Genomic DNA, 72,089 nt, shown 5'->3' on the forward strand with positions numbered 1-72,089 from the left:
GTGTTTTTGACCACTAAGATCAAGTGAATGCAGCATTATTCCCATTTTCCAGCTGATCCCCCAGTCTAAGACATTACATGTACACAATATTGTCCAGATTAACAGGGTCTGCTGTGCTTCTGTTAAAGATGACCATATGTGAACTGGTTCAGTGCACCAAACACAACCTTTCAAAAACATGGAGCTGCCAGGAAAACCTGGGGCTTTTTCCCAGTCTACCTTTGATTTCATCTCATTTTTAAAAAAATATTCTTATTAGACCTTAAAATCTGCTAAATATCAACATTATTATATTTGGCTTGATTTAACAGGACCACAAAATCTTACCAAGTATTTTTGTCTAGTTTTTGTCTAGATTATAAGTAAAATAATCTGCCATCGGTACTGGCCCTTTTTCATCAATACTAAGGAATTAATGACTTACAACAAGCTCCTGTATCTTGCTGCAGCAAGTAGTTAGTTTTACCTCATTTCAAGTGTACTGAGATGTCTGCATTAGAAACTAAAACACCAACACATGGTGAGATTTTGTGTTTTTGCAGAACTTCCAGCTGGTTGGCATGTAAGAAAACAACTAGGAGCTCAGCTGGTGTAAAGGGATTCAAGAGGTTAAAACAGCATTAGAATAATGTCCGATATTCATCACACATCGGACTTTATTGTCCAGGGTCGTGTGAGAATGGCTCAATATTAGCCTTTAATGTTGGAGGCCGACGTTAAAGGGAATCCAACTGACGGATTCTCTTTCTGTTCTGGTCACATGATTACTGACGCTGTGATTATTGTGATGTTCTTTGGTCGAAATGTCCTCTATAAATAAACTTTAACTTGGCAGAGCTCCACCAACATGACGAGGCTTTAGTGAACCAACTGCTCTGACTGCAGCCCATTTGTTGATTTTTCAGAACAAAGTGAAAGCTTCCACATGAAGGCAGTGTTGTTTGAAACCTGTGAGCCTGAAGCCACTTCCTGCAACTAAAACATGGCTCTGATTAGCAGCACTGAGGTGGAATTTTGGTGACCCACTTGTCTGCCTGGCTGAGGGTCTCTCCTCTGTTACATATTGATTAATTTCTTATCACCATCCTTCATTGATAAGAAAGTTCTCCCTTATATATATTCATTCTTTGTTGAGCTGTCAGCTCCCTACCCATTAGTGGGTGTTTGAAGAAAGCATTGCATAACACTTTGGTCTAGAAAGAAAAGTGAAACAAAAACAGCAAACCTAGCTACCCTCCCCTTCCCCTGCAATAAAGCCTCACATCCCTAGTCTATGATTGTAAAAAATACCCGTATGCTCCTTTTTCAGTGATCCCACAGATCCAACAACGGCCAACTTAACTCATGGAATGTTAAACGGACAGGACCGCCTCCCGAATACAGGATAACTGAGAGTCCATGCATATAAAGTAGCTAAAATTCTGCTAATGGATTTTGCATTTTCAGTGCAACACAACACTGATGTTTCTAAACTCTGATTTCTGCAGCTCATTTTAACATTCAGTCTCTGATTGAGATGTCAAAGCATCCACAGGTTTGATTTTAGACCGGGCAACTCTTCATTTCAAAGCAAGAAAAGGTACCTGAAAATAGCAACAACATCTTCCTGAGGTAGTCACAAATCACAAATGTGTCCTGCTGCCCTGTCTGAATAAAATAAGCTCTTTTAAAGTCTAGTCTAACAATGGCAACGGCGACACATTGAGCAAACTGGATATACACTTGTAAACTCCAAAGACCAATGCATCTTTGAGCATTTGTTTTGTACAGAAGATGTGCACAGTGTAAATCAGCATACATTCAGCTCTGTCGTGTAATAAATATATAAAGAAAAATATTACAAAAAAAAAAGAACTAGCTGCTTGTCACATTCACAGGAGGGGAGACCGGTCCCTAGGCTCGGCAGTCGGGATAGGTTAGTTTCCAGAGGGGGCGGTCGCGCAGGGCGACGGGCCGGTCCGGTAGCTGGTCAGGCTGGATTTGCAGGAGTGCAAGACTGCTTTAAACAGGAGGGGGAGCTGCTCCAGGGGGACGTTCACCAGCTTCCCTGGGAGAACAACCACACAGAGGCAGGTCAAACTCAGAGACACAACATCACATCCTCAGTTTTTAGGCTTAGGTATGCAGTTTATCCTTCAGCACCTTCCTGTAGGTAACCTTCCTTGACTGGAACACAAGAGCAGGTTAAACAGAACCTGTTAGATTAGTGAGCAGACGTCAGGAGGCATCAGTATCTCTTCTCCAGGTAGGAAGGACAAAATTATTTCACAATAACAAACCAAAAAAGTGCTTTGCTACTAATTGTCAACACTATGACAACTAGATGAAAAGGTTAGAAAAAAGTTTTAGCGAGGGAGAAGGAAGTAGTTCAGTTATGCTTGTAGATGATGTGGACTTTGGTGTGTTTGGGTTCTGTTTCAAAATTTGGAGATACAAACAAATCTAACGTTTCAATTCACTGTTGTTTAAAATGTCTTGTGATAATATTCTACATAGCAGGAACAAAGTAAAATAAAATCTGAAAAAATATATGTTTTGAAAGTTTTCTACGCCTGATTGGTCAAAGAAAAAAATCCTCCAATTTCACTAACTTCAACATATAAAAAAATAAAACTTTTTATTTCAGCTACACAGAACAGTAAATCCTTGAGCCAGTAGGAATAGTAATTATTACAATAAATAAATCAGTTTGTGTAAAGTTAAATGACCTTCCTGTCCAAATTAAATGTTTAAATACAACATAAATAATCACTTGACGTTCTGTAGGGAGTCTTTTCTCCTTAAAGTTAATTATAATTGGGGCCTGCCCATAGCAATGCATAGGGATGTAAATCCCTATGCATTGCATGGCAGGCCCCTATTGTTCTACACCTCAAAATAACTGCTGCCTCCTACTACTGTTAATGCGGTTCGTACGCTGCTTGCCCCCTCACAATATATATATCAAAACGTGCGGCTCAATCCCGTGAGGGGAGCTATTACTTTTGTTGGCATTTTGAGTAACTGTGGCGACATAATTAACAAAAAACGAGCCAAATTCAACTCAAAACAAAAGTCTAACTGACACAAAATAGTGTCAGTTAGACCCAAAATACACAGAATTTAGTTTGCCTCTCTGAGCTGCTCTTTAGAACCACAGTGATGGCAGAACGTCAGAACTACAGACATGGTGGAAGAACTGCTATAAACTCATTGCATCTCTGAATGGTGCTGTTTATGTTATATCTTATATGCATATCATCTAGTGGTGGCAAAAGCAACAAAATGCTACTATGCTCTATGCTCTGGACTTAAGATGGAGTACATGAACACATATTCATGACATACTTTGATTAAACTAATTTATCTTCGGTGTGATTCCAGTACCAAAAAATTAACTTTATACCAGGTGAGTCTCTCTAACCTGAGAATGTGAACTTGTACTGGGCTGATTCTGTGCCTTCAAATCATTTTAACAATACTATTGGAGAAGATTCATAACTTATAACTTATAACTCTGAAACAGGAACAGGTCTGAAAAAACAGCCTGTGTGCTACACTCAAGAGAGAGATTCATTTGCTGCATCAAAGAGTGATGTCATCACTGCTGATGTCATTGTTACCAGTAGAACTGAACATTTTAATGGTGCATTCACATCAAACACGTTTTGAGCATCAGGCGAGTCTGGTTTATATTCAAAGTCTATGTGAACGTTGGATGCACTAGATGTGTCAAACGCTCCAAAAGGTTCAAATTGCGCCGCACTAGAGGCTTGAAGCGCGATGCAATAGCCCTCGACGCGCCTCTACATAGACTTTGAATGCAAACCAGCTGCGCCTGATGCTCAAAACGCATTTGGTGTGAACGCACCATTATATGTCCAGTGTCACATTAGGTCAGTGCTTCTCAATTCCAGTCCTTAAACCCCCTGCTCTGCATGTTTTAGATGTGTCTCTGTTTCAGAACAGCATGACCTCTTCTGCAGTCATCAAGTACTGCAGTAGCATGTTAATCACCCACAGATTCAATCCAGGTGTGTGGCAGAAGGGGATCACCTAAAACATACAGAGCAGTGGGCCTGAGGACCAGAACTGAGAAACACTGCATTAGTTCTATCATATTAGGACCAAAGCCTGGTCCTAATATGATGGACTCATTGCTTTGGGTCAGGGGTAACATTTAGAGGTAAGATGCTAATTAAGTTTTAGATAGGGTTAGGGTTAGGAATAGGCTAGTATTGTGTAGGGTTATTGAAAATGTGTGGATTAGGCAAAATCACAGCTACTAAAATGAAGGAAATCAATGCTAAGTTCTAATATGGGTCAAAATAGTTTTGACAAACCTGTACAGCATTTTGTTTTCTAAATCATTATAAACAATGATGATATAATATTAGGGTGTTTTTCTGCCAGTTGTGTAGCTACAGTGTACTAGTAGTCTAATGTGTTGAATGTGCTGGGACACATTCAACACATTAGAAACCAATCAGAACCAAAGGTTTGCCTTTTGGTTCTGATTGGTTGTTTCTGGATAGTAGCAGAGCTAGATGCATTTTCACAGATTCTCTGTTTCATATTCTACTGTCAGACACTTTTAACAAATATTCATTCATCCATCATCTAACACACTTATCATTGCACACACACATTCACACCTTAGGACAATTTAGAGAGATCAATTAATCAAGCAATTAATGCCGAGTGTTAGCAAAACCTAGGTTTGGATAGTGACCTAGGTTAGTGCCACCTGGGTGTGGGTCGGCGTAAAGGCCGAGCCGGGCATAGATTGGCCTTCACGCCAACGCCAACATGAAGCCCCTTCATGCAACCAGTGGAGGTTGGTCGCATAGACGTCTGCCTTTCCTCGGACCTCCATGTTTGTGTGGAGGTTTGGCTTTGCGTGGACCCTTCTGTTTGCAACCTGGGTGTGGGTCGGTGCGACGGCCGAGCCACGCTATGCATGGAGACCCCTGGTTGATTGGAGGTCTGTCTTTCGTTAGACCTCCCTGATAGATTGGAGGTCTGTCTTTCCTCGTACCTCACTGATAGATTGGAGGTCTGTCTTTCGTTAGACCTCCCTGATAGATTGGAGGTCTGTCTTTCCTCGTACCTCACTGATAGATTGGAGGTCTGTCTTTCCTCGTACCTCACTGATTGATTGGAGGTCTGTCTTTCCTTGGACTCCTCTGGTCGTAGGGAGCCTTCTATTTGCAGGGGGACCTCTGGTTGGGTGGAGACTCTAGGACGGTTGTTTTCCAGAGCAAGTTTTAACTTCACCTTCAGGTCTGCAATCTGACCCTGCAGAGATTTCACTGTTTCCTCCTGTGCTTTGAATTTGGAAGCTTGCTCTGTGTGACTTTTGAGCTGCTCCTCGTATTTAAGTCTCACTCTGTATTCTTCTACCATGACTTCTATCAGACCTTTGTTGCGGAAGGCATATTTTTCGGCCTCCCTCTTGAAATAATCCAGCTGTTGAAGGATGCTCTTGTCGGCTGTAACTTTGGAAGAGCAAGAAACATTTGACACATCTTTAATCTCTGGCACGTTTCTTTGATGTTCACGTTTGACTCGCAGGTGATGTTCTTTTACTAACATTTTTTGCAGTTTTTGAATCTCCTCCTGATGTGATTTGACTTCAGCCTGATATGCAATCCTTCGGTCTCTTTCCTCATGGAGATCAAAAATCTTACTCTGCAACTCGTTTTTAAGATCGTCTACCTGCTTTGTGAGATCGATGACGTGTTGGCTTGTTTCTTCCACAACTTCCACTGAGGGGGTGATCTCGAAGCCAGCAGAGGGAGTTGTTTCCTGCTTGACTTCCAATGATGTTGGACTCTCAAAGTTGCCAGAAGGACCTGATTCCCCCTGGATCTCTGCTGATTCATCTTCCGGCTTAATGTGGCTGTCGCTGTCATCTTCAAAAGAAATGACTGCGTCGTAGTCGACTTGGATGTTGAGGTCCATCATGTCGACCCATGAAAGCTCAGCTGGAAAGGCTTCATGTTCACAAACAATCTGTTGTTGCTTCATGTCTATATTGTGGTAAATTCTTGCTTCTCTGAAAGGCGTGTAATATCTGGAATCGATATCCCGCTTGTTTCAATTAATTTCGAACGTGCTCTGAAGAGTGATCTGTCGCGATAGAACTGTGGAACAGGTCTGAGAAAACGCTGTCTGCGAGCTACATTCAAGAGAGAGACTCCTTTGTGGTATCATAGAGTGACGTCATAACCGCTGATGTCATTGATACCATTGGAATTGAACATTCTATCAACCTTATTCCTGGGAGGCTTACTGGGGAAACGATTAAGGGTGTTACTTCCGTCGCCCACCAGAAGTAGAAGTATTTCATTGTAATTTGGAGGGTTTTTGGCTAATCTATATTCATGATAGAAGTTACATCTCTGTTTTCAGTTATTGTACAATATTTAGTAAACTTGTTTATGGACACCGTCTGCTATCAAAGAGCTATTCAGCACACAGGGTTGTAATTATGAGCTTAATCACGGGGAGCAACAGTGACACCGCGTTAAGTTTTGTAAAAGAATTTCAAAAGAAAAGCCTAAATATTCCTCTCAGGGTAGTGCTAACTAATATTAGCCTTTACTATCTTTTTTCTCTCAGGTTATTGCACTGCCCTGCTGCGCAAGACAGTAAATTAACCTTAGCACAAACCTTTGCATTTCACTGCCCCCATTAGCATTAGCCTTTTCCCTAAAAGAAGCTTTTAGCTATTTTTCTTATTAGCCATGCTTAGTACACTGAATGGAGTGATGCTCCACATGCTACTGACAGCATTTTTGCTAATGTTAGCAGTTTGGCTCATTTTAACTTGTACACTAATTTCAACATACTGAATGGCATAAGTCCATGTTACTCAACATGTTTGTCAATCTCCACATGCTATTGAGTACATTGTAGCTTACTTTAGCATTGATGCTAATTTGTAGCATCAGAACGCCCACGAAGTGTGCCAACCGACAGGCACACTTTGGCAGGCCCCGTTTAAATTTCTTCAGAAATTTTTTAGTATTTTATATATTATATATATTTTTATTTTTTATATAGATTTTTTTTGTTAAATGTAAAGCTGTGGTTAATGTTTCCCTCAGCTTACTTGCTGACAAGCGCATATAAAAGGAACTGGATGGAAGACCCAAGAAGGAAACTGTTCTGCGGTCGCTGGGCAAGAATTCGATTTACGCGACGATCCGCTCAATACAAAACATCCAGGGCTATAGGACCAATGGGACCGGGTCAAACGAGCTGGGCTGGGCCAGACCCACAGTGCAAAAAGGGCTTAAGTTGTTTCCTTGACTGACAGCGCAAAGCCCCTCCTCCTGGCTCTGATTGGTTGTTTCTGACTGTGCATTTCTTCAGACGAAAGCAATAGCTCAGGGAGAAGGAGGAGATCCATCTTTTGACAAATTATCTGTGTCATACTGTTCCAACATGGTCACAGTTTTAACAAATATGGAAAAAACATACTTGTGTAAAAGTTACATACAGCTTTAGGTTAGACTCTTTCCTCTGGAATTCGGGTCTAAAAGTATGTTTGAGGAATCGCGTGTTGCCCTCTGGCTGCCTCAGGCCTTACCTGCGATGCAGCGGATCTCGGGCAGACACATCATGATCTCAGGAAAGCGCTTGGGCTGGTGCGGGTACTTGTACTCGGTGTAGTCCTGGCAGACGTACCAGTAGCGCTTGTTCAGCTGCTCCAGCTGGGAGACGTTGGACAGTCCTCTGATATCTGGACAGAGACAGCAGCGTCATGGTTGTGTGACATGGTCACGACAGTTTGGATTCAGTGACGGCAGACGGCTGCTCTTCATCACCTTGGTTGAGGAAGTTGATGGCCTTCATACAGGCGTACTCCTCATTGCTGATCTTCAATTGATGGAACTTACGAAACAGATATATCAGCCTCTCCATCACTTCCATCCCATCTTCACTGAAGCTGTGGGATCACACAAACACACTTGACAGTTGGACAGAAAAGCTTAAAATGGTTTTGTTTCTCTACACAGAATCTGTAAAAAGGACTTCATTTTTACAGATCCAGTAAAATGTTTTGGTATTTTTACTGTAAGACAAACGCTCACAGTATTTTGTGTGTTTCAGAAAAGAAGGAGGATTCTTTCAAATCCACTCAAAGAGCTGAAAACATCTCGTTCTCCCACAGATTTTCACAGGAAATAAAAACATTCATGAAGTTTAATTTTCCTCATCATCGCCTCCCTGATTCTGTGGCTCTTAAACTCCTAATCTCTAAGACAACGTTAACCATCGCTGCTGTAAATCAACCCCCACCCCTCCTGAAAGCTCTAAACTCAAAGGAAGGCTGTCCGGAGCGGCGCAGCACCACCATATATCACAGGGATGCGTGTCATAAAGTCAGATAATTCAAGCATGATTTACACATTCACCTCCACCTCCTTCCGCCCCTCATCAACTTTCTACCTGCTGTGTTTTTCTCATGCCAGACAGTGCTAGTCACAGCTCTGGCTCAGGGAGTCCTCCTGTTCACAGATTCCTTCTCTGGCCCTTCACCAAGAAAAATAATGTCCCTGTTGAGAGACGCAGGGCTCCCAGAGCAGAACGACTCGCCTCTGTAACGTGGAACATGGAACTCCTGATATCTACATCCTTCTTGGTGAATGATTAGGGCAGAAGTCCAGCAGGCTACCTGGGAAAGCCAACATGTTGTGTATGCCAACTGCCTGCACAAGACAGCCGTGGGAGACACTGATTATTGTAATGAGTAAGATAACACACACACACCCCAAAGAGTTATGACATTTATGAAAATGTTGCAAAGCCAACGACCCTGATCACAGCAGCTTTGTCTGAAGGCTCCTCCGGCTAAAGCATTTTATGTCCAGTAAATACAGAAACCATGTTAAATTTTGCTACTGTTTGATTAATAAAGGCTAAGAAGACAGTGATTTAAAACAGAACTGACAAGGAACAGCTCAGCAAAACTATTATTGAAGTGAATCATTAACAACTGTATCAGGTATGGAGTATGAGGTAAAGGCTATGAAAAAAATGATTACGAGAATAAAGCCGTAATAACATGAGAAAAAAGTCAAAGACACAACAATAAACTCGTTAGCAGAATAAAGTCATAATATTAATAGAATGAAGTGCTAATTTTACAACAGCTCTGGCAAAAAATAAAACAAAAAATTAAAATGATTAGTGTTGAGCACCTGATGAAGTTATCCTTTGATATCAGTTTTACAAATAGAAGCTATTTGATCTTTTAATACATCAGGATTAAATACTCTCCTTAAAATGATTTTTTCTAAGTAAGTTTACAACATTCTTTTGATATTTTAGTATCTTTGTTCTGATAATATTAAATAATTTAAAAGAAATCTAGTCTGGAGCTAATACTTGTAATAATAGCAGGTGTTTATTCGGTCAACTAACATGCAGAATACAAATGGCTTCCAACACTCAGGAACCACCGCAGTGAGGGTTTTATAGAAGCAACTGCTGCTACCCATCAATCTGGGGAGAGTTGTTAAGCAATTTCCAAAATATACACCGTAACTCATGGACTATCAGTTTGAACTTTTATCGAACATTTTGAACACTCTGTCAACAGTGACACAGCTAATATCTGGTTGTTTACATCAAGACTTAAGAGAAACTGAGGAAGAGTGTAGATGAAGTAATTCTGAGGCTGTTCAATTCCAACTCTAAAGAGAATTCAACTTTAGTGGGTGAGTATGCAGGAGGAAACTGAACATGGGTCAATGAGTTTTCCTGATAGGCTACTGGACTAGTGTTTCTAAGCATTGCTCGGAAAAACTATTTATATGTATTTATGCATGTTAACTGGTATGTATTTCAGTTTAGAAAATCGTTCTTTGTAAATATTTTATGGTACAACATGGACACCTGCTGATTGATTTTTAACATTTTTGAAGTTGGTGGGCGTGGCTTATATTCAGGTGAGCTCAAGAGAGTGGAAATTATGGTGGTGCACCTCATTTTAATACGAAACTGTTTTATTCAAATGTTAAAACATTTAGCTGTCAATCTGCTCAGAATGTACCACAATGTCTGAAATAATATATCAATTTGGCTTCCGTTTTGCTATGTACTGAAACATATGATTCAATTAGGACTGGGACTTTAACACACTCATTATGAATAACTATTCAAACATTAAGGCTTGGGACATTTGGGATGTTGGTGGTTTGCCCCACAATCGGCAGGTTGCCGGTTCGATTCCCATTGCCTCTGTCATTGTGTACTTGGGTAAGAGACTTCACCCACCTTGCCTGCTGCTGGTAGTTAGAGGGCCCGGTGGCCCGGGTGCACGGCAGCCTCACCTCGTCTTTGCTCTGCCCCAGAGCAGCTGTGTTTACTAACAGTAGCTCACTATCATCAGTGTGTGTGTGTGTGTGTGTGTGTGTGTGTGAATGGTGAATGACTGAATGTAGTCTGAAGAGCTTTGAGGTCCTCTGGACTTGATAAAGTGCTTTGCAAGTACAAGCTATTTACCATTTAACAACACTGTTAAATAAATACATATGTCAACCAACTTAATTATTTTACATATTTGTATGAGAAAACAAATGACTTACTTTAGTAATAACTGTATATGGAAAACGATGAGTAATGCCTCTAGGGGATGTTCCAGGATTCCTACATAATTCCTTCAAATCTTTCAGTTGTTTTCATCGGAGGTAGTCAGAGGGACATTTTTATGTCATAAAATCAACATTTATATGCTTCCAATACATGCCAGGACTTGTATCAGAGTTTTTTTTTCAACCTGCTGACTGCTTCACAAGAAAATCATAAGAAAAAAAAAACTATATTTGCAACTTTGAAAACTGTTCTGGTCTTTTTTCTCACATCTTGTATGCAAAGTATTCCCACTGAGAATAACTTAATTTTTTTTATTATATATCAAGAATAAAAAAAAAATTAATCCATTTATATGGAGAACAGAATTTCCATATTAATAGAGAGTAAATGTTTTTCAATGTTATGTTTTATATTTACCTGTACTTTTCCAAAGCTGGGAAATATTAAAAACAACTCCCACACTTTCAAGCATAGATAGGAATCCTGTTGTTCTGTTCCCGTTTTTAACACAATATGTGGTTTGTAGGCTGATAAGCATACCGCTAGCTTTCTGCTAACCTTGCCTTCTGGCAGGGGACTGGGTGTTCTGGGTGTTTGTTTCACACAACACATTCAAACTAAAGCAGCTGAATGCTGCAGCTGGCAGCCTGGTTCCAGACAGAACTGAAGCTGGAACAAAACAGATACTGTCGTAAGTTTGTAAAGCCCTGTAGATTTAAGGGGGTCAGAAGTGATCGCTCCTAGTGACATCTTTGACATTGTACAAAAACTGGTTAGGTCATTTCATCACCAGTACTGCAGATATTATGTTCAAATGCAAAAAGTAACACCAAACACGAATAAAGGTTACTGCAGCTCAACACCTCTCTACGCCACTCACCCCTGCAGCTCATCATCAGACGGCGTGTATTTGGCAGTGACGTCGGCCAAGTCTCCGAAGATCTGGGCGCTGTAGATGGTGAGGCAAGACAGCAGGATGAGCTCCTGCCAGGTGGAGCTGAGCAGGCAGGTGTAGTCCTCTATGGACAGCTCGCAAAAGAAAGGCAGCTTCTTGATCCAGGAGATCTGCCGGAAGAGCAGCTCATCCGCCAGGCGACACAGCAGGGCGAACAGCTCCACCTGGGTTACCTTGTACCTGGGATACACCAGGCAGAGCGACACATGATGTCACACTGCTGCTGAATGGCTGTCACGCCCCTCACAGATATCTTCTGGTTTTGCTTTATTCTTACACTTTGTTTCAATTATCAATTTCATAGACAAAGACACATTTAAATGATGATTCTATTTATAAAGAGAAAATTAAATATCCAAATCCAGGTGGCTCTATATGAAAAAGTAATCCTAACAACTGGCCGGGTCATCCTCTATACCAACAACAACCGATCAAGTGTTTTCAAACCAGGAAGTGAGCTTTTACATCGCTGCTCTTTGTTGTTTTCATGAAGCGTTATTGGAGGGTTTCTGAATGGTCTGTTAAAGGTTAGCATCATGTCACAACATCTCAATTGGACTTAAATCCAGACTTTGACTAGGCCATTCGGTTTACAGAACACTATCCATAACTTGAAGAAGCCAAGCAGCCTTCCACCATCACACTATTGCTAGGCCTGTCATGATAATAAATTTTGCTGGACGATAAAGTGTTCCAGTAATTATTGTGATAAACGATAATAAAGCCACACACACAATGTGTTCTGAGACGTCTTGATGAACATCAATAAGGAACTGGCTTTTGTGTTCTTGGTGAGCAGAGGTTTTCAACTTGGAAACTTCCATGGATGCCATCTTTACCCAGTCTCGCTTCCTTTTGAATCCTCAACTCTGACTTTAGCTGATGGAAGTGAAGTCAGCAGAACTTTAGGTGTTTTTCCTGGTTCCTCTATGACCTACTCCATGAGTCCTTCATATGTGAGGAGAGTCATCAATCCAGGGAATGTTCTCCACTGTTCCATGTTTTCTCCATCTGTCAATAACAGCTACTGCTGTGGCTCTCAAAGCTTTAGAAATGACTTATCAACCGTTTTCAGACTGATAGATTTGAGTGAAGTTTTAATCTATTTGAAATTTTAACATGATTGGCTTTTTGGGGTCTTAGCCCACTTTCATGCCGACTTTAATATAATCAAACAGCTTATATTAAAGTGATTTCTCAGTACTACAGCTCTGAGTGTTCCTCTTGAAAACATATTCAATCACATCTAAATCATTATTTAATCAGGAAAGCAGGTACTTTTCCACGTAGGGCGAGAATAGTTTGGGAGCTTTTATTGCCTTAACACAAAGCATTGGAAAACAGCTTTTTGGATTAACTGGTTATCTTTGTCAGACATGAAATTTGTTTGATGATCTGAAACGTTTCAGTGTGAGGGCTGGGGGGGGAGCAAAACAGAACAAATCTGTGACCCCTTCCAGCACTGAATGTGTTGTGTGTTGTGCAGTCAAAGACTTACCCGTCCTCTATGAGCATTGGGGTGGTGAGGGGGGACAGGTCCTCAGCAGCCACAAGCTGCAGCACCAAAGGGTGGGACTGTGGGTAGAGGCTGCGGGGCTGCGGGGTCAGCAGGCCTGATTGGGCTGCGTAGCTGAACAGGTGAGGCAGGAGCTGGTAGTGTGTGGACATGGAGGTGTTGATGTACTGGTCCCTGAGTGCTGCCGTGTAGCCATTCATCTCTACAGATCGACTGAATGAAAAGAGTCCGCAGGTTAACTTGGAGAGCATAAGTCAACTGCTTAAGTCAGGTTATCTGCAAGTTTCAAATTTAAGATGTTTTAAGACATTTTTAATGCCAAATTAAATTAAAGACTGAAAAACTATAAACATACAGTATGATTGGGGGATTCTGCTGTATTATAATCAACCATACCAAAAGTGATATTTCTAGCCAGTAGCTAGTTAGCAGTAGCCTTTAGGAGCCTCAAGTCACAGAATTTAAGGAAGACGTCTGCACGTGACTCAAAACTTTTGCCAGACAGAAGACGACTGATACGAGATTAAATAGTCTTGCTACAACATTTGAGAACAGTGACTGATATATTTAAGGACAACTTGGATTTTTAAAAATGAATTTAAGACATTTTAAGGCCTTAATTAATGATACATAAATTTGAGACTTTGTAAGGACGCAGGGAGACCCTGTATGTACCTTCATTTGAATGAGGTGAGTCAGTTACAGCTAAAACTGACCCTTCACTGGTCTTAGGTCTTGATCTAAGGAAGCGCAGCAGAGCAGCTCTCCTGTTTTTATTGAAAAACTTTGAATTGTTTCACAACCTTCCAGAAAACAATTTAACATTTTGTGCATACTGAAGCCCAGGTTTTCTGGAACTGCTGTTCATTTCTGCTAAGATTCACTCAGATAAAACAACTACTGCTCTGAATAGCTATCAGACAATGAGAATGCTGAGATAAACCGAATGTTTACACAGAATGAGACTAAAATAAATGCCGTCATGCCGGTGCCTAGACAATATTTGTCCTTGATGAGTGCAGACGACGCGCTTGACTACGCAGCCGGAGAAGCAGATAGTGCAGCAAGTTCTCAGAGTTTGTCATCGTCACCAAGCCTGAGCGAAGGGGGGAATGTTCAGGCATTCTTTGGCTGCTGAATGCCTTCATTAAGTTGTGGGTGAGAAAGTGTTAGACTGTCAGGGCCGGCTCATTATCTCAATGATGGGGGCAAGTGCTGGGACTGCTGTGCAGAGTAGGTGAGCCGATCCACTCACTTGGATGACAGAGTGGAGGCGGGCGACGGCTGGTTGCCCTCAGAGGCTCCGTTGCTGGGGGAGCTGTGGTCGCTGTCGCCGTTGTTGCCCCAGGTGTGCTCCGGGGCATCCTCCTTGAACTCCTGCCCTGACATGATTCGCTCTATCTCCTCTTCTGTGATCTGAAACACACAAATAAACCCGCTTACAGAACGCTCAATGAAAATCGGTGTTTTTCTCAGCTTAATTGAAAAGCGGTGACTGGCAGCGTGATGCTTTTTACTCAAGCGGCGAGGAGCAAGGACACAATCGCACAATGAAACAGGGAACTAGAGGAGAAAGAGAATGTGTGTGTGTGTGTGTGAGATAGTGTTCAACTGAGTGGCACACAGGCCTAAAATAATAGGATCCTTGCAGGTCAGAGCAGCCAGAAACACAAATAAAGGCCTCAATGAAAGGCCTCAGCACGTGGGGTATCGTAGAGAGGACTGGGTTCAATTCGCTTTCACTTCCATCAATTCGGCACATAAACCAAAACAGGCTATTTATTCCATATTAATGAGTGAAAGGTCCTCTTTCCGGTGGGGGGCAGAAATAAAAGGGATTTTTTTTTTTTATGGAAGTGGGCGCTGCTGTGTTTTGACTCTGTGAATTCAGCAGGAAAGAATCGAACATATCACTTTGGTGAATAGCGCCTCAACGCCACTTGTCCTCATGTCCGCTCAGCTTCTCTCACTCTCCTCCATAATGAAGCTGCAGCTGAATAGGAATAATCAGCAGCTGCATGATTGGTGATATAACAAGGTCAGGGCTCATTCTCATAACTCCACGAGAGTCCCTATGGTGAAACGAGTAGTGATGCACTACTGCGCCACTCAGACCCTTACAAGCTGTCATTTAATGAATGGTTCAATTTTTAAAGGGGCTCTCTTTATGCCAGGTATTTATGGGGATAAGATAGAATAGAATTGTGTGTAGAAGTGGTTCTGTGTTGGCCTGAGGTCAGAGCAAGTCACATGAAGCAAAATTTGAGTTGATTTACCTGCACAGGCCCGATGCTTTTGTTCCTCCCTCCTGGCATGCCGTCCTCCCTGATTGCTGTGAGCCACAAAAAAAAAAAAAAAAAACAGAACCCACACTTGTTTATATGAGTATAAACAGTAAGTATAAGAGCACTACCTAGTGGCAAAAATGGGATTTTTCTCTACAGCTCTGGTTTTCATCATAAGCCACGGATGACTTTTATTTCTTCTTCTTCCCTATTTCTGAGTGAAATAAAGGAAGAAATTCCCTACACGATTTAAAACTCATTTGGATTTAGTTAATGTCACTGCAGACCCAATATAAACTAAAAAGTTAATCATTCAGGAAGCCCATATAGTTAGTAAAACTTTTACCCCACTAGGGGGCAGCATGCGGCCATAAAAGGCCTTGGGTTAGGCCTGAGTTCAGCTGCAGACCCCTGACATCCGAGACATTTCTGCTTCAGGAAGGGAAAAATATGACAAAGAGCTCGGGGGAGGTTTGTTTGGTCTCTAAGTTCAGAATGACGCTCTGAGGAAAATGAAGAAACAGTTTCCTGGCTTCACAGCAGAACTGATTCAGTGGCTACTACTAATACTTTGGGATTCATATTAAGGTTTTGGGTTTTTCCACAAAAGTTTCCTCAGTGCTACATAAGAGCTGGTGTTAAAGCTAGTTTCTAGCTGGTTCTATAACAAGGAACCAGATTAGTTTTCTGTAGCCAGACACCCAACATCAGGCTGTCATCACATGACCCAAAACATCTTCTCCAGTAAATGTTTGATGGGCAGGGTCACAGGGCAGAAGGAAAGTTTACCTACACAGTCTTGTTACCTCAGCAAACATTAGTGCTAGCTAGCATCACCAGCTTCATTATTAAACATTATTATTTTAAAAAATCTGCGGGCGAAAGGTCTTGCTAATGCAATCTCATCCAAATTTAGAAACAGTAGTTAACAGTTCAATGCAGTTTCACGCAGGAATAATATAGACCAGCTGCTAATAGAAGAACCACAGACTAGGCATGAAAAAAGTCATCAGATTCATTGTGATGAATCGATTATTGAAATAATTGTCAACTAATTTGCCAGTTAACTAAACATTAACTGGAGTATCCAGATTCAAAGTCCATTTGCTGTCAGACTCAACACAGTCAGAGTAGTAATTAAGCAAAAACTGTACAGTATGAATACATTTTGCATTTAAGGTAAAAAAAGAAAAAAAAATCAATCAAGTATTCTCTAAAGGAATGTTCTTATTGCATTTAGGGGAAATAAAATGTTTATTTTCTCATCTCAAAAAGGATTTGATTGATTTTTTCTATCTACATATTTTACTATATTTATATGTATAAACAGTCAAATGAAAAATCTGCAGAATGTGGCAATTTTTTATCCAATCAATCAACTAATCATCAGAATAGTTGATTACTAAAATAATTGTTAGCTGCAGTCCTAACTCAGACACTGTTTATAAACTAAGAGAAACTAAAGGCTCAGCACTTGAATCAACCATCCAGTCTAGTCCAACTGTAAAAATATTTTAATATTCTTCTTTTATTTACGTCAGATATGGATCATAGATAACCTATTTGCTTAAACTGATATATTTGTTTAGATTTTGCTTACCTTTGCGGTTCATCCCCATCTGCAGACACTTGAGCAGACGGCAGTACTGGCAGCGGTTACGCTGCTTGCGGGACATTTCGCAGTTCTTGTCCCGGCTGCAGCGGTACACCCGCTTGTTGCAGATGCTGCGCTTGAAGAAGCCTTTGCAGCCTTCGCAGGAGATGATGCCATAGTGCAGACCTGTGGCGCGGTCTCCACAAATAAGGCAAGTACGCTGGTCAGCTGCATCATCTGCACATCGAGTTTGGGGGGGATAACATTTAAAACCATTATAGCAATACATTTTGCTACTTTATTCGCAGTTACACAAATACTGATTTAATGGTAGGCAGTGAAATCTTTGTGAAAGCCACATTTTTTTAACTGAGATCATGGGAGTTGTTTGGGATTTGGTAAGGTGACCCAGCAGATTCCTCAGCTAGGACCATGGTTATGTGGAAATTAGGCAGTAACAGGAACTCGGATGGAGAACTGAGATGTCTTAAGCATGTTTTATTCAGGAGCCCTGGTGACTCAAAACGACACAGATGACTTTTTCACAGTCTCTCCCTTCCCTTCCATCAGCAGCAGTATTTTAGAAGTGCAGTGGCCTCTGGAGCACAGAACTGTTCATCTGTGGAAAAGTTCCCCAGCTAATCAGTACAAGTCAACCTGTAGCATCCAGATTAGAAATATTGCTTATTGATTAGGATTCCCATTAGTGGTTACTAATCTTCCTGAAGTCCAACTGATAAAATCACAAAAATATTCATATAACATTAACATATAATATGCATAAGATTAGTCGTACCTCAGATTTTACAAATTGAACACATGAACCTAGATATAAAAAAATAAGATTTAAGACAAATAAGATTTCTATGCTCTTTTGTTCCATCCGAGTTGCTCTGTAGACAACAAATTTTTGTAGCACGTTTACAATTAAATTTGTCTCAAGAGTATCTGGTAAAATGCTAATGTATTTGATCAGGATAAATAGGATTTTTTTGTAAAATTATTCAGGTTTTCCTGTTAGTATGACTTTCTTTATAATGAGTAGATTATACTGCAACCTAACTTTCAATAAAGACCAAAATAAAATGGGGTGTATTTCAATAATACTTGTAAAAAATTGACATCTCAACACTGAGTATCCAGCATTAGTGTTAAGATGTCCATTAAATTAAACATTTCAAAACTGCTTTTCGTTTTTTTTTTTTTTTATGATTTCATGATCTGATTTGGAAATTAGTTAGATGATCAGAAGGAAAAACCAGAGAAAGCTGGAGGGGTAAAACTGTTCTGTGGGTGAAACTGGACTTATCGATTGGATGTCGCTGCAAAGCATGGGTCCTGAGGCGCATAGGAAACCTGAAAATGTTTCCACAAAGTCGACCAAAATACGGCTTCCCATGTTGTTGCCAATTAGAAAATAAGATGTGGAGAAAGAAAATGGGAGACATTTTGTGCAGCAAATCAAACAGTTGCACACGTACAGCAGAGCATGAAGCGGATCAAAGAGAGATGAATCCTGCTTAAAATCCACCGGAAAAGCTACTGTGACAATCAGAAAAGTGCTGTGAAAGTTTAAGGACTTCAGAGGATAGCAGCTGCTGGAAATCTCTTCTTAATCCCCCTCATCTACCTCCAACTCTGATGAAGCCAAGAATAAAGTTCAGGTGCATATTCTGCGCTTCAGAGGTGCAGCTATGCATATCCACAACCGCTGCGGCTTTAAACATCTTGGTCTTTCTGTGCCCTCTCACATTCAGATTTGACTTTTTCACACAAGAAATGCTTCATATAAATGCTAAACGTAAAATAACAGAATTAAACTTTTTGATTTCAAGCAAAAAAGAAGAATGAGATATAACAGGTGTGAGATGTCCTGTTTCCACTGTTGTTGCGCAACACCCCCCCCCTCCTTTCTGTCTCTACTCTCTCACTCTCGTACTTCCTCTTCTGAGAGGGGAGATGTGCTACCAGCTCTCCATCTAACGGGTTAATTGAGTTTCCTAAATCTGCCGGGATTTACCCTGTCCAGAACTGAAGTAAACTCTGTTTAAGCTGGTTTCGAGAAACGATTCACCTGATTTTTAACGGCCTACATCCAGGTGTCTCACCCTTCTTCCCTCTGTGAATTAGCCAGACTGAGCAGCCTACAGCCAACTAGTTTCACAGAGCACACCTGTTAACGGTCGCTCGTTCTCTTATTTTACAACTTGCATTTGTTATTGAACCAGGTAGGTTTTAGTGACTCGGGCGAGTCCCAAGGATGACGTTTTAAATTTGGGCTACCAGCAACTTAAAAACATTTTAAACTTTTTCCTCTCCAGAATCAAACATCACAGCTATTTTACAACCATCAAAGAACTTTAAGGTGACTCATTAACTGAATGTCCACAACATCTTTTAGATTTTCTTTATGCTAAATATTTTATTAGTAAGGCATTTTTGCAAGGGTCAGTACAGCTTAATTCAGTAGCAGAAATAATCAAATAAGTAAAATCAATCATCTAGTCTGTCTTTCCCTACTGCTGACACTGAAAACTAAAAAAAGGGAACCTTTGAGAGAGACGGACGGAGCCTGGCGCCTCGAACCCCAGACCTGGCACGACGACGAAGAAGGTGCTGCAGCAGGAGGAAGACGCCGATCGATGAAGGCCAGGATCTCCGCAGGTCTGATGATGAAGAAGGTGTTGCAGCAGGAGGAAGACGCCGATCGATGAAGGCCAGGATCTCCGCAGGTCTGATGATGAAGAAGGTGTTGCAGCAGGAGGAAGATGTTGATCAGCGAAGGCAGGAATCTCTGTAGGTCTGATGAGCCTCCTCTCCGCATGGATGGTGAGGTCACACAGGACTTGGTGCTGGCAGGAAGGAAGGCACCAGTTCTTCTTCTTTGTCTTTGCCTTTGTCTTCATCTTTGTCTTTGGGGTCTGAACCCAGCCGATGAGAGAAGTGCGATTCGAAGCCACAGGTTGTGGGCCAGACGGGTTGGTCCCCATGCATGAGCAGGACAGTCTTCGGCTCCGTGGCCCCGGCTCTTCTTCAGCTGCAGAGTTCTTTGTCCATCTCGATCTTGGCTCGAAGCTGCCCGGAGGATCCAACGAACGGTTCCTCTTTTGCACTCACCTTTTATAGGGTTTCTGACTGCTTAGACAGATGATCTCATATCCATCACTGTCTTACAGACATTTCCTGATGTCTGTGCTAATGTCTCAGGGTTGCTCAACCTCCTATGTCCATTGCCTGCACAACCTTTCACCTACTCTCTAAATAAGGCGTTGATCATCTCTGCTCTCCTGTTAGTTCCTTGCCTTTCACCTTTCACCTACTCTCTACCTCCAACATATCAGTGATGTTTAATTGCAGTTACACCTTTTACACCATTTCAAGTTCAATGTCAAAATCACATTTATATCACATTTATTTTCTTTAGCTTCTTTGATTTAGCATTCATTTATAATTTTATAACCATAACTTATATCACATTTATTTTCTTCAGCTTCTCTGATTTATCATTCATTTATGATTTTATAACCATAACTTATTAATTATACTTATTATAATCTTAATGTGAGTTATTACAGATGTTTTTCTGAAAAGAAACCAAGAATAATACATGATTCTAATTATTTGATGCCAAAGTTACAGTTACTTGTTTTTCTTGTAACTGTTCCCACAAATGTTCGTGTAAATATTATTACAAGTAAACCAATATTAATATAAGTATTTTACTTTGAATCTTATCAAATTACCAAAATGTTTAGATTTCATTCTTTAAACTTTCATGATTTAAAATAAGGAATAGTCTCAGCTATTTTTTATAAATCTGCAGGCTGGAACTTACTTCCTCTTTTTCCAGGAAACCTGCTTTTCCTGTTTAATGACTCTTTCTGACTGACTATGATTTCTTATGATTAGATAGAAAAAAGTAGAATTAAAGCAAAGTTTGCATGAGACAAAAACAACACACACAACTAGATTTATTTTATTGACACTTAAGTCTACTGTTGGGCCTAGATGTCACTTGAGTGATTCATTTTAAAGATAACTTTATTTATTATTACTGTTAAACTAACTTTATTGACACTTAAGTCTACTGCTGGGCCCTGATGTCACTTGAGTGATTCATTTTAAAGATAACTTTATTTATTATTACTGTTAAACTAAAATCTCCAGCATGGGGAAGTGGGATGAGCTCGGATTTTCTTGACACCCCCTCCACGAGGTCAGACCTTTCACATGCTGGGAGTCCATCACCCTCCTGCAGTTCGCCGTCCTCATCCCCTGGAAAGAGAAGAGGTTCGTCTGGGATGTGAAGATGCAGATTCTTCATCCTCAGTTGTCACAGAGGGCTCAGTGTAGTCATCAAAACTCCACTTCTCTTGACACCCCCTCCTTGGAGTTTTGATTTCCCCCATGAGGTGATGAATGTCAAAGAAAACTTGGATCGTTCTGATTCTTCTACAGGAACTTTCGCTGGATGAACTGTCGGTTCTTCAGGATGTGGGATGATTCTTTAGGGAAGGGAAGATGGGCTGAGACAGAAGGCCTCAAAAAAAAAAAAAATTCTGACTGTTCAGCAGAGCAAAGCAAAAAGCATAAGCATCATGACACTTTATCCGTAATCATGATCCTTTGCCATTTTAATCCATCAGGTTGTGACAGGAGTTCTTCTTTAGCATAGTCCAATTTCTTCACGGCCCTCCCAGTCCAAAGCCTTGAAGTTGTTCTTTGAACGGCAACCTTCCTGTAATAGTGGCCAGTCTACTGTAGGATGGCATGGTGCTTGATTCTCTGGCCATCGTCTCGTAATGTTCTGGTTCGCTGTAGCTAAGAACTGGCTTGAGCACTGCTTCCTCATGGACCCCTTTCTTCATCAGTAGTACTGTGTTGAAGTTCAGTACTTGCTTTACAAAAACTCGGGCGTTGAATCTCAGCTTGATCCCCGTAGCTGCAGGCCGATCTTGAGCTTTAATCCAAACTCTCTGCCCTGTTTTCAGTGACACTTTGAGCTGCAACTTCCCTTTTTCTTCTCTGAGCAAAAAGGAGAAGTGTCTTCGCCTCCCTGCTTTCTGTGACGTGAACGGAGTTCCTCTGCAGGGGAAGACCTGCTCTTCTAGCAGTTGTCACTGTGTTCATCAGCACCAAGAGGTACTTCTCACCTCTCTTTCCTGTTGTCCCCATTGGTTCTGCTACATCCATGCAGACTGAACCCCATGGGACTGTGCTCTTGATGAACAAACCTTCCATCCGCTGTCCTGGGTGCCCTGGGTAGCTGTGCAGAAAGTTGATGCAGTTCTGTTGAGGTCTCCTCCTTTTCCAAACGATCTGGACGGCCGGCTTCCTCCGGTTTCTTCCCCAGATTTTCCTCCTCGAAGTGATCATCCATCACTCCGTCTCTCCGTCGGTTCGAGTTGTCTATCCCCCAAAGCCTCTCTTTGCGCTCTTGAGCAGGGATGGGTCTAGACTATGTTGGCTACTAGCTTCACTGTCTGGATCCGGTCATTCTATCCTCAGTAGAAGCTTTCCCTCACCTGTACGCTATACAGTTACTGCGAGGGTTGTGACTGATGGCCTTATCAGTCACCACTAACTCTTTTCCCTAAGAGTTAGTAACCCAAGTGAGCTATTCAGAGTCTCACATCTGTTTTCACTGACTTGGCATAGGGCCCTCCTACTTCGTTAGTCGTGCCCCACGTTGGGCGCCACTTGTTGTTGCGCAACACCCCCCCCCTCCTTTCTGTCTCTACTCTCTCACTCTCGTACTTCCTCTTCTGAGAGGGGAGATGTGCTACCAGCTCTCCATCTAACGGGTTAATTGAGTTTCCTAAATCTGCCGGGATTTACCCTGTCCAGAACTGAAGTAAACTCTGTTTAAGCTGGTTTCGAGAAACGATTCACCTGATTTTTAACGGCCTACATCCAGGTGTCTCACCCTTCTTCCCTCTGTGAATTAGCCAGACTGAGCAGCCTACAGCCAACTAGTTTCACAGAGCACACCTGTTAACGGTCGCTCGTTCTCTTATTTTACAACTTGCATTTGTTATTGAACCAGGTAGGTTTTAGTGACTCGGGCGAGTCCCAAGGATGACGTTTTAAATTTGGGCTACCAGCAACTTAAAAACATTTTAAACTTTTTCCTCTCCAGAATCAAACATCACAGCTATTTTACAACCATCAAAGAACTTTAAGGTGACTCATTAACTGAATGTCCACAACATCTTTTAGATTTTCTTTATGCTAAATATTTTATTAGTAAGGCATTTTTGCAAGGGTCAGTACAGCTTAATTCAGTAGCAGAAATAATCAAATAAGTAAAATCAATCATCTAGTCTGTCTTTCCCTACTGCTGACACTGAAAACTAAAAAAAGGGAACCTTTGAGAGAGACGGACGGAGCCTGGCGCCTCGAACCCCAGACCTGGCACGACGACGAAGAAGGTGCTGCAGCAGGAGGAAGACGCCGATCGATGAAGGCCAGGATCTCCGCAGGTCTGATGATGAAGAAGGTGTTGCAGCAGGAGGAAGACGCCGATCGATGAAGGCCAGGATCTCCGCAGGTCTGATGATGAAGAAGGTGTTGCAGCAGGAGGAAGATGTTGATCAGCGAAGGCAGGAATCTCTGTAGGTCTGATGAGCCTCCTCTCCGCATGGATGGTGAGGTCACACAGGACTTGGTGCTGGCAGGAAGGAAGGCACCAGTTCTTCTTCTTTGTCTTTGCCTTTGTCTTCATCTTTGTCTTTGGGGTCTGAACCCAGCCGATGAGAGAAGTGCGATTCGAAGCCACAGGTTGTGGGCCAGACGGGTTGGTCCCCATGCATGAGCAGGACAGTCTTCGGCTCCGTGGCCCCGGCTCTTCTTCAGCTGCAGAGTTCTTTGTCCATCTCGATCTTGGCTCGAAGCTGCCCGGAGGATCCAACGAACGGTTCCTCTTTTGCACTCACCTTTTATAGGGTTTCTGACTGCTTAGACAGATGATCTCATATCCATCACTGTCTTACAGACATTTCCTGATGTCTGTGCTAATGTCTCAGGGTTGCTCAACCTCCTATGTCCATTGCCTGCACAACCTTTCACCTACTCTCTAAATAAGGCGTTGATCATCTCTGCTCTCCTGTTAGTTCCTTGCCTTTCACCTTTCACCTACTCTCTACCTCCAACATATCAGTGATGTTTAATTGCAGTTACACCTTTTACACCATTTCAAGTTCAATGTCAAAATCACATTTATATCACATTTATTTTCTTTAGCTTCTTTGATTTAGCATTCATTTATAATTTTATAACCATAACTTATATCACATTTATTTTCTTCAGCTTCTCTGATTTATCATTCATTTATGATTTTATAACCATAACTTATTAATTATACTTATTATAATCTTAATGTGAGTTATTACAGATGTTTTTCTGAAAAGAAACCAAGAATAATACATGATTCTAATTATTTGATGCCAAAGTTACAGTTACTTGTTTTTCTTGTAACTGTTCCCACAAATGTTCGTGTAAATATTATTACAAGTAAACCAATATTAATATAAGTATTTTACTTTGAATCTTATCAAATTACCAAAATGTTTAGATTTCATTCTTTAAACTTTCATGATTTAAAATAAGGAATAGTCTCAGCTATTTTTTATAAATCTGCAGGCTGGAACTTACTTCCTCTTTTTCCAGGAAACCTGCTTTTCCTGTTTAATGACTCTTTCTGACTGACTATGATTTCTTATGATTAGATAGAAAAAAGTAGAATTAAAGCAAAGTTTGCATGAGACAAAAACAACACACACAACTAGATTTATTTTATTGACACTTAAGTCTACTGTTGGGCCTAGATGTCACTTGAGTGATTCATTTTAAAGATAACTTTATTTATTATTACTGTTAAACTAACTTTATTGACACTTAAGTCTACTGCTGGGCCCTGATGTCACTTGAGTGATTCATTTTAAAGATAACTTTATTTATTATTACTGTTAAACTAAAATCTCCAGCATGGGGAAGTGGGATGAGCTCGGATTTTCTTGACACCACCAAACCTGGAGACAACCAGACATCTGATTGTTAGACTCTGATGTGATGCAACAAGATGCAGTAAACACAAACACACACACGCAGACAATCAGACCTTTACCCGTCTCCTGGATTCTGGAAGGAAAGCCAATAACGGAGGCAGACAGACAGGTTTCCTAAAACTGACTCTGCAGGCTTCCCGTACTTGCTGTTTCATTAGCTGGTTTGCTGGTTTTAAGCCACACTTAAAGTTTCAGTTATTGGAATAGATTCATATTACCAGACCACTGACTTGCTACTGTGTTCATGCATGGTGCAGTTGGCAGCATCACGATATACCAGAGATTTAAAAAGTTCACATATTGATAATTGTAAAGACTCTCTCATAGGGCTGGACAGATTAATGATCTTTTAGTAAAAGTCTGTTGCTGTACACCGCTGATAAGCTGGCCAAAATAAGGCTTCTATTTTTGGTTGTTACAGAGACAAAGAGACAGTCGGCATGGAAACAAAGGAGCATCACCCACCACTCTCCTACAAATATGGTGCTATGTAGAAGCTACAGTTGTGAAGCTATGAGTAGCATGTTCATAAAGCAGACAGTCCAACTAACTGACTAGCTAATGTTAGCTTATTATACTAACACTCAAAATGTTAACTCTGTAAAGAGTATTGAAAACAGAAAAATATTCTGCAGAAAAATAACAACTATCCATTTAAAACCTGTCAGAGCAAAGAGCATTAAAAGCAAATTGAAGAGTTCTCCACATCAGCAGAGTCTTCCATGAATGCTAAGGCTAGCTAGCATGGCAGTTGCTTTTCTGCCATTAATACAAGGTTGGTTGACAGTGCTGTAAGGAGGTGTATATTATATATACAATTTGTTGTATATATATATATATATATATATATATATATATATACATACACAGTACAGACCAAAAGTTTGGACACACCTTTTAATTCAATAAGTTTCCTTTATTTTCATGACTATTGACATTGTAGATTCACACTGAAGGCATCAAAACTATGAATAACAATGTGGAAATATGCACTAAACAAAAAAGTGTAAAACAACTGAAAATACCCCTTATATTCTAGTTTCTTCAAAGTAACAACCTTTAGCTGTGATTACTGCTTTGCACACACTCTGCATTTTATTGATGAGCTTCAAGAGGTCGTCACCTGAAATGGTTTTCACTTCATAGGTCAACCTGCCCTGTCAGGTTAATAAGTGGGATTTCTTACCTTATAAATAGTCATGAAAATAAAGAAAACTCATTGAATTAGAAGGTGTGTCCAAACTTTGGCTGTACTATGTATATATATATACATATATATATATAATTTAAAGAAATTCTCAAACATGCATGAAAGAATCAAATCAACACTCAAGTATATTTTTCATGAGGGAATATGCTCAAAAATGGCGATTTTACATAATACCTCACGTTTAAGTGTTTTGATGTTTTTCTGATTGAAATTAAATTAATTTGATTATGTTTAATATTTTTGTGCATTAACCATTTCCTACCTGTGGATCTTGTTTGAAGTCTATACAAGGCCCACTTATACCCACGACATATAAATGAGAAAAATATCTGTAATGCGCATTGAAACAGCAGCTTTCAAAGTCAAAGATATCGAGGCTTTTTAACTCCTTACTGCTCCTTATATTTAAATTGTAAACATGGCATTTTAGCAACTGTCATCATGGTCAGGAATTTGACCTGTGAACCTTGTGTGTGTGGATGAAACAGTTGAGAAATCCAACACACACAAGGAGGGAGATGCTGCTGTTTGCTTCTCAGGATTCCTGACATTTTGGCTGCAGTAAAAAGTTTGACCCTTCCACTCCCCCTCCACCTTCATAAGCTGAGCAAAGGTCGCAGTGTTTTAACAATAAACACGTCAAAATGACATTGTCTTTATTATTGAAATGAGCACCAGTAAGCCTTTCTTTCCATGGATGTGTATTATTGAGAAGGACAGTCCACCAGAGGCATACGACTGAACTCAGAGCTAAGCCTGCCAGAGAAAAGAGGTTTTCATAACAGGCTGAAGGGCTGGTGTACTAAAGCTAATTAGAAGGATGTGGAGGGGGTGAATTGAAGGTTTGTGGGGCATATCACATAAAGACCCTCCCAGATAATGCATGAGGACTAGAGGTCTTCTAAAGCCCTGAACAGATTATCATTTAAATGGTTGGAGGTTTAAGTTAAGGCTGTGAGGGGAGTTCTACTGTACAGAGACAATGGGATGTCACACTGAGAACCCATCCTGGGATTGGAATTTAACTATTTCTGTGATTAATCTCTTACAGAAAGGAGGTTAAGACCATTTAAAAGCAAGCTCTACAAGTCAGACACTGGATCAGTTCTAGACTTCCTCATTTATGCTCTGAAGATGTGCTGCAACATGAAGCTCTGTGAACAAAGCTGGGGTAATGTGAGTAAATTATTCCCCTGCAGTGTTCCTTTGAGTCACATCTTGGAATGACGCAAGACCAAATTCAGCTATGTTCCAGTCTCCAGTTAAATGTTGTTGTGGTAGTGTGCTTAATGTGTTTCTCTGTTTTCTTGCATCCAAAACTGCACCCAAAACAAAATCAAAATGACAAGCAGCAACACACCACTGTGTTAAGGGGAATCTCAGTACAGTCATGTGAGTAATAATTTCACCACCTCATAAGCGCCTCTGCTATAGATCAACAGTAACATTTGTGACAGCCTCCTATTGGTATTAAAATGAAGGGCAGCAGAAAGAATGTCCTTGAGTCATATGACTGATGTACAGGTTGAAGTCTCATATACATAAATTGACTGGCAAAAAATGGCAATATATTAGTCTGGGAATGATAACACATCTAATCACTGTGTGATCACCATCTGTTGATGGAAATTTCTGCAGAGTATTTACTCTCAAACATCTACAGGCTCCTCCAGAAAAGCACACGCCATTTCTGACAATTTCCTTGTACCAGGTCTCAGCTAAAAAGTAGGACAAACTCAAGATTTGCACCAACAACCCTGCTACATATGCAAGCAGGGTTGGTTCAAAGAGTAGGTAGCGGTAGTAAGTTGACTGAGGATAATGGTTATCTGGCTACCGAAACCAAAAACCCAGGATATGCACATAGTTACCCCAGAACTTACTCAGGATTTTCTCTTGTCCCGTTTTCTGAAACAGAGCCCTACAGTCTGTTAAATGATGCTTATAATGACGCCACAAAGCCATTGGCTATAGAGAACTAACTACGAGTGTAACCATGACATGACTGTTATTGTTTATATCTGTGAATTACACTGACTGCAGTACCTGTACTGAACACAAGGCATCACTGCTGATAATATAACACAGCTGCAAAAAGAGGTAACAGGATGTACACTCAAACAGAAACAAAATAGAACACATAGAGGCTGAATTCACACCAGCTCTCTTTAGTCCTCTTTAATCCAACTTCAGCCCTTTTGCCTAGAAAGTCTGGTTCACTTGTGAAGGTGTAAATGTGTAATTGAACTCTGATGTGGATCGAAAAAGTGAACTTTGGTCCGCCAATAAACTTAGGTCCCGGTTCGATTAAAGTGAACTCTGCCGTGGTCCAAATGCACATGTGGATGCAAACAGACCGGAGACCGTTCCAAAAGCAAGAAGAGCATTATTGCGCAGGGCATTCTGTGAAAATACAACAAAAATAAATGTGTGAGTCTAGCGAGAGAAATGGCTTGTGGTCTTTTACCAAAGACGAAAGGGAAATCCTACAACTGCTAAAATCTGACGCCACTCCATTGATGTTTACATTTGGTAAGAAGGAAGTTGTGCTAGTGTCTTTTTCAGAGGTTTTTGTTTCATTTTCTTCAGTAGTTCTTGGTGCAGCACCACCACAGGTGATGGGGAGACAGGTTTTTCAAAGGGTTTTTCCTGAACAGTGTTGTGGAAAAGCAAACTGTACCAACTGAAAATGATTCCCACTTGAAATGAATCTAACACCCTTTGACACATTTTTGCTTGACCAAAATATGTGGTACTTTTTAAGTGCTGGTAATCAAAAGCAGTCCACTCATTGCAATTTTGAGATATGCAGTAAAACACGACAAGTTTCTATTTTGTATTTTTTAAAACTTTGTCTTCCATATCTGACTGACAGAGGATTCTATAGTGAGTTTAGAAACAGGTCAACAATGAAGAAAAACGCCCACTTTTTGTTTGCCCATAGTGTGCCCTGGCTCAGAAACACGATCTATTCTCACTGAACACCTTATGTGAAATTCCCAACTTCCTTCATCGCTATGGCAATTAGCCTTCCTCTCTCAGGCTTATTAGCCAGATGTATGACCCTCTCTTTCAAGTGCATGACCACCATATAATCAGGCCGATTCACACCTTCTTGAATCTAGCCACTTGATCTCAGCGTGTCACCTCCTATGACTCCTCCTCCTCCTGACTTTAGATGACACTTAAATATTCATGACATTAATGTTGAGATTTTATGATGAGCCTGGAGCTTCCTCGACTCTGTGATGTTGGAGCTTCATGTTAGACATTTTCCCATGCCGCAAAAATCTCGGTTTTAAAACATGAGTCGAAATGAAAAAACACACCTGACAGGTTACATAATGTAGTGTGAGTTATTGGTAATCATAATATATTATACTTGAGGGCGCTTTTCTAAAACCCAAGCTCACCTTACAGAAAATAATAAATGAATAATTATTATAACAATTAAAAATTGCAGATCTGCAAATATTATTTAACAGTTAAAATATCTGTTTAATGCAAATAAGCCAGTTTGAGCAGATGTGTTTTGAACTGTGCTTTATAGGAAGATAACATGAATTCCTAAAGACTGAAAGAAGTGAATTCCAGTCGAAAAGCAGAGCCACTGACAGTTCTGTTTACCATGGTGACATACATGTGGATGCTAAAATAGTAATAATAATAAACTGACAAAAGTAAGAAATAAAAATGTACCAAAATTTAGACAATGAAAATCAGACATTAGTAGTCACTGTGCTGTTGGCACAGTGAACATGGAGAACAGCAAATCAAGGAGAGAGTTGTCTTAGGATATTACAAAGAAAATGATATACCAACACATTAAAGGAAAAGGCCATTAGACCATTTCCAAGCAGCTTGATGTTTCAGTCAGTAATGTGTTCCATTGAAGTTCTGACCCGAGTTGCAGAGTTTTGAAGGAGTTGTTTGTGGAGAGACCTTCTAGGGAGACCAAAAAGAGAACTTTGCAATTATCAATCCAGAAGGTGATAAGGCAGCAGTAGGGACAAAGTCTGTTAGTGCATCATAACCAACAGTATGCAGAGAGGGTGATGTAATTAATATGAGATTACTATCAAGTTTGACATCCAGACTCTTTACTTGGAGTTATCAATATTAATGGAGAAACTTTTAAGCTTCTTTAACGTGGCAACAAGTAAAACTACTGTTTAGATACGGGTAAACATTACTATTCAGTAAGTTATTAATTTAATTACTCATCAAGTAATGAGACATGATAAATATTAAAGTAAACAACAAATAAACATCAGTTTTAAAGTGTACAAAGGCTCTGCTGGTGAGGAGACCAACTATGCACGTAGAATATATTTTAATGGGAATACAATAATTATTATAATGTTGACTGACAATTTATTTTAATTGTATTTTTATTGTCCATAAAACTTTTAGGGAACATTTGTGGATTCTAATAGAGTGATCACAAATCTGGGTTGAATAGCCTCATCCTTCATTTTCAGTCTACTACACGGACTGCAAAGAAGCAAAAACAATAAGTGCTTAATATTTATTCATTTAAGACATGAAAATTAGATTTGTTAATCTAAAATAGTCTAGATCACTTTTTTTTGCCTAATATTCGTAGTGTTGAACTCAACCGACAGCAGGAAGAAGCTGTTTTAGGACACATTTTTATCAAGTCCTTGTCAAACATTTAATAACAGTTTCAATGACAATGAATGGTCTAAAAAGTTGTGTCTGAAGGTAATCTCTAACAAAAACCATCAGAGAAGCAAGAAAAATTTCAAATTGAAGAAGATTTCCTTAAGCACAAAACTTTCCTAAAAGAAGTTGACTATCAGTTTGTGAATAAGAATGTCTGCCTTTGTTAAAATAATATCCATTAATGGATTAAAAGAAGGCCTTATATGTGCAGTGTGCATTCAGTATAGCTACAGTTATGAAAATGCTTTGTATCATTTGCTGCCTATCGTTCTTTCTTTACACACCACTTGTGTACTTAGTAAGGGAAAGACAGTACATAAAAATTCTGATTGGGTATTTTAAACATTTTGTCCAGAAACAAAACAATACCTAGCAGGTCACATGTCAAACAATGTTTGCTTATGTGTAAAACTGAAAAAATGCAACAAACTAGCCCTATGTAAAACACCAACCCATTCTCACTCCCAACTCGTCACATATTGACGCATGGGACGGTCCGTCCTCGTCACATGTTGACATGCAGGGTCAATATGTGACGCGAGGGGTTTTACCCTATGCCTTACCATAATTTTTGCCGTAAACCTAACCAAATCGTCGGGTTTTGAAGGTTCGGCAGAGGTTGCGAGAACCCTTCGTGTCAATAATCCACGTAAAACAAGTGACCTTCCCAAATCGTCGACATGTGACGCTGAAGGACCCTGCCCAAGTCGTCAGCTATTGACCCGAAGGGTATCCCCTTCGCGTCAATATGTGACGCATGGTCAGAAATCGTCCCAACTCATCAATATATGACGAGTCGGGAGTGAGAATGTGTTGAAAACAGAACTGAATAGCATCTCCCAGTGGTAAAATAAATCACCAAATGTTGAACACTCAACTTCCTGACATTGTTTGAACCAAAGTTGGTTCTTATAAGTTACTTATAACTTATAAGAGTTACAATGTTCATTTGAGTGTTTTATATTTATTACAGGACCCAAAGATTTATTGAACACCTTACCTTATCATTTATTAACACAAACTGCTTCCTAAGATAACAGAATCCCCCAAATTTATTTCACACTGCTGAATAAAAACAAGAAGATGATGGTCACAAAAAAGAACATGTTTGGATTAACACATGGTCTTAAGAATTTTAAGGGTTTTATCAATTTAGTAATTATTAGGTAATAAAGGTATTGGAGTGTTAATGCTTCATATGTTGGATATTTCTCCACAGCAAGGAGTATTGAACTCATTTATTGAACTTACACAGATACATTTCCATTTTCCATAAGATGCAACCATTTTCCATTCTAAAGCAGAACACTCCTAACTGTGCAAGGCATTGGCATAGTTTCTATTCACAGACCATGGACAGAATTGTTAATGTAATGTAGAGAGAACTTTACTCTTCCCAAATCAAATCACAGATTTGGGCCCAAGTTCCAATATTCAGTTCAAAGAACTGACCATCCAATACTGATTTCACCTACTTACACTTCAGGAACTGTTTTCAAAACATCAATCTATAGCATTAGTGCCATGAAGATGTATTAACTAATAATAGTATTGCATATAAAAAGAGAAGAGGTGATGTCCCATGTATGTGAAAGAGCCCTCATTAAAGAACAGGCTTTGATGATTCATTGATTCAAAGAAAAGGATTGGGAGGCGACATGTTCAACATCTCTGTGTGTTTTCACAAGAGTTTGTCGACCTGGATCAGCCTTGAATCATTTTCCAGCCTTGACAGACAGAGGTTGAAAACTCCAAGGAATAAAACTAAAGGAATTTGCTCTAATACGTCCAGCCTTCCTGTTATCTGCTGAGGTCAGCCCTGGGTCAATTCGCTTCTTTGAAATATTTGCAAGACGTCACCAAGGTGGGAACAAACATACATCCTGTGGTAGTAGAGCTGGGCGGCATGACTCAAATTTGATGTGACTGTATTTTCAATTATCACTGTATTTTTCTTTTTATGCAAACTTGTGTGTTTTAACCACATTTTCTACTGACTGAGAACAGTAAAGTGGCTAGTACACTGTCACACTTAAACAAAAATTATTACAGGCATTCATTTGCAGGGATCAATATTTAGCCAGAATATTTGTGACCTGGTATTACACGGGAACTATCCAGCATTTTGACCATATCTCGAAAACATTATTTTTCCGTGGCACTTAACATCACTAAAAACCATTGTCTTTAGCAATGTGAAAAGTGATGGCATTTCTGATTTCAAACCCAACACTTGCTAGTTTTGGCTCAGGGAGTTTCATTTGCCCAATACGTCTGCAAGTTGGGATGTTTGGGTTGAGTGTTCTCATGAAACCTTTTCAGGTTTGGATGTTTAGAGTGCTGCTTTTCATTTTAAAAGATATTTATAGTCCAGGACATGCTTGTGGCGGAGATGGTGTTGCAAATTGATTGAATTTTGCCAGTGAGGACAAGTTTAGTATTTGCAAATTACTGTTTGATTGACATGCAAGTTTTTAGAACCAAAGCACTACAACATGACAGAAATCACATAAGTCCTTATCTGCTACACACAGCAACAGCTTCTTTTGCTGCACTTTCTTTGTTCATTGCATCCAAACTCAACACTCCCAATAACCCTAACTTAGCTTGTGCTGCTCTGTATGAGTTCAGCAGAGTAGGAAAGTAAAGCGTCCCCAATGAAATAGGTTATTAGTGCACCAGTTCAGTTTACCGCCCACCTCTATGTTCTAGACATGTATTTTTTGAAACCCTACAATTCTGACAAAACTGCAAAGGCAAGAAAAGAAGGAGTAAAATTTAAAACACCTGCTAACATCTATGTCTTGGTTTGTCTCAACCTCAATAAACAGAGAAACAAGCCCATGCAGAAAATAGTTTCTTTCTTTAAAAGCTTGTTGCAGCGTCTTTTCTTCCTCTAACTGCATTTTGAACAGCTAGTCACTGCTGACCTTTCAAGATAAAAGTTGACCAATTTCTGTTATTACTGGATTTCTCTGTGCACTTCTAGTTTAACACTACAAATATATCAGGTGACTCAGGAGAAGCGTTGTCAATCTTGACATATTAAATTTATTTTTAAGCATGATGACTGGATGTGTGGCATCAGTACATGTAAAGCACTTAGATCATTTCATAGGATTTTTTTTACAATTGTAAAATGATCCAAATTTTGGGGTGATTTTGATTAATTGAACCATTGGACAGTGGGACTACATGTATAGTCCCACTGGACTAATGCAAAAACAACAACAAAAAAACACCACCAGAGCTGAGAACTCTTTGCTCACTGCAGTTTATATTTCCCAGAAAGCCTCTTTAAGTGTGGAAACATAGAGGGTGTGAATCTGTCACAAGGTCATGAAGGAGACGCAATGACGAATTCCCCTAAGGTGATGATAAGCAGTCATAAAAGCACTGCTTCATCTTGAACTCCACCCTCTCCTCTTTTCCCTTTAGTGTTGGTGCAAGAACCCCCGATACTATGTGACATGCACACAAAGTCACCCCACACCCCCTCCATGCTCATTAAAGCCTGCATTGTTTTGTCAGAGGTCAGTGTGGGTTTTATTCCCAACTTTTAACACACGCCAGTAGATGAGAGTCGACCAGAAGTCCCAGTCAGTGACAAAGGCAAACAACACTCCCGATTCTCCTGAGCACCACTAGCAGTTCTAAGCAGAAGGCCGCTGGATCACAAGATGTGAAATGCAAAACAGTGTGATTTTTATCACACATGATATCTTATAAGACTGGAGAACTTCTAAAAACACAGAAAATGCTTAGTTTGTCATGCTGAGGACTGATGGATTGTGGTTAATTCTTTCCATTGTCTAAACCATGCATGCACAAAGGCTGAAGTTAGTGCAAAGGAGCCCTTTGAGCCAGCGACAGAGCAGTCCTGCCACTAAAGTATTTTTCTTTTTCAGGTTTTGTCTCGGGCTTTCCATAACAATCATGCCCAGCTGAGACAGGGAGCGGGGGTTGCAGGAATCTGCTGTACTTTTCCGCTGCAGGCTCCCTCCCTCTGTCCCTCCCTCTCTCCCAACTTCCTCCTCTGTTTAGTTTCTTATTCCTGTTAGTCCTCTTCATATCTCTTCTTCTCTGAAACTTATCTCCCCTACCTGGGGGTTAAGGAAGACAAAGCGTACACATGCACACACAAACCTACCCCAAACCTGCTGAATCTACCTACAGGAAGATTTAGCAAGACACTCACAGAGGTTATAGGCATTCACACATTGATCCTTCCTCTGGACCCTCATCCTGTGGGATGGGGATCCAGCATTCCTAGCAGCCCACAGTGTGATGCTAATCTTCAAAGTTGCAAGCATGCAGGTGTAGGTTGGGCTGTTCCACCAGACAGTGGTGACCTGTTGGTTTCATAACGCACACACCTAGCCTACAGGCTAAATCATTAAGACTGAGTGATACTGTCCAAACGTACAAAGCACTGTTAAACTAATTCCGGCCACATTTGTGACTGCATTTTTAAGCAACAAGGGACAGGCTGTGAACTCAGCTGGTTAGTCAAACCAAAGTTTTAAAGCTGACTTTTAAAACAATTGCTGTTTAAAGTCTCTTTAATAGGTTGCCAGAGAAAGTGCTGGAGTCAGTGGAGTTTTCTCCAACTGTGTAGGGTGCAAGAAAATATAGCATCACTCCTCCCCCACCTGTTGCTACACATTGCTGGTCAACTTACTGAAAGTAGTGTTCTATAGATTTCCCTGCATTAAAGATAACATTGGAAATATATCTGGATTGTTTTTGAATGTAGACACAAAAAGCATCACCCAATATTGTTACACTCATGTGGCTTTAGGAATACAGTTAGCAAGCTGAGGGCAGCAGGGCTGTTTAACAGCCAATTGTAGACACACTACCCCAACATGTATGAATACTTGGTATTCATAGCACTTTGCTATTAATACCAAACTGCTTCATTAACAGTAGTTTGGTGTATCAATAGGTTAATAATAACACAAAGCGAAATAAGTAGTAAAAATCAACTACTAGAAGGTGTTTATTCTATTATTTTTGCTTAAGATCATGTATCACAATCAACATAATAAAGGAATGATACAGATAACAATATTAGAATTGTAATGTATCTCCAAATATTTTACTAGCAGTAGGAATAATTCCTGTTTCTGTGTCAAATAAACCATAGGTCACATTATACATTTAAGTTTAGTTATTTTGTCTAAATACATTGCTGCAATTCCATGACTTGGTTTTCTTTTAAAGAAGCTTTTTAAAATGTTTTAAACTACTTTGAATAACTATCTGAGCAAACTACTGTTTGATAACTAGGACCACTTGGAATGTATGTTTGATTGAATCGAGATAATATTTTGTAAAGTGCCTTGAGACAACATGTGTTGTGAATTGGAGTTATAGATATAAACTGAATTGAATTGACATATTTACTGTGATGCTACACTTCAGTTGCTGTCCTGATGATTACTCTAAATGATCATTTAAAGTTTGGTTTAAAAGTCACAAAAAAGTAAGTTGTGTTGAATTGTTTCCACAGAGGATGAAAATCTGCCTGTACTTGAAATCCCAGCTTTTGCAATTTCAGTTTTTAGAAAGATGTGTGACAGATACTAGGGTGTCAGTAGCAGGACTGATGTTTAAAACCATCTCTACTGTTTGAGATGGAGTGGTGCATCTTTACCAGGTTTAAACAAGAACTGAAATAAAGACTAATATTTAAATATCTGGTTTGAATTTGGTTTTAACTTCTCTTTTTGCATCAGAGCTCAGGTTTAAACTCCATTTAGGCACAGATCAAAGTTTCCCAAGTGTTATTTTAGGGGGTTTTTTTATGAACCATGTGTGAAGTTTTACAGCCCATGTTTTGCCATATAAAAACTAACATGCAATAAAGTTGTGTCAAACAGCTTGACTCGAGCATTTAAATGTCTGTCTGAGACAAAAAGGTCCATTCATACAAATATGGAAGAATGATAATCAAAAAGCTGCAGAATTTAACTTCAGCTTATCATGAGATGTAAACTAAATGCTTCTGTTGTAAAAAAAACAAAAACAAAACAAGCACAAAGATAAAAGCAAAATTTCTAATGCATCAAATAGTTCAGTCCCCTGACCGCATGTGTGCATGCTTGTGCTGGGGGAAGGGTGCAGTTGAAATAACACACCCTTGAAAGACAAAGATCTGCAACATGATGGACCTGATGGGTTGGTTTGACAATGGCCGGGCCAGCTGAGATGGATACATTTCAGTGAAATTAGGAGAAAAGCAGCAGCAGCAACAAGCACACCAGCAATGACTAACCTCAGTCACTGACTATTTATAGGCAGAGTCACAGTAGTCCCTGACCTCCCCCCACTGCCACAATTGATCTTCACACATTGATCCTTCCCCCAATATACATCCATGCCAACATCCTCCCATGCTTCACTTCTTTACCTCTTCTTTTTCCCCTCTCAAATGCTTGGTCTCAGTTTAAAAGGCTCCTTCCAACACATACAACTGCGGGAAAACAGGAGGTCTTCATGCCGAGGTGCAGCAGTAATAGTATGGAGTTAACACTACTTCAGCTGGAACACAAACAAACAAGAATGCAGGCTGAGGGATTAACATGAGGGGGAGGGGATGAATACAGTAACGGGGTCTTTCCACATGCTCGTTCTCCAAAAGGAAACATGAGAAACAACCAGGAACTGCTTTTATTTACTGACTTTAAACATCAGAATGTACTTAAAAAAATGATCAATCAATTTAGCAAAAGAAATCCATAACCAGTCCACACTATTACTGTGATTCTCTCTCCACTATCATGTGGGGTAAATCAAAAGAGAAAGGAGTTATCACACACCAAATTCCAAATTCCTGCAACATAAGTAAAAAGAAAGAGGGAGGGGCAGTTTGGTGGGAGGGACAGTAATGCAAAATCTGCCAAATAAATATGCTAATATTTCCTCAGATGAAAGCAATCAAGCTACTTTGTGTGGAAACATCAATCCAAGGTAACAAAGCACAAAAGATGATGAGGAAATCTCTGAAACACAAAGGAATAACAACCGAGTCAGCAGTTTGTGCCTTCAGGTTCTGAACCAACACTGCTGACTAGTGCCCAATGGACAGCCACACATCAACATGGACTCATACAATGGAAACATTTACAGCACACACATGAAGGCATTGATCTCTGTGACGAGAAGGGATTTCTCTCAATTCTTTATTGTATAATAAAAATCATTAACTATTCACAGAATACACCAAAAAGCAGAGCTGGAATCAAACCACACACACTGCTTATATAAAACATGTGAAACCTGTTTAATGTTTTTTCAAATACAGTTTTAGGGGAAAATAACATGTTTAATCAATACCCTGTATAACAGGGGATTTAAATGACACTACAGTGAGTAGGAGCAATGAAAGTCATAAATAATGACAGAAACAGAGACAAGTCTCCTCCACCAACTGAGACTGAATGCACAAAAAATAAACTGGTCTATAACTGGAGCTAAATTACGTTCGACAACCCCAAAGTCCCCCCATTTATATCTACTTATAGCCCACTAAAAGAAAGCAGCAGCCACCCTTACCTTCCCATGTATCCATTTCATGCTTCTACCAATCTGCCTGGACCCCATTCAAGCATGAACCTGGCTAAAGAAAACCAGGCCTCGTGTCCTCATGTCTCTCTTTTTATCCGTGTCTTCTCCTGTCCTCCCTGCTCTCCCTCTGAGCAGCCTCTTCCCACGGCAGCTTGCTTCTCTCTGGCCACAGCCAAAGCCCAGCAACACCACTGGTCACTTTACTGCTTGGTCACATGACCAAGAGAGTTCAAGCCCCTGAGGTCACCACTTGGCTCGAGGTCCAATGACAGCTAAGGTTATCTGAGTGGAACTGATAGCCCTATTTTCTCTGACGTTCAACAATGCCTCCCCGCCCCTCACCCAAATTAGCCTCCCCTTCAACCATGCCTCTGGCACTTCTAAGGAGGACCAAAGTGCATACTCAAGCATAAACACAGGTCCAAGCTGACAAAACACATATATATTAGGCCATTGAGGCACTTAGTTGAACAGGAGGAGGCTAAATCTGAACTTTGCAGCATGCTTCCTTATAGACTCATCACTCTGGAAAAGCAAAAAATAGGCTGAGGGTGTGTAAGCTGAACACAAAGGAGGTGCTCTGCTAGGATCCACCACCTGTTCCCACTTCTTCATTTAAATTAGGGCTGTAGTTTTTATGAATATGCATCTAAAACAAAGAGTTTTTTTAGAACACAGTTACAGGAAAATCCTTATATTCAAAGTTAAGATATAGTTCTAGGTTAATTAAACCATTTTACTGGAGCTCCACTCTTCGGCAAGTGTATAGGCAACAAAGAGACATCGTATTGATGGAAGTTGTGTCCAACTCCACTACAGCAGAGGGCAGTATGTCCTATTTCAGATTGTTAGTACTGGGCTGTTTTGCAACATCACAGACATAAACAATTTCTAGATAATTCATCTGGCAGCTGAGCAGAAGTGCGATCCTTTATAACAGAAGTGATTGCCACTTTTACCTAGGGGTCTCCAGTTCCCACAGATGCTCCTCTACATTTACCAGTTACTTAGTTGTGCTGCTCCATATATTCCTTCTGTGATGATCACAGTAGGGATCATACTTAGTGCAACATTCACATTGACAGTGGCAACGGCAAGAGTGACCTAAAACTTCACTGCATGTTTTAGGTGCTTCAGCCCAGCTGATTTAAATTGATGGCTGATTAACAGATGTTTACTGAACTGCAATAATATGAACGTGGTGTATTGAAGCATAGAAACATCTAAAACATATTTGGCAGTGTGCCCTGAGGACCAGGGTTGGGAAACACTGATCTAGGAGAGTCTCTGAAGGTATTTCACTCAAGTTTGCTAGCTGGTGTCAGATTTGACAGGGACTCACTCAACTTAACCATAATTTTATTTCTTAGGTCAGTTGTTCTCGCAATCAGTTCTTGCAGTGTTGGAACTTGGTGCCCGATCTTGGGGAGGGTGGATGTTGATGTTCATCCAACCTGGTGTCCTGGCTTAAAGTGTTCATGATTTGTATTGCCTGGATCTCTAGTTGTGAGAGGAACACTGAGCTACTAGATGTTTTTACTGTGAGTATCAAAGCACCCATGTTTCTCAGTTGCCATGTAACTATGCTTCCTAAGGTTACTTGAGTAGTAGCATTTCAACAATTCCTTATCCTCTTCCTGTGTCTATTGTTGCAATGCTCCAGTAGCCCATTTGTCGTCATAGTACACTGGTTCCTCAAAACTTAGCTCAAACATCACCTGGTCAAACAAGGTTTGTGTTGACATTTGGCGTTCATGGTCTTACCTAAGGACCAACACTGGATGATCTTAGAAGCCTAATATATATCCCCTTGATACGTTAGATGGTTTACTAAATGTGAGCAGTGGGCTGTGACTTGGATGACCTCTATTAGCAGTACAAGCCAATAATATTATGTTTATTTGCATTTTAGGAAATATCTAGTCAGCTGTTGTATTAGGAGTGTGGGGAGGACTTAATGTAGTCAAACCCAACAGAGGAGCATGTCACTGATTTCCTATTGCAACTATAACTAGCTTTATACAACTGGAAGCCATATTGGAGTTAGAGGTTGGGGCTGGTCAGTATTCTAATTGACTTTTACATGAAGTGCACAAGTGGAGCAAATAAAGTCAATTGCATTATTCTGTCTGCTTCACATCTTGGCTGGATAAAAACAAAGATTATTTCACAGTGAGATGAGAAAAACATTGGTAACATTGCTTGGAAACAGAAGCAGGCTGAATTATATCTGCAACTAATAAACAGTGGAGTCTGACTTTTAACTCCAAAACTTTATTCTACTACAAAAAGTATAATAAAAGTATAAACATTCTCAATGACTTGTTTTTTTAACACAGAAATTATTTTGTCTAGCTTAGAACAGAAACATTAAGATTATGACTTTAAAGAGCAAAGTATTGTTAAAACTAATTAACTCAGCAACAAGGATGCAATTAAAAAGTTTGAGATGTTATAGTGATTTAGCACAGGTCCTGGTGTTCTGTTAATCAGCTGTAAACTGAATCTTACCATCCAGTGAGTTCCCTTCCTTCATCCCCTCCAATGCTCTGGCTAGAAGATAAAAGCATTTAGTGTTACACCAGGGAGCCACACCCTAAACTCAACTGTTCGACATCACTCTTCCCACACCCGCAGCTTCCTTCCTACCTGACCCTGACCACAGACTACACTGGACAAGCCTGTCCCAGTCACCCAACCAGCTTTCTGGTCCACCCTCTGTATTGCTCCACCCAACTCAATACCACTTGTTCACTCTCCCAGCAGCAGCTTGCCAACACACACGCGTGCACGCCCACACGAACAAGCGCGCGCACGCACGCCCTACCCCCAATACGAATGCTAATGACCGTGGCCACACTAAGTCACATTTAAGAAGCTTTCACATTCAGAGTCATCACAGAGGAATGATTCACGTGAAAACATAGGCTGTATGCTCATATTATACTGGGTGATCTGCTCTCCACCTTGCATTTTAGCCTTCTACTAGTCAGGCAAGCTAGTAGAAGCAGAGTCATTAATACTATGGGAGACGATGATCTGTGTCACAGCATGAGTATAAGGCCTGTTAGTAGGACCTGGTTAGGATGCTGGCGCTGCATATCTTTTAATGTGTAGATTTTGAATACATGCAGATTTCTGCAGATGTTCTTTGTGCTTAAAATAAATGCTATGTAGACTGTTTAAATTGCACAAACTCCAAATAAAGAGCTTTTTTAAAGGTTCTGTAGAGATATAGAACCAACAGTTAACGACCATTTTAAAGAATGCCGATTATAAAATATTGTTGCCATTCTGCCTATTACTTCCATAGTAATTCTGCATTTTTTAAAAGTATTATTTGCCACATGTCACTTTAGCTTTTTTTCATTCCATGACACAAAGATGAATGACACAATAGGCCATGTTGTCTTTAACCTTGAAGTCAGAGTTTTATCTGTGGTTTTTAGCTACCTCAGGCTTAGCATGCAGCTGGCGGGGACCTTATGTCTCCATATCCTGCTGGTCAACTCCTCTATTATTTACAGTGCTAAAGGCTTCTCTGCCTACAGCAGGTGGAGGAGACACGTTTTCCCCGAGTTTTCAGCCTGTAAGTTTGGGACATAAGAAATGAAGGTTCCATTGTTTTCCCATGCAACTATCAGTATCAACAGTAACCTAACTTGTTCATCTGACGTATAATTCTAAACTACGTTGTTGCATTGCAATTTAAATATATATATTTTTTATATAAATATAGTGTGCACATGCTGACCCTGTATGTTTAATTTTGTTTTGCTTTACTACTTTTCCATCTCCGTCAAAAGTACTGAAATGTCATTTTAAAAAAAGTCAGTTGCCTACCAAAATTCTTAGTTGACTTGATGTCAGGGCTGTTCTGTTGCTCACAGAATTTCCTTCAATAGTTGAGTAACAAAGAGCATTTCTTGTGTTTAAGCTCCCTTCCCCCTCCAACACACTGTCACAAACCTCTTCATTCTACAGACAAAGAGCTTCAAGATAAACAGGAGTGAGCCACACTATTCCTCCCCCAAAATACAGTGATGGTAAAAACAATGAGCCATCTTTTAATGCAATAACTGGCATAAGACATGATACCAACTGCCTGTCCCTCAAAATATCTTAGATTCAGAATGAAGAGTTCAAATGAGGAACTAAAACTTTGTATCGACAAAAACTCTTTACAGTAATGTTTCAGTACATTCACTTTCATGCAACATGTTAAAGACCTCAACGCCTCAATCAGGACTAGATCTGGACTTTGGCTGGTCCAATGCAACACCCCGATGACCTGTTTTCTTCTTAATCAAATTCTGCTGCAGATGTGCTGTTCTGTGAGGAACATCAGCAAGCTGTTGAGACAGATGGCGTCAGGTTTGGCCCAAATCAGTAGCCCTCCACCACCATACCTAGCAGTTTCTATGAACCATTTGCTCTGATGTATTTTATGATTTCTGCCAAACTTGGTTTTTCAAATTCAGGGCAAACTTCCTATTTATGTAAAGTTTTTTCTAAGGATACAGTTCTAAAAATATGCTCTCTCGTCTGTCATACAATTCCTTATGCTAAGCTAAGTCTGTTGATCCTTAGATGTACCTCCTGGGTTACTTGCAGTTTATCTGACCCATAACCTTCGGAAGAACTTGCTCATACTTTTACCTGCTTAAAAAATGACCAACATTAGATTGCAACCCTTTTCAAACATGCTATAGAAGAATTATTGTTGATGCCTTTCCATTTTAACAGTGTGGACACTACGGTAAAAACCTTCAAAGTGGTAAGACATCTGTTTTTATAGAAGTGGTCAAACTTATAAATAATTAGGTAATCAACATATTTGATAAGCAGCACCTCACAGTTTATCTGCATAAGAAAGTCTGAAGGCAAATGGGACTCTGGGGTTAAACTGATACAGGTTGAATCTTTTAAATAATATTCAATTCCAACTGAATTAAATGTCACTGTGTTGTCAAATAAACAGTGAAATTATATACTCCACAACAGAGTTCTACAAATACACAGGCAGAGCTTATCACATAGATTTTTTGTGAAAATCTTAGAACTGAGTCAAGTTATTCAGCATATGTAACTCAAACTGAATTTAAATGAACAATCATCAAAAGCAGTCAAAGAACCCATGTCTTAGTCAACTGAGTAGTCAACAGCATAACAACTTCATAATTGGCTCCAATATAATCGGTTGGGGTCAAACAATGATTACAGATAAACAATAAAAAATGTAAATATTTTCTTTTTATAGCATCTGCGAAAGGGTTATGGTTTTGATGCCTATTTATCTTTATGCTTAAAAATGCTTTATGATAAACATTTTTAAGCCGATTTGGCTGAAGGGCCTCACTGTTTAGACAAAGCTCTTACTGATGACAGGTCACAGACAGGATTTGATGACTTTCAAGAGATTGTGGGCAATAAAGTTAAAAACAATATATTATCCACTTTTTGGTACATTGTTGCAATCAGCACTCCAAATTATTCTACAATAATCATGACCTCAGTAAACAGCAGGTCCACATAACTGTTTATCACTGTAACCATTCAGGATCCTTTTCTCCACAGTTAGTTGTATGCTTCAGGAGCTTACAGCTGACCTCAGTGTGCCCAGCTTGAGTCCACTCCAGCAGATTAGGTTTCCAATGATCCCCGTTACATTTCCCAGATGCATTTGCTTCTCTGAGGCCTGGTGACCAGCAGATCAATGCAGCTGCTTTCCTTCCTGAACTTCCATGGGACAAATAAAACTGGGCTGACCTGGCCATAGTTAATGACCTCAGAAAACGTCCCTCTCTAAGGATTTATATTTTCAAAATTGGTGGGAGATGATAACATTTTTTAATCGAGTTAATTGCAGAGTCTGTCCTTAATCAAATTTAATTGCACATTGATCAAAATATATCACTATACTATACTAAACTCACTGTGATGAACTATTGTATGGAGGTGCTGACTGTCTTGTTGCACATGTGCGGGAACGCAGTGACCAAAGTCAGCAATAAAGTGATGTTTCATGAACAATCCGGGTCTTCTGAAAGTTGACTATGTATGAGGACTGAAGCTTGAAGAGGAACATTTTAAGTCAATTCATTTGTTTTTCTGTATCGGATTGTATAGGCAGATACTAAACTTCATATCTGTGTTGGTATCGAAAGTGAAACAAATGGATCAGTGCATCTTTACCCATTACTATCAGGGGCAGGTCTAGTATTAATGCCACTCTGGTTATGCGCCTCCTTCTGCCATTTTGCAGCCAATCAAAATTCATGAAATCATCTAAATTCTGGTGTGATTCTGGGACCATTTTCAACAGCTAGCAGGTGGTCCCCACTTCCTATTTAACTATACATGCATAAAAGGTCTATGATGGACTGGCGACATGTCCAGGGTGTACCTCGCCTCTCGCCTGAAACGTCTCGTTGGATATAAGCACCAGCACCCCTCCTGACCACACTGGGGACAAGGGTGCAAGAATATGAATGGATGGGGCGTGCTGTGGTGGCGCAGGGGGTTAGCACGCCCCATGTTTGGAGGCCTTAGTCCTCGACGTGGATGTCGCGGGTTCAACTCCCGGTCCTGACGACCTTTACCGCATGTCTTCCCCCCTCTCCCCACCCTCCTTCCTGTCTGCCTACTGTGGAAAAAATACGAGCCACTAGCACCGCAAAAACTCTTCGGAGAAAAAAAAAAGAATATGGATGGATGGATAAAAGGTAAATACAAAATGTGAAAAGGACATTAACGGGCATGTGTGAGTTCCTTTAATTGAGGATGTTTTTAACATGAAGGTTCAATACTGTATAATAATCATAGTAACAGTTGTAAAAAAGACATTGGGTGCATATTATAATGCTGTGATAGGCCCAGTTCTAAAAGTACCAAATAACAATTATGTTATTTATGCATAGGCCTGTCGCGATAAACGATAAATCAATTAATCGTACGATAAATTAAAACTATCAACGTCATTTTAATTATCGGCATTATCGTCTCTTCCGGCCTTTTTCTCTTTCTGTTAATGACACTGAATGAAAAAAAGGCTCAACTCTGGTTCTCTCCACTGACTCCTCCTTTCCTCATATCCTTAGTGTAAAGCCCAGCGCACACTATCTTATCCTGCACGATCTTAGAATTGTCGGCCGATTGTCGGCCCATTTTCAAAACCTGAGAGATCACACATTAGCCGACAGAAATCCTAGGTATAACGGTTAGATCATGTGGTGTCCAACAATGGGCACAAAATAATGGCTACAAGTTCAGTTAACTAATTTTAAAACCAGGCATTACCTTAATCAATGCTTTACTACAGTCTAGCTGCAATGCATGTGGCTAGTGTCAGCGTAAAGTCCTGACTGAATGAAAATCATTAGAACCTGTTTATGTCACGTTAACGAAGAACAGCTGAAAAGTTACCGGGTTTATCAACTGCAGTAGCAATTTCGCTCCAACTCCTCCTCTTGTCATTTCTATGTTCTTTGCATGTTGAATAAACATTAATGTTGTTTCCACATATCATCCCCAATGATAGGACTTCGGGTTGCGCCGTGTCAGCTGTTTGGGATTCCCCGACGTAATTTCCCCTCAGAAAACACTGAGGGAATCTGCGCTTTCTGATTGACTACCTGTCACATTCAACAGGTGTAGTTAAAGCTGCCAGTCGGGGAAAACCCTGATTTAGATTGGAGAGGCAACGATGATCTACCATAACACACCACACAATCTTAGAAAGACCAACGTGCTAAGATTGTCGTAAGGGAAAAAATAGCAGCAAAAAACCAGCAATTATTGCATCAGGTAGTCGATGTGCCCATCTTCTCTATTCAAATCTAATTATTACTGAAGGGCAACATAATATACAGACTTCATAATCTGCCCTCTTTTGGTTGAATGCAGTATTTATTTCCACTTTGGCTTTATGTTGTTTAGTTTTTTTTCAAGTGTGTTTTTTGTTAATGAGACTGAGAATCCATTTTATTTTTGTTTTTGGTTGTTTTGTTTATCAGTTCCAGTATTAAATATTCTTTTGAAAATAAAGTGCATCTATCTTTGGCAAGAAATCACATGCATTATTACGTCATTTTCATTAAATCAGTGTAAAATGGTCTTCAAACAATATTATCGTTTATCGCAATAATTTTTGAGACAATTAATCGTTCAGCAAAATTTGCTATCGTGACAGGCCTATTTATGCATCTGTAAATAGTCAGACCCTATGAAGGCAAACATGTCTGTTCTTTAGAATATAGACTCAATGCTGTGAGGTATAAGTTGTACACAAAGATCAGCATCAGTGGTTCCAGGAACAGACATGGAGACCGACAGAACAGAAACTTAGAAAACATTCCTAAAATCTTAGGTAGAAAGTAAAGGAGGGGACAATGGAGCCCCTCCTCTTCTCAGTCTTGTGATAAAGTCTTGGTTTCACCTTTGACCTTCCCAATTACCTAACATGTCCAAAGCTGGGTTGCTTCAAAACCGGAGTAAGCCTATGTCAAATTTGTAATAGTACTGTTTACTTAATACAACAGGGGTGGTCTGCTTGAGTAAAGGTACAGCAAAATAAGAGTAAATAAAATGCACCTTATTTCAGATGTACTCATAGTTTACATAGCTGGCAGATGGAGTTGATTCTGCTCTGCGCAAAAAGCAATAGAAAATAGAGGAAACCTTATCCTCTAACTAGATGTGTTGTAAGAAAAAGCCCAACAAATGAAACTACAAACCCAAAATAAAACATGTCTCTTCTACTGTCCAGTGCCCTGGATGGATACGGAAAGTCAGGAAAATGTCTTCAGTCTGTAAACGGCTCAAAGGTCTTTTTTCTCCAAGTAGGGTGCATCTTGAATCGCTGACAGACAGGCAATCAACAAGCTGAAAGCCGGCAAAGCAGCATGTGTGGCCAGACAGAATCCATAGCTCAATAAAGAGCACATGACAACCGACTGGGAATTTGCAAGAAGGGCTCCGAGTGGCTCTCAGACTGACAGACGCCTGTGATCTGATGAAGCAAAACTGAAACTCTCTGAGCAGGGTTTCCAAAAGCACACGGGAAGGAAACTAAGCCCATAGCATCACCTGATCTGTAGCACAGGAATATGCTGCAGCTCTTCTAAAAGTGCGTTATGGAGAGTGACTGTTGGATCAGAGAATCAGAGACTTAAAACATACCAGCAAGCACGTAAAGCCCAAAGTCAGCCTTCAATCAACTAAAGAACATGTCCAGGATTAAAGGACTAATGTCCCAGCAAGATCTAGAGAAACTCATTCATCCGTTTATCTTTAGTTGCATTGATTACTGCAACAGCGTCTTCACATGTCTGCCTAAAACAATCCTCCAGCTGCAGCAGATCCAGAACGCTGCTGCTGGAGTTCTCACTAAAACCAGAAAAATAGAACACATCACCCAGTTCTAAAGTCCTTCATTGAGAGAATAGACTTTAAAATAGTGTTGTTAGTTTCTAAATCACTGAACGGCTTAGCACCACCAGACATTAAAGATCTGCTGTTGTCGCATCAAACATGCAGACCTCTCAGGTCTTCTGGTTCTGTTCTGCATCCAAGAACCAAACAACTAGTTTGGAGAAGCAGCATTCAGCTTCTATGCACTACAAATCTGGAACAAACTTTCTGAAATCTGAAACACTGAGTTTCATTACATTAAGGCTAAAAACCTACCTGCTTGCTTTTGTACCATAAATAATGAAACATTGACCAACATTTTTCATGATTTTGATGATGGCACTTGTCAAAATGTAATGTCCGTTACTGGTTTCTCAATTATCAACTGTTTTATGACATTTTATTTTTGTGTTTTTATTACGTAAATGTACTATACAAATAAACTTGATTGACTGACTGATTGATTGAGAAGGCTGAAATGTTCATCATCTTCCTCATAAAATGAATGATGGACAACCCTCAGCATCGTCTTCAGTCTGTCACACAACAATGTTTCCAGTCAGAGGATGTTTAAGACACACCACTACAGGGAAACCTTCCCTGCCTAAGGGTGTCGGCAACAACAATTAACATTTTGAAAAACTTACATAACTAAAGTTTTTTGAATATTTAATATCCCTTTGGGATTATTTTTTATACAGACTTGATCCACCTTCTTCATGCCCCAATCACAGTGGGTGCTGCAGTCTTCTGTGGCAATGGTCTCCAGCAACAAGTCTGGGAGACCAATCAGCAGAAAGGACAGAAAAATGCAGAAAAAACAGCCAATCATGAAAGAAAAATGCTTCATCAAGTACAAAACAAATCTAATCTAACAAAAGATTGTTTGGAATTAGAAACAATAGTGTCCAGGCTGGCGTAGGAAAAAATTCAGTTAGTCCAGTTTAGGAATCAGACACAAACCATTTAATAAGCACGTCACTGCAACAAATCTGACCAATACAGTAAACCATGATCTACTACATTGTTTTATTCATTCCAACAACAGGAACAACATATTTTAAAATATCTTAGAGCAAACCCTTCTGACAAGGAATGAGAATGTTATAAAGTTATGTTATGTTATAAAGAATGTTTATAATCAAACAGGGAGAGGTCAGCCACCTCCAAGGCTAAACTAAAATTTCTTCCCTCACAAGAAGCATCGTGTTTATTTGCTTCAGCAGTGCCTCAATTCACCACCAGAGGGCAGGGTCACATAAGCAAAGGACTGCTATGAGCTCTTCCACAGAAGACAAAGGCTAGATAAATTAGCAGCATGAGCTGACTTGTTCACTCACAAACACCCAGAGGCTCATCAAAGTGGATCACAATGCTCCCTTTGAGGCAGCATGGCAGCCATTTTCTCCTATAGATGCAGGCCAGCAGCTTTAATGATGTGGGCTGCTGAGGGGTGCTCTACTTCCTAATCGTCTTATCTGCAGCCAAAGAACCCACATCGGCTTTGATGTTGTTTGGTTTCTGCTAACACAAGTGCCTTCTCTTCCAGTGGTTGCTGACCATCGTGGATGTTGGTCTATAAAGGCTATTTGGGTTCATTTTGCACCAGAAAATGTGTTCATACCATGTGGTGGCAAATATTTGGTAAATTGTCAAAATCATTGCACCAAACTACAAAGAAAGATCAAACACATGCATACAGGCCCACACACAAATCACCTTCAAAGCAGAGACCCCCAACCACAAAGTTCTGCTCATGGCTCCCCCAACAAACAGAAGCTGATGTTTGGGTCTGGATGAGTTCTCTCCCTTTTGTTCTCATCTAAATTAAAAGTCAATAGATTTTGGCAATCATTACTTAGAACATTTAGGTAAAGTCAGCCATGAAGGGAAAAACATGACTCAAAAAGTTGCAGTTGACAACACAGTAGTATTGTAGTATCAACACTAAACTATCATTTTGGTTGATTCCATAGACCTGGGAACACTGGCAGAATTATCTGTCTCCTAGCATACTGTCATGAAATTGTGACAATTTCAACAAATATGTAAAAAAAAAAATCATAAAAATTACATACTGCAGCTTTTAACTGCCAGGTTTCTGTGATGCACAACAATGAGACCATGGGAAATAATTTCAAACTTTTTCATGTGTTCAACTTTGTCCTAAAAGGTTTAGATTAGCTCAGTAATCATTAACTGGATCAAATGAAGGAAACAAGAGACAAAATCAATGTTTCTTCAAAACTCATACAATGATCAGAAACTCTGACCAATACTGAAAGAGTAGCAGAAACATCCACCAAGTACTGCTTGTGTTCCTGATATAACTCTATGACTCTCATTATGACTGTTATAGGGATCTGCAGCCTTTATAATTAAAAGAGCCATTTTGTCCTCAGTCCAGCTAAATAAAAATTTGAAATGTTACTTTTTGAAAACATAATTTTTTAATCAACTTCAGTAAATTGTAATTTGTTTCTAAAAAAGAAATATTTTATTTCTATGATTTGGATTAAAACAGTTTTTATTTCTTGAAATAAAGAAATAATTAGTGCAGAAAGAAGATGAAAACATTTTCTTTTGTGGGATGTTGATGAGAGGGAAATTATGTGAAAGAAGCACAAAGTTTACAAACTAATAATAAAGAAACATTGATCTGAAAACAGTCGTACTTTCAGTTCTACTCTGTTGTGGACATTAACGCAAATATTCTATGAGAAACTGAAAACTGCTAAAAACCTGCATTTTTATTGTATCTTTGTTTAAAAATATTAGTAGGTTCTTGATCAATTTAGCCAGCATTATTAAGGAGTAAGGAGATCAAGGTATCAAGAGAGATGCCTTATCTCCAAAGAACATGACAGAGGAAAACTTGAAGCTGATTTATAATCAGAACATGTTTTAGCAAAGTATTACAGTAGCGCCCCACTTACTCATTGCTCAGTGTCAACAAATTCATTTACTGCAAGTTTTTCTATGGGAAGCATCCCAGAATTACTCACAGACAATCCACATATTGGCAGATGTTTTATGTATAAAATATTTGAAAGTAAATTTATCTTAGGGAGATAAAATACTGTTACTTGACACTACTGCTGCACCCTGAAAAGAGAAGACAAGGAAGACTGTAGATATTAGCTGTTGTGTTTGTGCCAAGAATGCTTTCCACTGTGAGTACTAACACATGGTAAGATATATTTGGTGTTTAACTTATTAAAATAGGCAGTTATTTAATAGCTTATAAGTGTATAAATGTTTTTAGAAGGGGTATCAAGTGTTTTAACCAGGCACAAGTACCAGGGGTCCATCATAGTTTATAAGGGTGTCCATATACATGGGAGTCGGTTATTGCAACATATTTTTCTCAGGTATGTTAACAAAGGAACATATTCAACAGAATGATTTTCTGTTGAATTTTAAGTGACATTAAAGGAGGCAAAAATTTACATTTTGATTTATTGGATTATTGATTATTTTATTGGTCATTTAGGCGTGTGAAAATTTATGTGAAACACTTTAAATATATTTAATGTTTTTAGGAAATGTTCAAGTTACGAACAATTCAATAGTCAAATAAAAAATTAATAATGTATCACATCATTTGCAAGAACTATACTAAACTGAAAAGATTGGTGTTTTTTACCACATGCTTCAAGCCGCTTCTTGGGTGAAAATCCCACATTCATGTGCATGGTAAGCGAGGATGAAACAACAGACGTGGCCTATCTGTGTCTTTCCACCATTTTTCTAATGACAGGTTGGGCTGGCAGCAGGGTGTCTGCTGTACGCCTCCATCAAAAGAAGTGCTGCTCAAGCCAGAGCGGTGCTGGAGCCTGTCAAATTACAGTGGGATCCCACCTCACTTCCTCTCCCTCTCCCCTTGATCTGTCTGTCGTTTGTTTTCACCGCCAGCCCGCCTCTTTCCGTCTCTCAGCTTGTCTGTCTGTGTTAAAGAAGCACAACTTACTTTAGCTAGTCTTTTGAGGAGAGAAAAGAGTTCCTCACATCCCCACACAGCCAGCAGGGGCCTCACGTCTTGGAACGACGCTGAAACTCGAGCAAAGCCTCGACATTCTTTGTTGCGACAGATTTTCAAAATGGCAGCCATGGTCGAATCTGTCGCAATGTCTCAACACGGGAATGGGTCGGGATGAGCGACACCCTCTGTAAGTGTTTAAAAGACTACCTGAGGCCACGTCACTTCATGTGTATCTCTACAGCATGTTGGAACATTTGAATGGAAGTCGTGCTGATAAGCGACAGTGGATCTCGGAGGCCATTTTCTACGGCAAACAACAATAGAGGTCTCCACAGTACCACTGCCTTCGCCCTTCCCCTCCCATATTCCTCATCCCCGCTTTGTCCATATCTAGCTCATCCACTATTTTTCTCTCATCCAACACCCCCCAACCCCTCTTGATCCCTCTATCTTTTAGCACCCCCCACCCTCACCCTTCTCTCTCTCCTCCTTTTCTGTCCAGCCCTCCTCTTCTTGCTCCAGAACTGTCAGATGGTATTAGCTCCTTTCACGCTCATGGCCTGTAGGAATAACAGCCGTGAACCTTGCCGAACAGCGTCATTCTCCTGCTCCAGTTAGCTCTCCACTCAGCACAGGCTGTTGCACAAATACCAGTGTTATTCACATTGTGCCCCCTTCACTTACACAACATGCCCCAGTAAAAGGGCAAAGTTAGGCAGATGCAATTCTCAGCAGAGAAGGTCATGGTACCGAGCAAAGATGTGCACGCATTGTATAACACGATCATGCTCACTTAGTAATTATCAGCTTGCCCCCTCCGACTCAAGGATCGGCCCACAGCTTTGCTAAGATCTGGCTGACGTGGATCAAAAATGGATTCTCTCTTTATCTACTTTTGGAGCCATAGGCTTGAAAATTTGTTAAATATTTCATGCTCAGCTTATTTCCCATGAAGCTTTGGCCGCAGGGCAAGTTGTAGATGGTATTAAAAGCCCACTGTGACCAATAAGCTGTAAAATGAGCAGAAGTTGTTTTTTTTTATTGTGTGGAGAAACAGACCAGAATAATTCCGATATGTCCTGCATACATGTAACTGAAGGTTCATTAAGGTTGCCAATCTGAGTAAAAAATACTATAAAGATCTTTTGAACTTTTTATATGCAATGATGCAGTAATGAAAAGACAGAATTACGTTTTTATTCCAGGGTTTCATGCCTCAGCACATGGAGAATGTGGTTAGTTATTTAAATCTAACCTGAAATGTTCAAAACCAAAATGTGTGAAAAGGGGTCTGGATTTTGAAAAATGTGACCAGATGTGGAACATTTTGAGCAAATTGAGTCACCTTGCAATTTTTGCTAACATGCAACCATAATCCTCATGTCTAGCTTGAATTATAAATATTACTCCGCTTTTCATACAACAAATGCTAAAATGCAGTTACAGTAAATGCAAGTCTGCATAATAACTTCAGTTTTGTGTTGTATTTTTTCATCATGTTGAAGACACAGTTCCTCTACTAGACATAAGTCCATCTGACCAGACTGTTTGGAATGAAGGTTTAAAAACATTTCAGTTCCACACAGAACCCAAAATAACAATGAGGAAGACATTTGACTATCACTAGTAATGCTGACTACACCAGCATTACTAGTAGGTAGACACTACCACCTCAGCATTCTGGGGGATGTAGGCAGAGGAAAGGATTTAAATTAGAGTCCAGCTAAGCTAGTTTGGCAACTAACTCACTCAATCAGACAATCAATCAGGGGTGTAGAAATTCTGGGAATTGTCTTAGAGCACAATTCCGTGTAACTGAAACAACAGTTATGCTGAAACCGTTATGTAGATATCCCAGTCATGGCATTCACCTTCCCCCATGCAAATATGGATTTTTGTTAAAGGCAAAAATCAGGGGAAAGTCTGTCAGTTTGACAAGTAAGCACACAATAATATTAAGGAGACAGGCGGTGGGGACAATAAGTAAAAAAAGAAAATGTTTGTAATTCCATTTGTTCATTTTCCAAACTAAATTTCAGACACTGGTTTCTATGCTCTTTGCTTCAAGACATTCTGCCTAATCCATAAACTCCAACATATAAAGAAATGTAAAGCCTGAGATGGAACTCTAGTGGGTTTTGGTGATTTCTGTCTGGGTAAAATTTGCTCAGGTGTCATCCAATCAGCACATCTTGAATGTTTTCTACTTGTGAAGAAGTTTTCGAACAGAATCATGGGCATAAAGTAATTCAGAAATTGCATTACGCAGCAAGCAAAATAGATATTAGATACATCATAATTTTTCATAGTAAACATATTACTAAAGGTGCTATTAAAATGAAATTTTCACCAGGTGTTGGTAAAATTCCAAATAACCCATCTACATATAGAAACCAAAGCAAATAAGCTCAGAAATTAAGCTGTGTCATAATGTAAAATGACAGAAGGAAAAAGTATTGAACACTTACTAACAGTTATTGAATACTGTGTAAAAAAATAAAAGCATTTGCTGGTAATAACTTCAAAACGCCTCCTGTATGAAGAGACTAGCTATGTGATTTTGGTCCATCCTTCCACACAAACAGCCTTTAAATATTTTTAATCATCCTGAGATGCTCTCTATATGACATTGTGTTGACTCATGTCTGTATGCTTCCAACTAGCAAACTGAAAAAACTCCTCCTCATACAGTGGTTGTCACACCTGCTAATCAATAGATAATAAAATAATTTCAACAACCAGCTCATTAACCAGCTCTTTAATTCAATACAATCACCAAAGACTTATCTTTTGGCTTCATATTTGTCTAACACATACAGATTTAACGTAGGCTGTTGTGTAATTTGTGCATTTTAGGTTAAATTGTAAACGTCTTGCAACTGTAAGGAAGAACCTTTTCAATTTCTGCCAATAAGTTCTAATATGGTAAAAACAGTAACTGTGTTTCTATTGACAAGATAATTGCACAATTTGACATTTTGAAAACATTAACATTAAGCACATTAAGCACTTTTGGAAGAAAATAATTTTTGATAAAAAGTTTTGATGCTAGGATCAGTCTTTTTGGCCATATCAAAATTGGTTTATTTTGCAAAACTGCATTGAAGACACTTTTCCCCCCATCACATGAATCATGTTCAGCAGCCGGGAGTTGCCAGTGGCACAAACCACAGAGAAGCAAGCAGGAAGTAGTTGCGCGATTAGTGCAGGATGTTTTTATTGTGTGAACAAACTTATTCACGGGTGATTTTAATTGCGTTTCTTATTTAATGGAAACACCACAACTGCAAAATTTTGTTTTTTCAAAATTAACAGAATATTGACAAAGTTTTGTGCAAATTTGTAATGGAACCGCAACTAGTGTTTAGTCGACTCCAACTGCATCCCAGACGAGAAGCTTACCAGCTGAAGCTAATATAAACCAGGTGAGTCTAAGGCTGTCACTGCCTTCACACTGTTCAACTGATTTCAAGCAACTGGTACAATATAATGGTAGAGAGTTAAGTAAAATGTTCTATGTAGTTGGAGAAAAACTGCAAACATACTTTTGTGGGGGCTATCTGCACGATGGGCAAGGCAATTATCAGTTTGACAAGTAAGCATAGACAGATTAATACAAATATGAGGAGATTGTAATTTCTCATCACTCTGCGCTCGGCAAGCCCAGCATGGAAGGAAGGCTTAGAGGCTAATAATCAAAGCAGATTAGCTTGAGCTCTGATGGATGCGACGCAAGTCTGCTAATCATCAGCGTGATAAGCATGAATCATCCGATCACAGTCAGAAATGAGCAGTGGGTTTCAAATAATGATTTTGATGGAATGATTTTGGTATCAGCCGCCCATCAAAGTGCCGCTCTTTGGCTTCCATTTGCTTCCTCCAGTCCATGTCACAGTAATTCCTTCGCGTTAATACAGTATGTGTAGGATGGTGCATATTAAGCATAGTGAGGAAGAGTGGGCGGAAACATAAGAGTTTCAGGGTACCGGTGTGACTGATCTCTAGCCCTCCTGCCCTGTGATTTAGAATCAAAATGACAGACTTTCCCCTGATTGGGCTACGGGTGGAGAGCTAATGACACGCTGCGTGGGCTAACGTGACTATTAACCCACTCGGAGCAGCAGGAACTGACGGGAACACAATTCTGTCATTACGCTCTGAGGAGACCTTTAATCACGGAGGCAGGGACAGTAGTCGCCCTGGACTCAGCAGAGAGACAATGATATCACAGACATGCTCTGCCTTACCTCAAGCTGCAGGAAGCTGATGTGTCACCTGTTGGCCGCTGCATTAGCAATCTCTTTGGTGGGAAAAAGTTTGATGGACGGCTGCTAAGTAAACATTAATGATGACGTTTACATGGATACAACAGCTGCATGTTTGCGGGTCTTAAATATGGACATTGTTTCATTTTAATAGTGCAGAATTTACATATTTAGGAGCACTTTTTTTAGGAGGGAGAGGCAATGAGAAACCTGTATCGGGCGCTTTTGCCATTGGTTTATTGTTGCCATGGTTACCTAGAAGTTCACAAGACAAGTCGCTGTTTGTCTCATCTCCACAATGTCTGTGTTTAGATACTAAGTCAATGCCCCAGTATGGTGAAGATATGTTGTTTTTTTTTCTTGAATGTGATTGAATCAGGAATGTATTTTCTATTACACTGTTAGATAATTTTTATCATTCGCTTTAATCTGTGGGTAGCCAGATGTCTCAGAAGCTCCAGTCACCAAACTGCTCCCAGCTTGACCAGCAGATTGAACCCCTGCCTGTGCTCTGTGTCGCCAGTATAATATAAATAAATTTGTAATGTACTGTACACTTTTTCCTTCACTTTTTTGTGTATTTTAAGTAAAATTTCTCAATTTGAAGTATTAGGGTATTTTGACAGTTTATGTAAAGAAATTAAAAATAATTTAGTCTGTTAGATTTTGTTCACACTGCTGTTGACAGCACAGTTGACATATTACACTGTAATAATTATTTTTTAAAAGTAAAAATATGTAGCTAAAGTTTGACAACTATTACCAAAGTTTGTCTTTATAATAAAATGCCTAAAAATGTTAGTTACGGTTTTTTATTCACATCTTGAGATAGCAAATGCACACTGAATTATGGAATTGTGTTAATATGTTCATGAATACACCACTGTAAAGGTGTGTGTGTGTTCATTAATAAAAACGATTTTTCAGAATCAGCTGTATCAAATGTAATTATTGTGCCGTAACACAATTAAATAATCACATCAAAAAGTTTGAAAGTTGTCCTTAGTTTGTTTTTTTTTCATTCCTAAATATAATAGTGTGTGAGAAATTGTGTCAGTGACATTCATTAACTTAAAATACTTTGCAGAACGGCACTTTACAAAGTTCGGCCCATTTACTCGTTTTAGCTTGGTGGCAGAATAACTTTCAATATGGCGGACGCTATAGCATATCGCAACAAAAGCACTGTCGTCCAATCAGTGATTTCTCGGGTCTCCGACTGGGACATACCCTTTCCGTTTTTTAATGTAGCGTTTTTGTAAGTTGTAATTGTACTTCGTTAATATTGTGTATTTGAATTTGTAATTGTGCATTGTTAATGATGTTGTGTTTTTGTAATTTGTTGAAGTGGTTTGCACCTCAGGGCCATCGTATCAGTAAGACCTGGGAAGCCTCCCTTAAAGCCGACATGTCACACTCAAAGCCCGCCATTCGAGTCTAGTACACCATCATTCTAACATCACACTTAATGTGCAATATAGCTGCTGACACACTACCCTAGCTTTATACAAGCTGCTCAAATAACATTCTTCTTTCTACAGATACTTGTGTTAGCAGCTCTTCTCTGTGATGAGATGATCAAAGCACACAGGAGTCGTCGCACTGATTCACACCTTCATTCAGTCCTGAGAGTTTCAGCGGCTCAGAGTCTGATCAAAAACACTGAAATATGGAGCAAAATAAAGATGTCAGGTGTGGCGTTTGGCTTTTATCAGAGCTACAGAGTGTTTGCATGTGTCTACATCTTCTCACTGTTTTTCCTGTAATTTTAAGGTGTCATCTCAGTGATGAGATTTTACTGAAGGATGTTTTTAGGTGTATTATATGGGCCAGGGAAAAATGCTCTTTGAAGAATCAACTGATAAGGAGAAAAACATCAAAAATAATTGAAGGTGTAAACATCTACAGTACTTTGCTTATTTTAAATGTAGCTAATTGTTGTGAAGCTACACCCACCAAGATGTTTTTACTCTCTGCATGTTTTCCAGACTGATGAAACTTCAGTGGTGCTTCATATCGCTGTTCAGAACTCATTTCTTTCTAAGTGTTTGTGATCAGCTCAAGGCCACTTTGTAATAATTTATAGCATCATTGTTTTAATTTATTGTCTTTCTATTGTCTGCCTGAAGAAAATGTAACAAGCTTCATGAAACTGATTACAAAACTTCTGTAAAACATGTTTATCATAACACATTTGTTACGATAAGTCAATTTTGCTGCGTCAGTTGGGGAAAACTCTCATCCCTGGTAGCTTGACAGGAACACACATCAGCAGCTAGTTGTAGTCAAATGTTTCAACCTGAACATTTCAGAGGAACAAGTTGTCATGAGGACTGGGAACAACAATGGGTTAAGTTTCATTTCAGCTTTTTAGAACTTTTCATATTTCTTTTTGAACTCATTCTTGTGGCACTTTGCCCTGCAAATAAGTTTTTTTTTTGTCTTTGTTTTTTTTTTGCATAAACAAGCAGTTAAGCAGAAACACTTAGCGAGCGTGCTATGTTTTAGCAACTGCCACAAAAAAGAAGTGTTCAGGTTTTCTTGCGATTTTAAAGTTGCTGTCCAGCTGGAGCCAGAACAGTAACAACTTGATTCTCATTATCCTCCACCATGGTTGTTGACTTTCTTCCCACTACCACGTGTCAGGTCGTTTAAGTCCTGAAACGTGATGTTTGTGAAGTATCAATGACGTCCAGGTCGGATGAATGGCCATACAGACACAGGTAACATTTAAAAACATCTAAGTATCAGATTTAGGAACACATATCCAATTGGCCTGGGTCGCATCTGTAAAAATCCGACGTGTTTTGTTATAAAAAGATCAAATACAAGTACTGTTAAGACAAAATAAATTGGATTTGAGTCACTTCTGGCTGCAGTGTTAATGTAGCCTGACTTAGTCACTCTTTGATTGTCTAGTAACAACCTGTTGAATAACCAGCTCAGAAGCCTTTAAAGGTTTCGTTACCATGCCTCATTACATAGTGAAAACAGGAAAGTTCACGCCACCAGTTAGGCAGTATTTCAGATAATTAAAACTAATACCTAATCAATAATTATCAATATTGACTGATAAAGAGCTTATATTGTGGAACATTTTCAGTCATATTGTCCAGCCCTACTATTTGTTTCCATCTCTCAATGGGTTATCTCTGGACAGGTTCTCCCTGACTTAAAGCAACAGATTCTAACATCAGGGAACTCTTTTCTACACTGCTGCTGAGTAAGGATTGGATTAGACAGACTCACCCAGAACCAACTTCATGTGTTGTCATCAGATCACCATGGAAACTTAATTGTGTAACTGGGAAATAAGTCTGGGTTGCAACATTGCAAGTATTAATCTTAGTTCTACTTGGAACATAATAATTAAATATTTTTACTAAGATAAATATTCTGCTCGTCATCCCAATAACTGAAATAATATTGGAAAATGTGGGACAGATTTAATTTCTTAAAATATTTTCATGATAAATCCCACAATACAAGTTGGTTGTAATTTTGGTTAAAACAATTTGTTTTAACCAAAAAACAAAAAAAATTAAATGAGGCTGAATTTACATCCATTTTTGGAGCGTGACCAAACATTTAATACAGTTTCCATGCAGCAGCTCTCCCAGTGATATTATGCAGCAGCATTAGGAGAAATGTGCTGTGTACTTGACACTGTGTGAAATGGCATTTTGCAGTAAAGTCCTCTCATCTTCTACTTCAAGCAGATTAAAGCCCACTGGGATTTTTAGCAGGCAGCACCGGGCAGGTTTGTCCAGGATCATCCCACCCTGAAGTAGGTGGAATGTTACAAATTTCCATGCTGCAGCCCACAGCCTCTGCTCTGTTTAATCATACATCTGAATCAGTACAGGCACATACCTGACTGGCTGCATACTGGCACAAAAACAAAACTGTTTACTCTGAAACTAGAGATGCTGAAACTACATCTCTAGTTTCAGCATTTTCATTTTCCTCAGCTATTGCTTTATCACTAATATTATTGCTATTACAACAAATATAATACAAAATGCAAAACAGGACCCATATGTATACTGTAATTGGGTGAAGCTTCTGAATTGTAACAAGGGGTAATCTTTTTAGACCAACTTATTTGCAAGAGAGTTCCTGTCTGGAGAAAGAGGAGAAAAAAACATTCAGTTTGATGGTTACAGAAGAGAAAATACTTGTCCCCTGCAGACTTTAGAAGCTTACTTACTTAAAAACAATACTGTGTCCACCTTTTGCAGTTTCATTTTACTATGAAGAGACAGAATATCACGGAAAACAAGCCAGCTGATTTGTCACTGGGTGACTCAGATTAGTTAAGTGCCCATATGCAGATTACTATCAACTAATTATGAATGCTATTCTTTACTTCAGCAGGTCATGTCTTTAAAGATCACCATCACACAAAGTAAGTTTACTCTACTTTCTTTCGGTCACCAGGAGAACAGGAACACTGGACATCAGTTGGAATAGGCTCCAGAATCTGAATCATTGTCAAAATGGCACAAAATTTTATTAGAAAATGGAGGAAATGTAAAATGACCATCAGTTGCTCTGAGTCTGGAGATCTCCCCTCAATAATTATGAGAAAAACAAGTTCACAACAACTGGAGGAGTTTATTGATCTGAAGCTGGTTGGGAGCATAGTCATCAAGTACACAATGTTCCCAATCTAACTAATGGGAACACTGTACTGCATGCTATTACATTGAAAGGCATGTCTAAAGTTTGCCAGTGAAGTTTTAGTGGTTCAGACAAAGCTTGGGAGAAATAATTTTCTTATCAAATGATATCAAAATAAAAGTTCTTGGTGTAAAGAATGTTTATTCTTATAAGTTTGCTTATATAAGAAGAAAAGTGACAGTATGAGCTAAACACTACAATTCGTACATTTGTTAAGCATGAAGTGGAAAACTTTGTTTCAGACTTTGTCTGATAAGTTTACATAAAGACTTTGCTACACTGAAGACCCAACTAGAAGAACCCTTTTCTCTTATCAAGAATGTATTACATGGGTTATGGGTGGGTCTTCTGGGTGACAATGTCCCAAAACCTAGTAAGAAATGTAATAAAGGAACGGCTAAAGATGAAACACATTAGGTTACTGCCAGTCTATACTGCATACTATACTATACAGTATACTATACTGAAAGGATTGTGGGAAGTTAAAACTTTTGCCTAACAAGTGGGAGCAAGAAAAACCTAAAGAATTTAAAAACTTATTGAAGGAGGAGTGGGTCTAAATCTCTCCTGGAGAGACGGTCTGGAGACCTGGTGACCAAATAGATAAAACATTTTACCAACGCTCTTGTTTTGTCTGTCAAGTTCTGTCATGTTTTGCTTTGGGATCAAAGACCCACTTATCTTAAAGATCTGAAAATCCATGTTTTTAACTATAATGCAGTTCTTTTTTATTTTGGTTATTTTGGAATTTGGTTAATTGTCTGTCTCTCCATATAAAACTCAAACTACCAAAAAAAATAGACTTAATTTCTTTGTATTTGAGCAAATGTGATAAATCAGCAAAAAATCTCAGGAGCTGATAAGGAGTTAATGACAGAAAGGAAAATAGTGTCAAAGCAAACACTGCTTTAGCCATGTTCAGGATGTCCTTCCGGTTAATTCCCATGTCTTTAATGTAACAGTCTGTAGCAATAATACTATAACAGTATTTGATTAGAATTTCTCAGCTCGTGAAGAAGAAAATTCATTTTTACAGGGGGAAAAAATGCGGTTGAAAAAAAATTGAGTACAGTCAAAAAACCATACTTTTATTCATAGTTTGGGTTTGGCTTGTCCTGTGTCTTGTAGTCAGGAGCGACTTTATATCTGGTTTTTTATGTGTCCTCTTCATGATGTATTTTTGACATATACATTAAATAATAATTCATACTGACAGACGTAAACCAATGATAAAACATCACTGTCTGCAGCCATGAGGAAAGCTAATATAAAGCTAATATAAATGAATTGCAGGCAGACCTTCTTGGTGTTACTGGTGCTTGTCTATCACCCTGGATTTACACTGCATGCATCTCCGCTCTGCTGTGCTCTTCATTGGCAGAGTGCAGCTCTTCCCGACCAGACACACCTCACGTTTGAAAATTTCTAAATAAATGTAACTTATACTCCAGTGAGTCTTATGTTCTTTTTCCTGTTTACAACATTTTTTTGACTGATGCCACTTGTGCTCGGAAGGGTTAGGATTAGTCCAGTCCAGAAAATATGGTTGCCTAGCCAGGGTTGGCTACAGAGTCGGTACATGTTATTAAAGCCAAGTAGGTTCACACATTGCAACAAGGTCATGAAGGAGAGAAGGGACAGAGCAATGGATCTGAAAATGGTGTGAGATCTTCCATGTTGAGATTATTAAACAACTATTTCAAATTGCTAATTATGGTTGTAAAATAGCAGTGAAAATAGTAGTGAAATAGGCGATGGCAGCAGTGAAAAAAACACAAAGAATTCCAGGTTATTCCGAATTTTGTTGGTATCTTAAATAGCTTTCATCTTGCAGCTCTTCAGAAAAACACAAAAGCATTTTTACTCACCCAGGTTACTTTCATTAATTGCATCTGTGGAAACAGAAACCAAAGTTTTATCAATAAACATGATCATCAGAGTCAGAATGTCTGGCCATAATTTAACTATGAGACTGAACAATTATTCACCAGTGATGTTATGTCTATGTGCTTAGCTGGAAAACTTTCTGACATGCAGAGGCCTGCACTGGAAAAAGAAACAGGTATGCATACTGAACCCAGATCAGGATCACACTGATGCTAGCAAACCACTGTTAGTGTGGGTGTATCGCCAACGTTCTAGAGTTCATCTATCGCAACAAAAACAAACAAAAAAAAAAAAAACAAGATTTCTCCTAGATCTAGAAAGAGGCAGGTTTGACTCACTGGCATTGTAACTGGAATTAACTTTAGTGTTTGGATGTTGGTTGTACTTCAGTTCTTTTACAATAAATTAAATGTGACTGTTTTCTTGAATTGGAGAAGATTCATTCTCACTTTCATTCACAGTGTGCTGATATGTTGGAATTGACTGGACCAAAGAGTAAACTAGACCGCACACACACAGGCCATTAGGTCATAAGGACCTTGCCAACATACTCATACTCATATTCATACGATGTGTGGGTGAGAGGAGCCACAACAATCTCACAAAGCATGTCATCAAAACAACTATATGTGTGTGTGAGGGGAGGAGGGGGGGGGGGTGCGTGTTTATGTATGTGTATATATAAGTAATTAGCAAAAAACCAGAGGGAATAGACCCAAAACATTATAAGTTTAGGTCTTTAGCTAAGCTAACTTGGTTTACTGTAGACAATTTTCACATCTCTCTGTTTTTCACAAACAGCACAACATCAAAAATAAATCCGCAGACAGGTATTTGACGCTTCCAAACTGAAAACATGATTTTCTGCTTTCCACCGGAGTCTGCAGTGGCCCCTGTGGAGCTATGCTGAAAACAACAAAGAGTATCAGTGCAAATAAGAAAAATTGTCATTTTTTTCTCCAAAACTGCAAATTTTATTGTGCTTAAACAAACAAAACAACTAAGCCATGCCTACTGAGGCAGAGAGGAAGAGAAATAGAGTTAATAACAATGAGATCTGTGATCCAGAGCACAGTGTGTAGCTTGTGAATGATATCCTGCATTGGATGTATAAATATCCATCACAGTTTCACAAATTACAACTGTGACCTAACTGCTGCCTCAGCTCACAAAACTGCCCCCCTCCACACTCAGGAGGGCTCTGCGTTCAACTTAAGCTTTGCTCTACACAAACTTGTTTACTCCCACAGCAGCAACACAACTGACCAATCTGCTGCTGGTGTAAAAGAGGCAGCTGAACATTCTGGATCCTCATGAACAAATCTGAGTCCAGAGGTCTGTTTCACAAAGTAGGATAACAAAATCCAAGATAAGAGATAAAGCCAGGTTTGACATAGCGCCATCAGTTCATCCTGATTGCCAAACACGGTTTAGTAGGTGCAGCTATGTCGAGCCAGACTTAAGTAATTCAGGTGAAAGCAAGTCTACATACGTCTTCAAGAGATCATGAAACTGATGATCTCACAGATCCACTGATGCTGAGCTAGATAAATTGTGTGCATAAAATGAACATCTTTTGATGCAGTATTATGAGGAATTGAAAATCATCATACTCAATAAAAAACTGCTACGCAACAGCAAACAAAAGTAGATTGAATGTGTAATTAGCCCAAAATATACATTTTTAACTAAAAAAAACATAATAATCATACATGTCATTTGCTAAAATAAACAACTTTAACCTAATAAATGACCAGTGGAAACCAATATTATAACGTGAATCTGACAGCAGTCATTTATGTCGCTCTTTTTTTGTTGCACATCTTTTCGATATTCATACAGAAAAAACATGAGTCAATCCAAGTTTATTTGTATGACACATTTCACCAACAAGGCAGCTCATAAAAACCCAAAGTCATAAGAGACACCACACAGCCAACAATTCAAATATTACATTTTGAAATCCCTGTTCTTTATGTAAGATTTGACTCTATTGAGTACTGGACCAGAGAGATCAAGATTAAATATAAGACAACAGGTCAAGACTATATAAGAACATTTTTGCAGTACCTGGACAGTATGTGGATAAAAAAGTTTACTAAAATGTGCCTTGACTAATAATGTATAAGGTCCCTGCCTATGTTGCTTTAAATTTGTTTAGCCTATAGTAAACTTCCTGTTTGAGTTGGGATGCTTTTATATTAGCGCAAAGACAGTTTGGCTTTAATTAAAAGACAGAAGATAAGTTGAAACAGAGCTTATAAAATGTATATTATTAGCAGCAGAAAACTGTGCTTCTTTTATTTATATGCCAAAACTAAAATTAATTTACAATGTAAATGTTGTATTAAGTCTCATTAAAATTCATCAGTGAAGTATGTAAAGAATGCTACAACTAACATGGCTTCACTTGATTACAAAACATTTGTTTCTTTATCAGTCATTTCTATAATCACTTGATCACTGCAATAGTCTATTAAAGGCCTTTCTGTCAAACTAGAACAGACATCTTCAGAAACACAATCAAACAGTAACATGGTCCATATGGATCATTTAAAATTTAATAATGGTATTTTCTACCATCAAAAAGGTAAAAATAATTATAGTGCTTGACTGAGTACTAAAATAAAATGAGGTATTTTAATATGTGATAGTGAAGACAGAAGCAGACAGATAAGACAGAATCACAGATAAAGCTCATTGGTTTCTGATCGTTGTGAGCGCTGACTGAACAGATGAGGCTCCAGGCTTAACGAAGCCTGGTTGTTAGCCTGGTCTGGGGCAGGCTGGCTGCACAAGACAAATCACCATGGTAACTTATGCGCGACTGCTTTTGTAGAACCGAATCAAGGTTTAATTAAGCCATGACAACCTGAAAGTCTTGGCTTAACCTGCTATGCTAGTTTTGTAAAACAGGCCTCTGAGCTTTTTTATGATTATTTACAACAGCCATTAAGAGGAAAATAAGCATCTCACGTACCACCACCATCATCCCGATAGATTGAGTAATAAAATATCCAAAAGTTCCAGTCCTATTGGTCTACTTACATCTTTTTGTGGTGGTGTTTTTAGGATTGCATTAAGTTCTACAAAATAAATGCACGCCTAATATTAACAGCACACATCAAGTCAAAGATTTCTTGCTATAAAAGCAAGAACAGTTACTGACAACCCCTAAACCTAGATCACTGTGTATTAATGAAAATATGTAACAAAAGTATATTACAGTTCTACGAAAGTCATGCCACAAGTACGATTTCTGAGTTTTATTAAAAAAAATAAAGCCAAGTCAAACATAGAAACTGTGCATGTCTGAATTGTTAACAGCTGCATTTCCATTACAAATGTACACCAAGCATTATTTATATTCTGCTAATGTTGAAAAACACAATTTGGCAATTACAGTGTTTCCATGAAATACAAAATGAAATTAAAATCACACATCAATAAGTTTGTTCAGGCAGTAAGTCAATAAAAACCATGACACCATCTTCCTCTAACCACTTTCTTTTGTCCTCTGTCCTTTCTGTCAATACAAAGCAGTACTGCAGTTTTACAAAATATACAAATTTTGATATAGCCAAAAAACCACCTCACCATAGTGCAAAAACATTTAATCAAAAAACATGTTGTTTTTGGTTTTTTCCAAATTGGCATTTCACTGGAGCAAATTTATTTTTGTAATTCCAATTTGCACAATTTTATGCGCAAATTTGACATAAAACTTTACATGATAAAACCAGTAAACACTGACCATTTATGGTCAATGGAAACTCCATCACTATTTACAGGATGTCTAACAAACCACCACAACTGCCTTATCAGATTCATCTTAGGGGTCCGTGCTTTCCTCATCAGCAGCGTACTGAAATTTTTCTGACATCCTCACACCGAGCGCCGAGAGCCAGGGCAGCCTTACACGGCAAAAAATGGTGACATCACTTAAACAAGAGCTAAACAAAAATAGGCCACAGCTGTTTGGATCTTTAGGCTACAAATTAGACTCAATATGTCACCCACAATCACATCACATGAAGGACCGACTGAAGGAGCCGTCTCCACTGCAACGGGCTGCTGTTGCTGCTTTCTGCTCGCTTCCGCTCTCTGCTCCGTTTTCCACACATGCAAGCAGAGCTCATGCTAATTTGTGTTAGACGAACACTGAACGACGGAGGGAGCATTGGTGGGGAATGGATGAATTATGGAGTGATTTAAATAATGAATAGGCCCCTTTTTAACCATACGAAAAGCCCTGTAAGAGAGGGAGGGGGATCCAGGGAGGTGATGGGACACTTTGTGGAAAACATAATCTCAAAACAGAACTGGGGCATATGAATTATACCTTACTGGGTCCATTATTGCTTATCAAAGCATCAAATGAATTATTCCATCCATGCCCTGCCGCAGTTCTACTTCCTAGGGAAACCAGAAGCAGCGACTGATGCTTCCCCGTGTACACATCTGGAAATAAAGATGAAACACCTGGGAGGAATCACATGGCTGTCAGCACACAGACATTAAGCCTCCAGCCTTTTATGATGCACGCACTATACTCACATTAAAAGAGTAAGAAAACTAAAAGCAAATCTTGCGTTTATCTTATTAGATACACATACAGTAATCCGAAGTGGAAACGGGCACGGCAAGAGACAGTCGAGGAAAGAGGATGACTGTGAATGATCAAAATGTCAAATCTGTACGTTTTTTTCTATGAACTTATGACTTGGATCAGTATGAAATATAATGGTTATTAAAAGTATTGAATCGTTTTACATGATAAAACCTGCAAGTTATTCTAGATGTAGACATGGCCATCTGAGAACATTTTTGTAATTTCTTGATGAATTATTGATGCTTTATACATTTATTTGGGTAATTAGCGCATTAAATTGCAATTAAGTGCTTAAGTAAAAGCTTGAGATGATCAGAATCAACCCCACGATAAACATGGTGAACTTCCCTTGCGCTAGGATCCCCACAAATTTCTCATTGTATAGAAAGAAAAAAAAAGAACAGGTGATAAATGAAACCAGCTCGATCCACAGCTTTACACTGAAAAAGACAATATTTATGCTATTGAAACTGTAAGAATTATTGTATTATGTTCTAATCTATGGAAAAAATGTCAATTAACAGGGTTTAAACCATGTCTCCAAGTTTTTCAAGCTCAGTCTTTTTCAGGCTAATCTAAAAGTAACTAATGCTGCACTGATCTAGCTGTGTAGAGTCTTTTTTTAATCCCCAACTCTAATAGGAAAAACACTTTAACAGTTTATACAGATTTAAGAAAAATCTGATTGCTGCAGACAGCCAGCAATAATCATTACTTAAGTGCATGTACACAGAGTCATGGAGCCTAAAGCACTATTTTCTGCAGTAAGACATGCACAGCAAATTGATGAGTTAAACCACAAGCTTATAATCGCAAGCTGCTTCACACAGCAAGAGCAATTTATCACAGGGGGCTTTTCATGTAAAGGAGAAAATATTCTGACCAATTAACCAGATATAAGATAACTTTACATCAGTTCCAACAGCCCTGACCTTCACGGTTTGCAACAAAAAAAGTTGAAGGGAAAGACTAAAGTAGAACCAACTGAGGAAGCAGTGTGTCTATCAATGCACTGAGACACCTACAGCCACTGAGTGCTGTTTATGTTTGGTCTGAACCTGCAACAGTATCTGAGGCCCAGGTTGGGGTTTCACTTCTCAGCTTGGGATGTCCTTTCACCCTTAGGTTTAGCAGAATAAAGAAAAGTGGGGGGAGTTTAGAAGGGTCACATTGCTGCTCACCCTCATATTGCCTATACTGGCTCCATCCTGACATCCAACCCCTCAGAAGTCACTCTGCTCAAAGTGAAGGTCAAAGAGCTGAGGAGGATGCAGTGAAACCCCTGATCAAAGTCCAGCAGCACCTAAAGGAATCAGAGCCCTCCAACTGGTTTTCAACTGTCATTATTGTAAATTCATGTTTCAACAACTTGTGACTGTAAGGTTTCAATGCAGATCGGCACCTGCACTATGCAAACAACAAGAGAGTAATACTTACAAGTTCAATAAACCAAAAGTCCCCTCCTGGTTCTAAACAAAAAAGCCTCTTCCATCAGACTCCATTTACACCAGACCACTGCCTGGAAACTGTCGGCATTTTTGGATGTCAATTTTGGAAACGTTCAACATTTAGACGGCACTTTGAATCCACTGTAGTTAACATGCCAGGCCACTAGATGGCGATGTAATTTTAGCTCGTCACTGCACACGGTTTTGACCCTTGGCTTCCATATCTTTGTAAACAGTAACATGTCTACCAAAAACGAAGTGCTCATGTAACATGTAGCTCATCCATCCATGCATCCATTTTCTTTCACTTACCAGTCTTGGGTCGCAGGGGTTGCAGCCCAAGTAGGGAGGCCCAGACTTCCCTCTCCCCAGCCACTTGGGCCAGCTCCTCCTGGGGAATCCCCAGCCACTTGGGCCAGCTCCTCCTGGGGAATCCCCAGACCAGCCAAGAATCACAGTCCCTGTAGCTGGGACCTGGGTCTTCCCCTAGGTCTCCTCCAGGAGGAACCTGGGTCACTTCACAAGGGAGGCGTCTAGGAGGCATCCTAACCAGATGCCCGAATGACTACAACTGGCTCCTCTCGATATGAAGAAGCAGCGGCTCTACTTTCCTGTTATCTGCCCGTGCATGTGTAGAATAAACCCTACAGCCTTGCGTTCTGTGCATGTGGGCTTTCACACCTGTGAAGTACTTCACACCTCAGCAACAGGTGACATAGAAAAGTTTCACTCAGAGACTACTATTTGTGTGTGGGGGGGGGAAATCTATTTCACATCAGATCGAAATGTTAATACATAGATTGATCAACAAAAAACAAATAGTATATCTATTTCAGTATGGTTTCGTTCCAGTTAGTTTTCCCCAATTATTTACTGTTTTTATTTATTTAGTTAAAGAAAATGTTTTCTCAATTTCAGTTTTTTAGCTAAGTATAGTAACCTTAATGTGGATCGAAACAAAAATGCTACGGTTTCACTGAAGAGCAACTCCGTGTAAACGTGGATGAACTGAGCAGAGAATCTATTGGGCTGATCCAGCAGGAGGCAGAGTGGAGCCCTCACTACTCTACCTCTGTGGTGAGGGCAGAGTAATATGCTCTGTAGTTAGCGAGCAACTTTATCCCTAGCCACCTGTCAGAGCTGTTACTGTCCTTAAATTTTTTGCTCAATTCTTGCTTCTTTCCAGTATTGATGCTTCTTATTAGTGCAGCCCTGGCCTGCCTTGAGGATCTGACCTGAAGGTTCTGTATAGCCTATTGACAGTATTATCGGCTGGAAAATGGTGATTGTCCTTTGTCACGACATGGTGACGATGAACAATGCTACAGTTGACAAGGTTTCCCCAGTGTATTGAAAGCCTGGTGGACCACCAGACTTTATTTGCCCCCCCCCAGACTCTTCCCTACTTTCCCTTGGCCCACAAAGCAAAGTGGCTAAGTGTTATTTGTTTTTATTTAAATAAGTTTCTTTATTCACCAGTAACCTTAGTGTGGATCGAAAGACTGCATCAGTGTTTGCTGTGCTCCGCACTTCACTGGCAGAATGGAGTCGTTCTTGAAAAACAGGTTTATAGATGATGCGGTGAATTGAGTGCAAAACCATGGGCATTGCACCAATCACACCATAAGCGCCTTTGAACTGTTGCGGCTGCATCTCTGAAGTTCTGAACCTCAGCGCTGATTACACGTGCCACCTTTCACTTCAACTAGACTATCTGAAAGGTGTTCTTGCAAAGCAAGTTCACCTGTATCGGTATATGTTTTAACCCTGTGTGAGGACTCTTTATCTTCAGAGAATAATACTTCACCAAGGTAGGCATCAAGTTTAAAAGCCACAGTGCTTGTTCTGCTTGTGTATATAACCTGTAGTCGCACTTTTAGAGGTGAGTGTTGAGTGAGCATTGGAGTGAGAATGATATATCTGTGTGAAAACAATATGTGTGGCATGTGCATTAGGTCCTCACATATGCAAGATTGGGAGATCAGAAAAACTCATAAAGCCCAGGTGACCAAAACAGCCTCTGGTGGTTATTGAAAAGTCAGCAGTCACAAAACGGAAAAGATTGGTCCCCAATAGTATCACATGAATTAAATGTTCCTGTTTGTCCTTCAAATCCAGCAGAGAGATGCCTAGTGCAGCAGCTCTCATCATGCAGGGCCGGTCCAAGGTGGTGTGGGGCCCTTGATGAGAAGGTTAATGTGAGCATACACACTCATCTAATACCAATGCTAAGCCCAAACACAACAAATGCAGAAAAATGACTCAATTTCAACTATTCAACTATAAAAGTTTAAAAGAAATTATAAATTAATTAAGTTCAAGTTCCTGCTGCCTTGATATCATACCCACAATTTTCCTTAAGAAAGTCCAGCCTGTCATTGCATCTGATCTGATTCATATAGTAAACTCATCCCTGTCATCAGGTGTTTTCCCCCACAGGCTTTAAAAGCAGAAAATAAACAATCTGGAAAAACCACTACTGTAGAACTTCAGGCCAATCTCCAACCTTCCATTCATCAGAAAAATTATTGAAAAGTCAGTTTCAACAGTTACATAGCTTTCTAACTACAGCCAACCACTTTGATGTGTTTCAGTCTAGTACTCACCACCATACTGAGACCGGCTGATAATCTGCGTTATGTAATACTAACCTGTCAAATTTTTTTTTAGATTGAACGCACAGGTTAACACGTCATCAAAATGGTCCTAGTTTGTATGCGATTTGTACAATATGCATTTACAGAACATGCAATGAAAGAAATAAGTGTTGAGTCACACAACTGAGGTTGTGCTGAAAGAAATTATCCCACATATCCTGCAATTATGATATTCCACAATGGGCCAAAAGTCTCAATACATTTATGGCTGATTTGGTTTTAAATACTACTGCAAAAGTTCATTATAAATGCAGAGTTGATATTTATGGCGAGATCAGGCCTTCAACACAAGGTAGATGGATGGAATAAATATACATTTGGCAGAGGAAAGCAAAACAAAATTCTATTCCAGATTATGTAAAATCCACAGGAATTTTGTAGGGCTCCACACTATTGGTGTTTGCAGTGTTAATCTGGCAATAAACTGCTTGGAATGCAACATTTGCTAACTTTTATCAGGGCTGCACAATAAGGGAAACATGCAGAAGTGATACTACTGCTGAAAATTGTCAAGGCAAAAGCAATTATGATTTACCAACATTTTCTTTTGGCTCTTTTCTTCCTTTAACTTCACATAAAGGCCCTACAACACAAAATCTACACTTTCATATTAACATGAAGAGATTTTTGAAATATTGTATTCTGAGAAATATTATATCAAAGTGATGCTTTG

At 39.4% G+C, this 72,089-nt stretch overlaps 1 protein-coding gene across 1 annotated transcript; it reads right to left on the reverse strand.

The window, feature by feature from the left end:
* Nucleotides 1-397: 397 nt before the first annotated feature.
* On the reverse strand, nucleotides 398-38,608 carry nr6a1 (nuclear receptor subfamily 6 group A member 1). Its single transcript, XM_023342879.1, has 9 exons — nucleotides 38,460-38,608; nucleotides 16,944-17,174; nucleotides 15,335-15,390; nucleotides 14,314-14,474; nucleotides 13,041-13,271; nucleotides 11,468-11,722; nucleotides 7,815-7,936; nucleotides 7,577-7,729; nucleotides 398-2,047 (listed from the first exon to the last, which is right to left on the reverse strand). Exons 1-9 carry the CDS (start codon nucleotides 38,473-38,475, stop codon nucleotides 1,917-1,919), a joined length of 1,356 nt encoding a protein of 451 aa, XP_023198647.1. The 5' UTR covers nucleotides 38,476-38,608; the 3' UTR covers nucleotides 398-1,916.
* Nucleotides 38,609-72,089: the final 33,481 nt, after the last annotated feature.

The sequence above is a fragment of the Xiphophorus maculatus genome, chromosome 11, assembly GCF_002775205.1.
Source record: "Xiphophorus maculatus strain JP 163 A chromosome 11, X_maculatus-5.0-male, whole genome shotgun sequence".
Classification (NCBI taxonomy): domain Eukaryota; kingdom Metazoa; phylum Chordata; class Actinopteri; order Cyprinodontiformes; family Poeciliidae; genus Xiphophorus; species Xiphophorus maculatus.

Coding starts and splice junctions, on each gene's coding strand:
- nr6a1 (XM_023342879.1), bottom strand. Junction 15,391..16,943: donor GATGGGGATGAACCGCAAAG/GTAAGCAAAATC, acceptor TGTGGCTCACAG/CAATCAGGGAGGACGGCATG. Junction 14,475..15,334: donor AAAGCATCGGGCCTGTGCAG/GTAAATCAACTC, acceptor TGTGTGTTTCAG/ATCACAGAAGAGGAGATAGA.